The 61,600-nt window shown below is 36.6% G+C and overlaps 2 protein-coding genes and 1 long non-coding RNA gene across 6 annotated transcripts; 1 reads left to right on the forward strand and 2 right to left on the reverse strand.

Moving 5' to 3' along the window:
• Positions 1-601: 601 nt before the first annotated feature.
• LOC142634793 (ABC transporter C family member 1-like) lies at positions 602-5,906 on the reverse strand. The gene is made up of 7 exons (XM_075809052.1): positions 5,779-5,906; positions 4,222-4,402; positions 4,131-4,149; positions 3,935-3,996; positions 2,420-2,665; positions 1,758-2,184; positions 602-1,017 (listed from the first exon to the last, which is right to left on the reverse strand). Exons 1-7 carry the CDS (start codon positions 5,904-5,906, stop codon positions 920-922), a joined length of 1,161 nt encoding a protein of 386 aa, XP_075665167.1. The 3' UTR covers positions 602-919.
• An 11,592-nt stretch (positions 5,907-17,498) lies between these two features.
• On the forward strand, positions 17,499-24,055 carry LOC142637145 (uncharacterized). The gene is made up of 6 exons (XR_012844562.1): positions 17,499-17,592; positions 18,875-18,928; positions 20,757-20,974; positions 21,666-21,873; positions 22,629-22,745; positions 23,875-24,055. It is a non-coding gene; the product is annotated as an uncharacterized LOC142637145 (long non-coding RNA).
• Positions 24,056-26,852: 2,797 nt separating this feature from the next.
• Positions 26,853-32,083, reverse strand: LOC142634034 (putative leucine-rich repeat receptor-like serine/threonine-protein kinase At2g19230). 4 transcript variants are annotated; one of them, XM_075808302.1, is made up of 13 exons: positions 31,552-32,083; positions 30,716-31,262; positions 29,829-30,304; positions 29,552-29,687; positions 29,389-29,460; positions 29,099-29,170; positions 28,938-29,018; positions 28,655-28,800; positions 28,237-28,463; positions 28,014-28,140; positions 27,860-27,922; positions 27,583-27,772; positions 26,853-27,474 (listed from the first exon to the last, which is right to left on the reverse strand). In XM_075808302.1, the coding sequence occupies exons 1-13, from the start codon at positions 31,715-31,717 to the stop codon at positions 27,033-27,035; spliced, it is 2,745 nt and encodes a 914-aa protein (XP_075664417.1). In that variant the 5' UTR covers positions 31,718-32,083; the 3' UTR covers positions 26,853-27,032. The 4 variants fall into 4 exon arrangements, with proteins under 4 accessions (XP_075664417.1, XP_075664416.1, XP_075664419.1 ...); XM_075808301.1 differs by having other exon boundaries at positions 27,860-27,925; XM_075808304.1 differs by having other exon boundaries at positions 26,857-27,456; positions 31,552-32,081.
• Positions 32,084-61,600: the final 29,517 nt, after the last annotated feature.

The following is a 61,600-nucleotide window of genomic DNA, read 5'->3' on the forward strand; positions in this document are numbered from 1 at the left end:
TTATCCAGCACTACTGTAGCTGCTTTATTATCTCCTCATAGTGAATGGGATTAGTACAAAGTTTTAATTTACCTCTATTCCTAACACAAATATTACTTGCAATTTGGATTGTATCTAATAAAATGGAATTTAAACTGATACTAATGAACTTGATTTTGGATTGCAGATCCCTATTAGGGCAGCCATGGAAGGTGACAATTAGGCATATCTTGAGGGAAGCCAACTTGTTGACTCTTTGTTTTGGGACTCTATGGACTTCTCTACTGCCCAGGCTTATAATTAAGTATTGTGTTTTAAGTACATTTTAGACGCTGATCTCGTGCTTACTCTACCTGCTACTTTTGGTTAATATATCCACCTTTTAAAAATTAAACCATATGGAACCCACAACTTATATATAATTGTGGATCCAGTTAGTTCAACATGTAAAATCTTATTATTATGAAAATTTAAAAAAATTATTATTATGACCTTAGAACAAAAGATAATACCATGCAAATTTTCTTCTAATTAATTTACAGGCGTATAAATTAATTTTTAAAAAGAAATAATTTATATGTATACTCCCTCTAAAACTCATTATGTACCATTAATTAACACCTTTTTACATAGTACATCTTTCCATATAAGTTGCCCATTAAAATTAATAAAAATTGATTGGATTTAACCAAACTGCTGCTATTAAACAAAAAAATGAAAACACAAAAAAGGTACTAGAGCTAGTGTACATAAGGTCAGGTGTACAGAAATAGCGTGACATATAATGTCCTGCATTTCTATCACTATTTATACTTAGTTTGAATAGGTATGAGAGATACATTACAAAAAATATAGAGGTTGCAGCACTCACTACTGTGTGAGAATGCGTAGTCCTAGGTAGAGCTATGAAGCCTGTTAACTAAAACAGAGACATTGTGCCCTACATTTCAATATGGTCCCAGTCTATAGATCTTTCATCAATATCATATTCTGATTGTTGAAGTCGGTTCCGAGCTAACCTGCCCGTCACAGAAAGACCTGAAAACGAGGACAACAAACATGTTAGAGACAAAAACTTGAAACATAAAACATAATACATATTGTGGCATGAATTTCTTCTGGATTTCATGCACAATCTAGTGCCAAGATAAATTCCATTTTTTATTAAAAGACAAATTCTTCTTGGTACAACCACCTAAAGGCCAGAAATCTCTCAAAAACATTTGCAAAAGATCATGCAGCGTGAAACATTTATTGAAACTACAAGACACGCCAATTAGCAGCCAAAGGAAAAGATGACCAAAACAAAAGTTTTAAATTTAAAATTATAAGAATGTAGACTAATTTAATGGAAAAACATCAATTGAATCAGACAATCATGATTGTTGTAATGCTGATTTTAGGAAAAACATCATGGGCGTATTAGGTGTTTCTAGGAAATGCTGATTTTCTTTTTTTCTTTTTTTTTTTTTTGGCTGAGAGTTGAGAATTATAATTGCATTTATTCTTGGTATCACATTAATGTAACCAAAATCAGTTGCCCACAACCACAAGTTTCCCAATCAGTTGCCCACAACTAGTTTAGACATCATTCATGCTGGATGCTCATTCCCCAACTAATAAAACTAAGCAAAACTAAAAATAACAATGAAAAAGATAGATAAAAGCTAAATGTATAAAATGCATGGATTTAGTAAATACATGCATGAATATATCCACCAAATTAAATGAGAGAGGCTCATGTAAATGGATGATGGAAACAGGGATTTCAATTGTACCTTCAACCATCCGGTAAAGAGCTGACCACCATCCATCTCTAGAGACCTGGTATTGATCAAGCGATTCTTCAATTACTTTGTCGTGCTTTCCTTCCAAAACTCCCCGTAGAGTTATTACTGCATCCTTTGGTTTCTTCAGGATGCTGTTCTCATCTTCGATTTCCAGACGTTGAAGGTCATTCTGTGACGAGGTGAGGCTAACAGCCAGGGCAAACTGGGCAGCAGCAGCCCATCGAGAAGAGGCCAGCCATCTCCTCTGTCCATCTACTGCCTTCTTCTCTCCTTTCCCATCTTGTTTTCTCCTTCCCCTCCAAGTACTAAGCTGCGTTAAGTATTGAGCATTTGCAGCCCCTGTACTTTGAACCATCTTCGAGAAAGCACTTCCTTCATTTGACAGAAGTTCCTCGGGAGTATTATATTCTAGAACCTGAAAGACACAGAAATTCCATATTAACCCAAAAAAGAAAAAGAAAAAACGAAATCAAAGTCTGAAGATCAAATTAAACCAGATTTAAATAACTCTCTGTATTCTCACGTTTGACTCGTCAAAGTTGCAGTATTTATCTTCTCATCAAACATAATTATTCTTCTCATAAAAAATAAATAAATAACAGAAGGAAGAAAGAAATGAGCTGGCAAAGCTCTGAACATTAAAGGCGTACCTGACCAGCATCAAGCAGAATCATCCTGTCACAGTCGATAATGGTATTCAGTCTATGAGCAATAATAAACATTGTACATGATTTAAATTCTCCTCGAATAGTTTTCTGAATAAGAGCATCAGTTCTAACATCAATAGCTGCGGTAGCCTCATCAAGAACCAGTATCTTTGATCTCCGCACCAGTGCTCGAGCAAGAGTTAATAGTTGCCTCTGTCCAACACTGAAATTCTCCCCTGCTTCCGAAACCTTTACCAGTAACCAAGGAATGTCACTCTACTTAACAGTCACATTTTGCTTCAAGTTATTTCAAAGCAGGATAATATAAAGCATTTCTATTGATTATTATGGCTATGAATCTCACAGATTCGTCTATTTTAGTCAAATGTAATATTAAAGACCATCTATTGATGGAAAAGGGAGGGTAGAAACATATTCAAACAATCAAATCATCCTAAATGGAGAAGTTATGAGAAATTGTTTCAATCACCAGTAATTCACCCATTGAAAAAGACAAAAAAATAGATGGATCAATCTAATAAGACCAAGTCTCAAAAATTCCCCCTTTGCTTGAAATGTGATAGGTTCAAAGAAAGACCACAAGATCACATTTCAGACTCCTTAGCTAGTTGCCCAGTCACTATCAATTGTGAAATTGGCAGGTGTGGAATTCATCCAAATCAGTCACACCATGCTCGGATAATCCCTTAGAATTCCCCATATATTTTAATATAAATAACAAAATCTTTTGAGAGCTCTAAAGCAGAATAGACTAGCATCAAACTCATTGCATTGATGTCACCAAATATATATTTAAGTAGTTTACAAGATTAATTAAACATGTATGCAGACATTAATGATGCAAATGTTATCATATAAAAAACCTAATTTACCTACAGGGTAATAAATATTACTCCCCAGGTCCTAATTAACTTTCCAAACTGAATATTTTATTGTGGTAATTCTTTTCATAAAATACCTTAACAGCTCAGGATTCTTGCCAGTTTTCCTTTCCATGTTTGACTAAACCAATGGAGGAGAAAATAAACATGTGACAGGAAAAAATTGAGCATTATGACTAAAAAGAAAAACTGAGCATTGGGACTTGAAAGTTGGAAGTGTTATGGCTCCATGTCAACCAAGCATTAGGGCATTACAATTATAAAAAGAAAGAGAGAGAAGTGAGCATTGGAAGTCCTCTCTTTGACATTGAAAAACATGCTGACATCAACACAGAAAATTGAATGTGTAGGACAGATTTTATATTTTCATAATGCTAGGGACAACTTTTATCACAACAAATCTCAAAAGTGCTGAAATGGTCAACTATGAGTGGTGGAGAAAAAGTGATAGGTCCAGGAGTGTCAGCTGTGTCCACCACTCACAGTCAACCACTTTAGCAATTATGAAATTTGTAAAGTTGTGCCATAGCATTACTGTTTTTTTTCTTTTCTTCAAAGGTGGGAAGTTTTGTGAGAAAAATGGTTTATTTTAAGGACGTTTCAAGTATTTTGCAACCTTTTCGCAGCATAAAGACTTGACATGACCAACCAAAAAGAATTCGCCAATGTCACCAAAACCTGAAACCAGAAAAGTATGATAAGCAAAGAGAGATTTAAATTTCGTTTCCAGACAGAATCAAACAAAAATTATAGCATGCAGACATACACATACAACTTCTCAAAGTAGCTGGACATAAAACAACTAAGCTAACAGGGAAAAAAGGGCAGCATCTGTCAGAAATGAATAAATAGGAAAGTTCACAATACAGCTTTGAGCCAATTATCATATTACAGTACTTATACCTGACCAAACGATAAAGCTGCATATATCAGGTTATAGTAACCAGGATTGTAATCCATTGACTTGCCTGAATTAGTCCAATGGCTTAACCACGTGCTACTTGAAACTCGCAGAGATTCAGTCAAGACATAGCATGTAAAGAGTATACAAACCACCCAAAGGCCTCCTAATGCATCGTTGTACCTGTACCCAAGAAACTGAATCAAATCCATATACAAATGAAACAAGAAGAAAAAGAAAAAGAGCCATGAAAAGCAGGTTTAGCTGATAGATTATCAGTACCTTAGTTTGGGATTTTTATTAAACTCGCCAATGTCAACAGAAACTCATTCAGCACATGTTTTTAGCCCATATAATAGCAATCCTAGGAGAGATCCAATCTTGATTCTCCCCCCAATTCCTATCATAATTATTTTTAATTTTTTTATCATTCTTATTTATCTCAATCCCTCAGTCTATATTGGTTTATATGTTTTTATTCTGTTTAGCTCCTTATTTGATTCAATCTTTATCCTAGATTAAGTGAGATCACATTAAAAAACAACTGCCAATAAATATATTTGATTCTTTGTAATTTTTTAAGATACTTTGTGTTCATCACCATAAGCATGAAGTAACCTTCTCTGTTAATAAATACTATTACTTATCCAAAAAAAAAAAAAAAAAAATCATCTATACAGCCAAACTAAGTTTTATATGAAATGTGAGTTTTTTTCTTTTCTTTTTTTTTTGGTTTTGCAAGTCTCCTTTCTATTCCTTCAGTGACAACTCAATTGAACCAAGCCTTACTCCCAACTAATTGGAAGCCTCAATCCCAATTAATTAGGATCGGCTACATATTCTTTAAGAAAAAAAAAAAATAACTGAAAGTTAAAAGAAATAGGCTCTAATTCTAATCAATCTTCAGTCTTTAATCTGATTATTCTGGTTTAATTTGGAGGACCCTTTTTTTGGATAAAGTTTAATTTGGAGGGCTCTTCTATGATGCAATTGTAAAATACTTCCAAGTCTTGAGGAGCCACTTTATAGAAAATTGCTGATAGTTAAAATAATATCCAAACCACCCCTCCCAGTAAAATCCCCCCCCCCCTCCCCCCCAAGTGTGAGCAGCATTGGGCACAGAGTCACAGATCCTTTTCAGTGTTTGATTTGGAATAAGTCGGTTTCTGTTCTGATAAGCCAACTAATCAAAAACTAAAGCATGTAAAAATAAATCTAGCTAATACTATGGATACTTATTTAATCATTTTAGACTTCTATTCTGATCATCATTTTAGAACTCTAATTTTTGTTAACATTTCATGCTGCTCTATGCAGTAGACTCTTTTTTTTTTTTTTTTACACCTCAAAGTAACAGCATTTTTTTTTTCTTTTTCTTTTTTTGATAAGTATCTTCTATGAGTTATCCTATCATGCATTCAAGCAGATCCTTCCATTTTCTAAAACAGAAATACTAGTTCTCAAATAGAAAATTCAACAAATAAATGCAAAGAAAATTAATTAATTTTAGTTGCATAATCATGAAAAATAAGGTGCATAAGGCAAAATTAGATACATACCAGTGTAGATAATTCATTGAGTAAAAACAGTGATCTTCAAAATGCCAGCAAAAAGCCGAGAATAGCATCCCAATATACAGCCAAGGCACCATAACACCAGTAATGTTTTGATGGAGAGCTTGAAGCATTGACACTTTCAACTTAGGCAATTTATTAAGATTCCAAGGACTATCACATTATTCATCCCAAGCTTTAGCTTCAACTGCTTCTGGTCTCTGGTCGTTTGCACGCGGAAAACCACTGCCATATATAGATGTATCCAAGTCACTACCATACATAACTTCAACTTCACCAACCGATCCCTCCACAATTTCCCAGAACTTTTTCTCTATTTGAACCCGTGAAGGAGATCCTGACCCAAACCATCTCTTCTTCGCACGTTCAGCCGCATGCCTAAAAGATTCCAATGAGTACCGTTTACCAGGCACAAAACCAAAGCAATCCTTGTCAGAATTCAAGCACTCCAAGCAATACCAATTCCCAGGTGGGACCTGCTTTAAAGGCGGAGAAAGACAATAAATATGCCACCCCTTATTGCACCTATCACACAGAAGCATCACTTCCCCATGCAATCCACTTCTGCACTGTTCACATATCTGATCACGCTCTTCCTCCACCTCTACCTTACAAACCTTAACTTTATCCCCACCATTATTCTTTCGCCTCCTTTTTGAGCCCGAAAATTCAGCCTCATGTTCACTCTTCCCCTCCTTATGCAATCCCCTCTTTCAACCACTACCTGCCTTTCGATTCAACCGATTATAATATTTCTCATAATCATACAAATGCTCTCGATACAACTGACACAACACATGCTTTGCACACTCCGATATACAAATCTACACACTCTAAATTACCACTTGTCTCAAAAACTTAAGCTATTAAGAGTTGTAAATTTAAAAACTTTGAAAGAAAATGCTAACATTTAAAATATTTTTAATTTTCCTTTTCTTCTTCACAACAGATCTCATTAGACATGTTAATTGATAACCTCTTTTCATACTTCCGCCATTGGATTTGAGAATATTTAAGAAAATCACCACACACTAAGAGTGGTGAGGGCTGTGCATATATATAGTCATTTACAGATTGTATAGCGGTAGACACCCTATTTCGTTCTTCAATTATAATGCATATCTTTGCGCATGCGTCTCCCCAATGATGAACTGATTAAATAGTATGTATAACTCCTTAATCTCTCTCTTATTTGGCACATCTTTATTTTATTTTATTTACTTTTTTTTAACTCCTATATTTGTTTATTCTTAGTTTTAACTTTCAATTCTTTATTTTAAGTGCATTTGAACCAACATTTTTTTTATTTTAATTCATGCATGCCTCTCTTTTTCCCTTTTTTCACAAAATCCATAATTTTTGAAAGTTATATAAAAAAAAAATCAAGTTTTGTGTCTCAATCTCCCCCTCTGTTAATTTAACGTTAAAACAATTACATTTTATTTCAAAATATATTGGTATAAACCTAGCTTTAGGGGGAAAAAGAAAAGGCCAAAAAAAAAAAAAAAGGAGAGGAAAACAAGGAGACCTGGGTTTTCCACCGGATTCTAAAAAAAGGATAGACCCTTTTTTTTTTTTTTTTTTTTTTCTCCGGATTTCAAAAACTCATTTTCATCACACCTCTTTGATTCTAATCTTCAAAAAAAAAGAAGCTTTCAAAAAACACAAAAAAACATTGAGAGATTGAGATTCCTTGAGGAAAAATCCGGTCCTGAGGGGAGACAAATCCCATTGTACACGATTTTTTTTCAGCACCTCTCCGTCAACCGCCGCCAGTGGAGCGTCGCGTGGTGGAGGGACCATCCATCAAAGAACGCCGCTGCCGTCGCCTTTCGTCTCAGTGGAGTCACCATCAAACTTATTTGAGGGTGTTGGGTATGTCTTCAACCTTCCCACTCTTTATTCTTGCATTTCAGTTGTTTGAAGGCTTGTTTGCTTCGCTTTGCTTTGCTGGGTATTTTCTTTTCTGTCTGAATGTCAAAGTTTGAAGCTTGGTTGTAATAAAAGAAAACTAAAGTGAAAAGGTGGACCATTCATTGAAAGCTTGTGATGGAGACTTGTTCTTTTTCTTTTCTTTTCTTTTACACCGTAGCTAGCTTTGCCTAGACCCACGCTCTTCCCAACAAACCCCACTATTTCGGTTTCTACAAACAAAATATAAAAAATATACTTTTGTTTTATTTCAAGTCAGAAACAAATGTTTGACTCTGGATCCCACAAACAAAAAACAAAAAAAATGCATTTTTTTTTTACCAAGACCATGGTTTCGGTTTTCACAAGAAAAAAATAAGAATAAAACTTTTTTTTTACTTCAAATCAATGCCAAGTCACAAGCCAATCTGATTAAGCTCTCACTTTTTCTTTAAAAAGATTATAATCCTTCTTGTCCCTCAAAATGAAATGTTCTCATATTACTCACATCATATCTTGGAAGAGTTTAAACTTACACTTTTTTTTAGTAGTTGTTATGTCAATTTCTTAATATGCTTGTTAATTTCTTGGTCGTCATTTTGTTTTGTTATTAACTTGCTACTTCTTTTTATTTATCATTATCTTGTGTTATGATCTAGCTCTAGGCCACCATGCCATAAAATCAACTACTTGCTTGATTTGGTGTAATGAATTTGGTAAATAATATTGTACCCATTGAACAATTAATTAAACATCAAATAGTCCTTACTTATTTAGTAGAGGCCGGTAGACATATCGGGCGTGCGTGGGTGCCTCATACCTTCCCATGGCGTAATTTGACCCCCGAACTTGTCCTTGGTGGATGTAGACCACTTTCCTTATCCATTGAGTCAATCAAATAAAAAAAAAGGGTTTTTATTTCTTGTTTTGTTTTCCCTTGCAAAAAAAATAATAATAAAATAAGTGGCGACTCCTCAACTTTTTTTTAGACTCATGATTTTCTTAGTAGTAAAAAATACTCAAAAAATCAAACCTTTCTTTTTCTTAAAAAACCTTTCCCGAGAAGCGTCACGTGGCCGTGTCCACAATAGCATAATTACACATAAATGTTGATGATAAAATAAATGGAAATAATTGGTTAAACAAGCTCCTATAATTGAGGGTCAAAGGTTGCACATATGGTAAGCCTTAGATTATGGCAGAGGATCCTCAACACCCCCCCGCAAGCTAAGCGTTGGATTAGGACAAACGTGAAGCTTGGAGCGAAAAAATTGAAAGAGAGGCCGAGGCAAACTTTTAGTGAAAAGATCGGCAACCTGTAAGTGAGAAGGCACATATTGGGTGCGAAGTTTGCCAGCGACAACAAGTTCGCGAAGAAAGTGGTAGTCTAACTCAACATGCTTGGCCCGCTTGTGCGAAACAGGGTTGGAGCTCAAAAAAATGGCACTTTTGTTGTCGCATAATAGAAGAGGCTGTTGTGAAAGAGAAACTTTGAGATCACGAAGGAGATGCATGAGCCAAAGAAGTTCAGCAGCAGTGAGAGCAAGGGCACGATACTCAGACTCACAGCTTGAACGAGAAACTGTAGGTTGCTTCTTGGCACTCCAGGAAACCAAATTGTTGCCAAGGTAAATGGAATAACCAGAGGTGGAGCGACGAGTGTCTGGACATCCGGCCCAGTCGGCATCAGAGTAAGCAACTAAAGCACAAGGAGCAGTGGATGAACGAAAAGTGAGGCCAAAATGCAGTGTACCTTTGACATAGCGAAGAATGCACTTTACAGCAAGAAAGTGGTCTTCAGTCGGAGAGTGGAGGAACTGACTGACAGAGTTGACTGCATGAGCAATATTGGGACGCGTGATAGTCAAATACTGAAGGGCACCTACAAGAGATCTGTAAAGAGTGGGATCCGAAAACAGAGTACCATCAGAAGACAGGTGCTGAGAAACAACCATAGGGGTGCGAACAAGCTTGCTATCAAGTAACTGAGCGCAAGTGAGAATGTCACGCGCATATTTCAGCTGACTGAGAAAAAGACCATCAGTGGTTGGTGTAGCTTCAAGACCAAGGAAGTAACTGAGAGAACCCAAATCCTTAGTAGCAAACTCAGAATGAAGCTTACAAGTGAAGCGGTCAAGAAGAGAGGAGTTGTTTCCTGTAAGAATGATGTCATCAACATAAAGAAGCAAATAAATAATGTCAGACTGCCTGTGAAAGACAAAAAGTGATGTGTCTGCACGACTGCAATAAAAACCAAGGTGAATGAGGAAAGAGCTGAATTGCTGAAACCAGGCACGAGGTGCTTGTTTGAGGCCATAAAGAGCTTTCTTCAACAGACAAACATGATTAGGAAAGCGAGGATTAATATACCCAGGAGGCTGTTCCATATAGACTTGTTCAGTAAGATGACCATTGAGGAATGCATTTTTGACATCAAGTTGGTAGAGAGGCCAGTGGTTGGTCACAGCAAGTGAAAGGACAACACGGACAGTGGTAGCCTTGATGACAGGGTTGAAAGTGTTAGTGTAGTCAAGTCCAGGTACCTGTGTATAGCCTTTGGCAACAAGGCGGGCTTTGAGACGCTCGATAGATCCATCGGGCAAATACTTGGTCCGAAACACCCATTTGGAACCCACAATGTTGGTGTTGGCAGGTCGAGGAACCAAAATCCAGGTATGATTATTTTGCAAGGCTTGAACCTCTTCATCCATGGCGGTAAGCCAAGCAGGATTCTTAGCAGCAGTTTTGAACCCTTTGGGCTCAGTGGAAGCCAAGAGAGCAGAGAGAAGACCAGAGGATCCCAAGAAAGCAAGATTTGCCTGGTGTCGAGTTTTGAAAATACCAGCTTTGGCTCGTGTGAGCATAGGATGAGAACTCACTGGAAGGGCAACAACAGGAGCAGCAGGGGGTAGCTCAGTGGGTACAAGAGAAGCTGGGCTAGGATCCGAGTGTGACAAAGAGGGACCTGCAAGAGAATTATCGACCTGCAAAGACTCATCCATGGGATCAGTACAAAGAATACAAGGGTTAGATTCGGATTGAGTAATGTGCAGGGAATGGGGCATAGGAGAGGATGGGGGGGTCGAATAGGGGTGGTGGCACAAGGGTTCCATCCACATGACCCAGCAAACCTTGACTCTCAAGGAGGGGAAGAAGTTGACTCTTCCATAGAAGATATTTGGAGGAGGAGAGCTTGATGGTAACCATGTGAATCATGGTGTTGAAGGGAAGAAGGGTGGAAGAAGAATCGAAAGAAGAATCAGAGGCCATTGTGGATCGTGGAATGCTAATCCAGGTAAGGCTCTGATACCATGAGAATATTTAAGAAAATCACCACACACTAAGAGTGGTGAGGGCTGTGCATATATATAGTCATTTACAGATTGTATAGCATAATTACACATAAATGTTGATGATAAAATAAATGGAAATAATTGGCTAAACAAGCTCCTATAATTGAGGGTCAAAGGTTGCACATATGGTAAGCCTTAGATTATGGCAGAGGATCCTCAACAGGATTCAGCAACAAATTTCTGCCAGAATTCAATATTGTTATCCTGCATTAAGAACCAACCCACAACCAGATCAGTGAAACGCTAAACACTGACAAAAGCAGAATAATATATAAAAAAACCTTGTTTGAACAATGTTGTATTACCACGGCATGTGCAAGCTTATCTATTATTTGCACCAAGTAGCACATTAGAGATACCATGTCAATCACCTACAAACAGAACGCAGGTCTTCAACAATAATGAAATATGAATAGAATGAGCTTATTGCTAAAAAATGTGTATAATCCCCTTGCTCATAGCATACATCGTTATCACCTATTTGGCATAAAATGATAATAAATGGTAGACTAACCAATTTTGTGTTATTTAACCCTCGTGTAATGTTTGGGTGGGGGAGGAGGCTGCCGGGCATAATCCTTAGGCTCATCATCGTGCTGCAAAGACATTAGATGCATACAATCAATATTCGGTGTAATGATAAGAATAAAGTGAACTACGAAATATATCATTACATTGTAATTCATGTTATCATACCATAGAGCTACCTTTGTGTCCTATTTTGTGTCCACCTCTCCCACAAGTGGGTGCTCTTCTAGCGCGTTGCGGTCTACCTCATGGGGGTGAGAGTTGATGAGGGGGATGCTCGTCTACTACATCAGTAGTTGGCTGTAGAGTGTCAATCCCAACCGGAGGTCCTAAAGGGTCAGATGAGGATGAGGTAGGTGGGTCTATGGGCATAGTGGATGCACTGGAGCTGGTGGGTGGGTATGAAGGTGTCTCGGGGTGTATAGGAGGGGTCAAATGAAAATCAATACCAAGATCAAGACTGGGCTGCGAAGGTGGGGTGGGTGAAGGGACCTCGAGCTGAGGTGATGCATCTACCATGGGTGGAGGGACCTCGGACTGAGGAGATGCATTTGGGATGGGTGGATGGATCTCGGGCTGAGGAGATGCGTGTGGAATGGGTGCAGGTATCTCAGGACTAGTTACAACCAGAGGGATTGTTGCACGCCGACCACGGCCACTAGTTGCACTTGTGCTTGGGCTTGTTGTAGCAGGCCGACCACAGCCCCTAGTTGCGCTTGTGCTTGGGCTTGCAACAGCACGCCCACCACGGGTCAATGTACTTACGGGTGCTGTGCTTGTGCTTGGGGTTGCAATAGTTGTTGATTCAATCTCATGCCCATTGTTTGCCTACCCATTTGCTGCAAGACCACCATCAAGCCCAACCACATCATTTAGGATGTGCCGGATATGGTTGTGAGCTTGGCTGCCTTCAAGAAGCATCTCCAACAATGCTAAATGGCTTTTAATCTGAAACGGAGAAAGAACTAGTACAATCAGATTTGAGACATTTATGTATCAATTGTAGAAAGTCTTTTTAATTGGATGTTAGTCAGATCAAACCAGATTTGCTAAAAAAAAAGAAATCAATTGATTCTACGTTCGTACATGTACTAAAGAAAAAACGAAGTAGGCAATAAAATCTAATTAAAATACATTACCATTATATCTAATTTAGCGCTGTTGCAGTCGACATACTTTTGAGTGACCAGACGGTACCAGCAGTAACAGGCATGATCGCAGGCATCTCACCAATCTGAGGAGGTGCATAGCAAAGTTGTTGTTATCTCATATCCCATGTAAGGATATACGGTTCATGCTCCTCCCTCCAATTCTTTTCCACCTTCCCATGCAAGTCTATTCTATGCAATCTATCATCGTACACAACATGGTCAATCCACTCCTGCGCCAACCCAAACTATCAAAGGACACAGTCTGGGTGGTGTCTCTCTACTATGCAAAAACACACAAGTGGCACCCTTGCTGTCCACGTATCCCTCCCTGCAATGCAGAAGTCAGGAAGGTGGCCGAAGTCTACCTCATATGGCTGCCACACAATCTACAATAAAAACAAAAAACAATTATCATAACATCTTAAAATTTGAAACAAGGAAGAATACATAGATAAAGGGAAAAACAAAAATTAAAATAGAAGATATGTTAAAGGATGAAGCAATCATATTCTTAAGGAAAATTAACATAACCAAACATAATTTTTGTATATTATTACTTGGTCCGGCTGCATTCTAACTAATTGCTCGCGATAGTGGATCAAGGCCGTGCCGGATGGCCTACTCTTCGGGCTTGGCACCCGCACCCACCTACAGTTACGAGCGAATAACATAAGATAAGATAATACCACTTAGTTACTAAGAAGAATACATTGCATAACACACTAAATATCAGGAAAATACTTACTTAAATGCAAGTGGAGCATATGGCCATGGGCCATAATCACATCTAGGTGGGGGCTCTATCCTCGGGCACAAGAATGGCAACCTTGCCCATGCCCAATACTGGACCAAGGTGCACGCCCCACCAATCTGCGATGCCCCTTTCTCGCTTGCCCGACACAACTCTCTGTACAACCAAGCCAAGCAACTACTACCCTAACTATACTGTGGTAGATCACGAAGGTTTCGTAGGAATGCCAAGAACATCAGATGCACCCTATCTCCCAACTTGTCCATGAAAAGCTTATCCCCTAGCAACACTAAAATATAGCACCGGGCATACTGGTGTATCTACATCTCCGTTGTGTCATGAGGCAGTGGAACTGCAATGGCGTCAACAAGGCGGCTAATGAGAATTCTTTGCCCCACCAAAGTTTTGTTGTCATTCGCCGGAGTAAAACCAAGCAATTCCATGCATAGATGTCTCCAATCCCCATCCACCACAGCAATTGGCCCAACCAAGACCTCACCGTCTATAGGAAGTCCAAAAATGACCTCCACATCTTGTAGGGTGATTGACATCTCACCATGTGGAAGATGGAACGTATGAGTTTCCGGCCGCCATCGCTTAACTAGGGCCGATTTTAGGCAATGATCTATCTCTCTAGAAGGGGCCCTAAACAATCCTTCTAGCCTTAGCAACTTGATAATGTCAATCACCCGATTATCTCCCATCTGAATGTTTGCTATCTCCTTAGTGCAACCACGGCACGTAAGTGGGCCCAGGTTTTGCAAAATCGATAAAAATTATAGCGGTTGTTACAACTACAAATACAACTTTGAAAGAACTTGCTAACTAAAAGTCAAAGAAAACGTAAAAATTAAAGCGATTGTTAGAACTAGATATTTCACCTTGCCATTCCAAATGTCCTTTGATCGATGATATCGTTGTCGCATCAACAATGACTCATCAAGCGGACCAAGGTGCAAGATCTGTGGCTCGTCATTGATCCGAGGCTCCATACTGCAAAGAGTGCTACTGTGAGATCATTAATAGTGTGGGGGCAAAGGAATGCTATTCTACATGCAAGGAAAATCTATACTGAAGAGCAGCTTATTGGCATTATTTAAAAAAGGATGCTAAAAAAATGGAAAGCAAGAAGAAGTACATCTATAACTCAGGATTAAATAGAGTACTTTGTTGTAATTGGAGATTCAATCCAGCCTTGATCTTTGCTGTTCCTATGTAATTGGTAAGTTATTTTTAAAAATAATACCTCAATACAAGTAGAATCCTTTATTTCTCTAGCCTTTTCTGACACACACATACACATGTAATATGCTTTAATGGATTTGACCAGGAGTCTTTATATTTCTCTCTCACACACACATACACATGTAAATATCTACATGAGAGATGGATTTGAAATTTTACAGCTAAATCATGAAGAAAAAGCATTTAAAACAGTAAAAAAAAAAAAAAAAACAAAAGAAAAAAAAATCAAAAGGATAATAATTTCCGAAGAATTGAAGAAATCAACTGATCCTACATAAAGCACATTATTTTTCTCCATTAACAAATCCTACATAAAGCACATTATTTTTTCCCATTGACATTTGGAGTAGATAAAGGCATAAGTTATTATACAAGCAGTCTCCACGCTAAAAGCAATTAAAAACTTTTACCATTGGATGAATTCCATCCCAATTTGGGAAGCAATACAGATTATTTAAACAATAATCAGGCAACAAATTGTTCTTTAAAGGGTGGTGAATGACACAACATAAAAATATCAAAGGATCTTCAGTAATGTAGTTGAACACATAAAGTTTCCGGCATTATTTATTAAATTACTTGGAAGTTTAGTGTGATTTTATAAAATAAGTGAAAAAATGAGATGCTGACTTGGTCTTGAAGCAAAGCACGAAGGTACAAAGTAAGAATCTTGCGTGCAAATATTTTACTCTTTATAATGCATCCTTGCAATATAGGTAATAAATTTGCGAGGCATGGCTCTTAAAATGCTTGTTTGCTAGAATATTTTGGTATTGGTTGTTTAAAGGGCAGAGCAAACAAAGAATATGCAGCATGCAGGTAACAATACTTCTCTTTAAAGCTGTTAGGTTTCTTAGATCTTACTGAACAACTTAGTCAACCATTATCTATTTCACAAATACCTAAAGATAGCACTATTAAAGTATGAAGAATAAGCTTTCTTCTTCTTAACAAGGAAAAACCTCCTTTCAAAGAGACTTATTCCTTTGAAACTTATTTTAAATTATTTGGACTTTCATCCATTATGTATGAGATTAGAAAATAAAATGATATTCATCCCCACAAGTGCAAGGGTTACCTTGCAAAAAACAAGATATTGTGGGAATATCCATTAGTGTGTGGGGAGGACTTCAATTCAAATTAAACATAAATTAATGGTAAATGGCTATTCAAAGTTTTTTTTTTTTTTTTCCTAAACTTAGTTTCAAGAATCTGAGGGCAAAAATAGAAATATCAATCTTGTTGCTGCTCTTCTTGTTTTTTGCTTTGCACCAGAGGGGAAAAAAAAAGGTAAAACCATTGGCTTGGATTCGAATGTTCATTTAGCAAAAATAGTCATTCCCCATGCCATATTGCTGCCTAGAGGGAGTCCTAAGAAACACAATAATATACTAAAGAAAAATTATCAAATTTTTATCTTAACCCATACTTTCTAAGCAACCAAACAGGCCACAAGAACAGACATTTATGTATTCTAAGATTATGCCATTATTCTCACTTCATAATATGTTTTATTATGACAAAGAACAAAAACATCTTCAACCTCGAAATGAAACTATGACAATAATTGAAATTCCATTGAAAGATATTCTACTAAAATGCATAAAGTTCAGAATCAACAAAGTCCATTATTAGGAGACAAAATTGGATATACCCCATTTTATCATCCAGAGTTTCAAATTCCAGCTTTCAGATAATTGATTTTTCTTATGAAGATAAGATAATACAGATTTTCAAAGAACCAGGTTGAAAACAAATAGTTAAAAGAATTCATGTATAACTATTAAACTGGGTGTTTCGTATCTTGTGCAAGAAGTAACAATTTTTTTGGTCACTGTGAGGCAGAGGAACTCCTGTCCATTGAGCCCAATCATATACACATTGTTGCCAGAGAAAACTCATGAAGCTATCAATCAAATTAACGATAATTTTCTTTTAGTAAGATCAATTCCAGCAAAGTAATCCACACCCAATAAGCTTAGTAAACAATATTTCAGCAAAGTATTTGCCTCAAAAGTGAATCAAAGTTCCAAAATGCCATCTTTGAATCAAATCCAAAAATGGGTACGTGGGTTTCCTTGAAATACCACATTTAAAATTTTTTTTTTTTCAATTCTAACAATCACATAAAAACTAATGTCATTGCCAAAACATAACCATATTCTCGGAACACCAACAAAAAAAACACAAAAAAAACCCAAAAAGATCCAAAAAACCCTAGGTCACATCATGAAATTCCAAAATCTAAAAGTGGAGAAAGAGAGAGAGAGACAGAGGAATCTGAGAAGCAAAAATGACAAAGTATTGAGAAGAAAGAGAGAGTACCTTCGGCACGGTGGGCTATGAACGTCGTTGATAATGAGCTACGATTACTTGAGAGACTACTTTCGTGACAGTGGGCTACGAATTTGCTTCAGCATTGGGCTACGAATTTGCTTCAGCATTGGGCTACGAATTTGCTTTATGAATGAGTGAGTGAGTGAGTGAGTTTGAGAGGGCAGAGCGAAAGGGTGTTCAAGTGAGTGAGTGTTTGAACTTTGAGGATTTGTTTTTATTTTGCAGATTTCAAATCTTATAAACTCGATTTCTTTGTGGCTCCACGTGGCAATTTTGTCCAGCTAAAGGTAGCACAAAAATATTGAACTCAAACTTCATAAACTCGAGTTCTAATTAAATCTCGAGTTTTAGAAACTCGAGATGTTAGTTTCACACATTCTTTCAAAATCGGGCAACTAATGAAAGTGCTAAAATATTATTGTTATTTGGAAAGAGTGTTCCCCCAAGCCCTGTCAATCTCTATTTCTACGGAGGACTGTCTTCACCAGCCTATTGCCACCGCCAACCAGTGAAACCACTACCGGTAAAACTGACTTCTTTTGTTTTCCCCTCTCAATTGTAGTGCTTGGGATTTTCTTCTTTAATCTTCTTTGTCTGCGTGGTTTTGCTGGCTAAATTTCCTCTTTTTCTTCACCTTCAATGTCCACGCAGTACCGCTGTTGTATTGCATTGTTTAAAAAAAAAAAAAAAAAAATCAATATTGCAACTTCTGTCATGTTTTTATTATATTGTTTTACCATTGCATGTTTTAATTTAGACAATTTCCAAATTACACCATACTTGTAGCAATGACTTGAACGGTGCCTGCTACAAGTCTATGCTTATGGCCCCTTAGTCCCACCGAAACCTCTTCTTCTATTTTTTTTTTTTTTTTTTATAAAAAAAACTATCTTTATTCTGTGATTTTGGATAAAACTTGGTAACTTCATCAACTTTTGATTTCATGAAAGTATCTGTGTGTAAGCAATTAGCATTGTGGGTTTAAAGATTTTTTTCTTGGTTCATTGTTATTGATATCTTTGTGTTTGTCCTCTATGTGTTTGTTTAAATTCCCCAGTGAATAATTTGATTTAGATTAACTTTTTTCTCTTCTCTCTGAATATTGGGATTTTCTTTTTCGGATTTAGGACTCAATTTCTGAATAAAATTTTGTTATTCAAATTTAATCTTCTCTATTTATGCAACACACAGTAAGTTCTCTCTAACCTCCGCTACCAATTGAGTTTGGTCCTATGCTATGTTATTGCTTTAGTTTATGTTTTCATTGCTGCATTTGAATTTGGAACATGATATTATTAAGGAGAATAAAGTTGTAATGGGGTTGAAATAAGTTGTATATATTTTTAATCTGTACATACATAGTATTTGGTTGTTGAGTTGCATTGCCTTATTGTGTGTTTGCTCTTCTTGCATATATGGCAGTTGGGAAAGAACTTTTTTTTTTTTTGAGAAGTTGGGAGAGAACTTGGTTCAAACAAAAAAAAATTCATATTCTAAAAGTGACATAACTTCTGTTTTCATGGATTTTTAAAAGATAAAATTTAGGTAGCGTTTGGATCCCACGTCCACGTTTAGAGTTTAGCGTTTTACCTTTTTTTTTTTACCAACGCCTCTTGCACTATTCATGGGATATGAACAGTGCATTAAGGCAAATGAACAGTGTTTTCAGTTGTGAACAGTAATCCGGAAATTATTTTTTTATTGTTTTCAGCTTTCAGCAAAATAAGCGGTATCCAAACACACCCTTAGTTATATTTGCATTTGTGGTACAGAGTGACAAAAAAAAAAAAATACTTATTTTGCAGGTCCTACTCTGTTTTCTGGATGAAGAGCTGAATGCTTAAGTGCATCAAATCCAGGTTTGTTAACAATTTCTGTGAATCTTTTAAAAACAATTTACTGCTGCATTTGTTTTCTACGTATTAGGAACAATTCTTTCTATTAAATAAAAAGAGAAATGTTCTTTCCCAACTTTTGTTAATACTGTTGTTGGGTATTGTTAGCGTTACTTTTGTTAGGTTTTTGCTAATACTGTTGTTGGGTATTGTTAATGCTACTTTTGTTAGGTTTTTTTTTTTTTTTTTCTGGATTTAATGTTGTGAATTATTATTTGGGTTCATGTGGCTACCACTTAGAAACTTGATTTTAAGGTATAGTTTCTCTTCTAGATATAAATTCAAAATTTATAAGGAATTTTAAATTCTAATTCTTTTTGGTTTCCATTTGGAATTTATAGGTTCTAATTTGAACCAAGATGGAACCACAATAGACTTTGAGATTGTATATTTAAACTTTAAGGGGAAACTGAACTTTGGGTTTGAATTTTTTTATGATTCATTTTGTGGTGGGGCTGTGCATTGAGATTAGAGTTTGGTATTGGTTTCATTTGAATAGTGGATTTGGGTTTGATTTAGAAGTGGATCTATGAATATGAGGTCATATGTTAGATATTTTTACTGATTTAGTAGACTATTGGTGGTGGGATTAGTATTGAACTTGGACTTGGTCTTAACGTTTTGGTATTTAACTTTTGAAGACAATTTCAGGTTTTGCAAATGGGATAGGTTTATATAGTAGAAAGGAGATAAATTGAATCACAATGGTCTTTGAGATTATGTATTTGAAAGTTTAATGGATATTGAGAAGAATGTTTGATTTTATTAAGAATTTATTTCATGGTGGGTTTGTGCATTGAGATTAGAGTTTGGGATATTCTCTGCAAATTTGAAATTTATCATTGAGAATGAATTGTGGGTTCAGTGAATTTGGGTCTAATTTAAAAGTGGTCTTGGTCTTAGGTTTTGTCCAAAAAGAAAAGATTTATACCAGACAACAGCAGTTGCTGCCACTGTTGCATAAGATTGGTTTATGAAACTAAGGGGGGCTTTGGAAGTTGTCACAGTTTTTAGTGCTGAAGTTCGCTGATTTTTATTGTAATCAATGTTTTGTTGTACTTTCATATTGCTAAACTCCTCCAAATAGAGATTGTAGTAACTACATGATTGAAGTTTCCATCAAATGGGAGTAGCTCCTTTGGATCAGCATTTCCCAACTGGTTTGAGCGGATCACATAAGCACTTGGTTTGTGCTTTCTCACAGCATTATATCTGGATTTATAATAGCTTTTAAGGTTGTCTAGAGTGACTCCTGGTGCATGAGGTTCGTTCATTAACTCAATTGCTGCAAGATTTGGATTGTTGACATACTTGCACATAAACAAGGTCTAATTTAGGATTTAGGGAACATTCAAAATTCATCAATTGCTCTTATTGGAGTTGTCTATATTGCACATGTGGTCTGTCACTATTAAAGAGCATTCTTAAACCATTTTATCAAAAAACTACATTAGCAGTAAATCAAACATATGGTACTTTATAGTAAGAAAAAAAAGGTAAGTTTATTGAACCTTTTTTGCTAGGAAGTTTATGACTGCCATAGTATCCTTTATATTGGAATCTCCCAATTCCTGAAATCCATCTCTTGTCCCACTGACATTTCCATTCTATAATCCTTGAATCGCATGCAGGTCAGCAATTACTTTCATCCCACATTTCCTAAAATTTTTAGAGAAAACATCAGTTTATAGTAAATTGTTATGAAATTTGTTCTTAATAATTTGTGCATCATGTATCTTAAAGAGCTTAATTGGGATCATAAATAAAACTGTCTTTCTAATATATATGGCAGGAAGTTAGACTATGGGAAAACTCATACTACAGAAAATAACGTAAGTGCTCCATAAGCATTAGCTGCTCCTAGATGATAAAATGTTTGAGGTGATATTTGGCGAATTTGGGATTGGAAATGAGATCATGCCAGGCCCTGCAAACACATTTTAATTCTAGAAGACACTTGACAGGAAGTCTAGATAGTATGCTTCCCACTGTGACATTTCAGCTAAAGTTGTAAGTAGTAGATTCTTTGATTATTAAGCATCTATTTAAGTTATTAATAATGTAGAAAAATCTAAATCATCCATTTTTCAATAAATGATTATGATTATAAGAAATTTACAACGAAGTTATCCTAGAAACTCTTGATTAGTTTGTTAATTGATGCAATGAGAGGAGAGTGGGACTAGGCAAAGTTACAAGACCTGTTTGATGTAGCTTCAATCTCTGCCATTGTTAAAATTCCTCTAAATAAGAAATACACCAGATAAGATTATGTGGGTAACAAATGCTCATTGCCCAAGAAAATAATATAGAACATTATCCCATTGCTTTCAACGTTTTTCTCCTTCCTCCAATTCTAGAAAAATACTTTGACATATTTTACCAAACAAGTCCACGCATTACACCAGAATGGCACACTAAATGCATTGAATGTACTAACATTGAATTTGAAAGACAATTATTTAGCTATATATTATATCAAACACATCAGAGGTCTTGCAAATATTTTCATTACAAAAAGAATGATGGTTTTGAATGAAAATTATTTAGCTAAACATTATATCAAACATGATGTGCTGTGATGTGCTAAAAAGTACTTCTCTTTGTATTGGACACTAAATGTGCAGCCATAACTTATAATTTTTGCTTGAAAGGTGATCCACAATATTTTACCTATGAATGAGCTCAATCTTTACTGTAGGAAAATAATTTCATCATTCTCAAGTGACATATGTGGGGATAGTGCAGAATCAGTGACGTGAAATATGGGAGTGCTTAGAAGCGCCGGAAGTCTAGAGACCAACCATGATGTTTCCATAGGTATAGTGTTATTAGCAAAATGAGTATGTCATGGAGGTGGAGTTCATGCTGAATATAGCCTGGCTGTTATGGTACAATTGGAACCAAAGGTGGGTGAATGAAGCTAGACAGCATTGAATTTGGTGCAGATAGCTTCTAATCTAGATATGGAAATTTAGATGGTTTTTAGGACCATCAAGATCTATTATTGCTTAAATCTTATAAATTTTTTCTGCTATTAGATAATGCAATGGGTCTGAATGATTGATAGGATGCTTTTAAACCCATATATACTGGCTGCATGATAATGATTTTTAGTTATTAGAGTTCTGAAATTATCTAGAAGTTAATTTGTAATATCTACATGTTTAATGTTGGCAATGCTCTTTTATTTATTACATGAAAGCATCTATTAGTGGAGAAGGTTTTGAATTGACTACTTAATTCAACTGAATGTACGCTGTATATTATGTTTGATAACATTCGTCAGGAAAATATGAGGATCATCTGTTATTCATCCTCTCAACAAATTTGTAATCCTTAAAAGGGATTTTTGCTATGATAAGTAGAAAAGTTGGAACCACTGCTCTGATTTGGATACATTGTCATTGGCCTTGATTTTTTATTTTGTTGTTGGAAATGAATTTCTTGTCAAAGTTTGTGTGTACACTGTACATTACATGTATTTTGTAAGACTAAGACCACATGGAATTTTTGGTTCATATCATTGTTAACTTCTGAACTACATTCTATGCAATGTTTTCTTTCTTCCCCCAAATATTATGACTGTATTTTAATTAGCTTTATTATGATACAGTGTCAGACCTTGGTACCATAACATGGTTTATGCTGTTTTGAAATACAGGGATTACTGGAATACTTTGCAGTAAATTTTTCCGTGGTTTTGTGTTGACTGACCATAATGATGAAGTCCTGAAGGCAAGATAACAAAATTAAATTTCAATGCTTTGACATTTGGTAGGTAATCTCCAATCTTGACTATTTATATAACCCATCCTCAGATATTGAAGAAAAATAGAGCTGCATGCATCTTCTGAAAATCCAAATAATTGTGCTGGTGAAAGAAATAAACTCAAAATGAAAGATATATAATTGACTTACCTAATATCTTCTTCTTCTTTTTCTTCCCCCTCTCCCCTTATATAAATGAAAATCCATTAATATTTTTTCCTTCCTCATTTTTAAAAATACAAACAAGCTCACTTTTATTCAACTACTAATAGTGGGGAAAAGTGCATAACTGTGCAAAAGCCAGAATATTGTCAGGCCTGCAACTGCAATTGACATAAAAGTGAAGTAAATCTGTGAGAAATTGCTTAGTAGGTAGTCTTGCTGAGTGAACTATGTATGTGTGTAGACATGCATATATTTACTTACTAATTTGATTGTGCTTTGGTATTAATCTCAAGAGGGGTTTATGCATTTATGCCCACCATGTAAAGTTAAATTTGTAGTACCTGAACATGTTTCACAAGGATGCTAAATTATTGACATTACATATGATATACAATTGATCTCTACTATAATGACTTAAAAATAACTGGGGACAGTTTTATAATCTTTAATAAAAAGTCGAAAACTTAGCCTCTGTCGTAGCATGAGGAAACCTACCTTTCAAATTGGTGAAGAAACATTAGACATACATCTTTTCAAATATAAATATATTTATAAATATGTGTGTGTGTGTGTGTGTATTTATATATATATTGGTTATCTTTTAGGTTCAAGCTTTAAAGAAAGGTCTAAACTGAAGTTCCTATTTGCATACGAACAATTTTCGGAGTTTCATTGGCTGCCGATATCACCATCTTTTGTTTGGAAAGACATGCAATATGTTTGATAAATCCTAAAGTTCAATTACTTCAAGAAAATTGAAAATATCAGTATGACCAAGCCCTTCAACTGCTCAGTATGTCTATTTGATAGCATGGCATGATATAGACAATATGGTTATTTTAACAATGCCTTCGTATTGAAGCTGATTTCTTTTATGATGCTAATTAAATAATATTAAGAATTGAACAGATAAAGTTCTTTTTCTGATTCTCTATTGTTAGCAACAACATCACCAAGCTGCATTTCTGTTCTAGGTTTTCTTGACAAAGTACTACAAGAATTGGAGGTTGGATGACTCAGTGTTCGTGCTTGATTTTGTGGATATTTATGTTATTGATTCCAAAACAAAATCAATTACCAGAGCTAAATTTTTTGTGAGGAAATTTGTTTGTGAATGTTAGTTTTAAAATTGCAATAACTATTCTTCTTATGCTTCTTGTGGATGCGGAGTGGCTATTTGCTTCTTTACCTGTGGAGTTTTGATTTTTTTTTTCCCCCCTTCGTTTTGTTATGGCTGCCTTTTGATTTTGATCAATCGCTTTGCTTAAGCAGTTTAGTTGTAGGACCATGTTTCCAAAATGAAAAATGGTGATGCTTTAGGTTATTAGTGAAAATTTTTAGGTTCTCCCCTCGTCCTCACCCCCCCCCCCCCTCTCAAAAAAATGATCCCTGAAAGGAAGTGAAGATTTCTTATGATGGAGATTTATGTAATAGCCATCAATTGATGCTATTATGTAATTTAGTTTCTATTTAGTAATTGAATGTTTCATACTGAGAATAGGGATATCTAAGGTTAGAATCCTAACGTGCAACATTCATTTAGAAGCAAATTACAATATTAAGTTTTCATGTTAAACTATAATGAAATGATGATTGTAGTAAATAAACAAAGATTAAATACTAATTCATACTCAATAGCTTTCTCGTGCATCATACAAGTTAATAACTAGTTCACTATGATTACAAAACCTTTGCAATAATAGACTTTTAATATAACCTAAGGAAAATGCCTTGAATGTCTTCCCAACATAGTGGCCTCAGCCTAGAACTATGGACTTCATGTACATGAACTTCCTCCATGAAGTACAAATACCCCACCTCTCCCCTGAGCTCTAACCAAGGCCCCCACATTCCCCCCATACACTAAGGTATAAGGAGGTAATATCCAGGTCAACTCACCCGATGTTCCGAAGAGAACTTGATTGCCTTATCATTGGTATTCACCACTTTTAATTAATGCCAATTATACCTAAAAGCATAGGCATATTCTTAGCACAATCCGAGGTAGGCCTTTCTATATCTCTCTCTCTCATATATATATATTTTTTCATGTATCTTAAATAATTGTCCAATCAAAAGCCTTGTAAATTGTAACTCAATTGACATATTCGTGTTCTAACAAGGACATTCAAGATTCAAATTCTCTTTCACTTATTTTAACTATCTTACTAAAAAAAAAAACCCTTGTGCCACAATGTCCTTCTCTTTCCTCAACGATTAACAAATGGACTAAGCTTTTCAAATAAAGAATAGTGTGGACAATATAGATAAAAGATCGTGGTGGAAAATTATAAGTGACATTGAGTGTTAATGAATAATGATTTTATTAAGAACTATATGAATTTTGTTATGAATCCAGATTATAATTGTAGTTATCTACCCTGGAGGCTTGAACTACGGGATCATTTGCAAACTTCTTTTTTAAAATTATAATTTGAGATTAATTTACAATGTCTACTTATGAAAAGTAACAAGAGATGCCAATTGAGTTATTTTGTAAAATATTTTGTTTTGGTGGAAAAATTAGAATTTTTGATACTTAAGTTTCCATTTGTTTTGTAATTTTTTAAAGCAAAAATAAAATTAGAAATCATAGAACCCTATTTTGTTTTGTTTCTTAATTATGATTCATATTCTCTTACAAGTGCATCTTCTGATCAGTGGAAGAGTTAGATAAGTATGGGTGCAAATTTTAACTAAATAAATATTTGATTTGAAAAGTTACTTTTTTCAAACAATAACTCACTACAATTGTTGAGTTTTCATGCTATGAAAACGTCTCATGTTTTACCAAAAAAAAAAAAAAGAGAATAAAATCAAGCATCTCATGACTGCCCTATTATCAAGAGTAAAACTACATTTATAGCATTTTCACAATGAATTTTTATGTGATAAATTAAATTATTTCTGGTTTTAATCTGATCTCACTACTGAAATTACTTTTTACCTACTAATAATAGCCAATAACAATTTATTATCTAAGATTTGCGGTGAATTAGTTGTAAGCATAATATTTCTTTATTATCGATGATATAAAAATGTTTGGTGTTCCAAACTTTTCTTTTTAACTCCACGATGGAGAGAGTGGGGCCATGGCCCTTGGGGGAGATAAAATGGTTAAATAGGTAATACACTTTTCCTTTTAGGTAACACTTTTAAGAAGGAAAAAAAAAATTGGTTATGTAAAAAATAAAAAGGGATTTTAGAATCTTGGTGTTTCCAATGGAGACAGCCATGGTTTAAATTCTTTATCTCCAAATTATCGAATTAAAAAAAATATATGAAAAAAAAATTAAATTTGTTCAAATTTTTTTTAAAGAAACAAACACACTCAAAGAAGAGGGGTGCAAATATGGGACAGTTGTATTGAAGAGCTACACAACCAAATTGTGTGAATAGAAGTGTACAGGCTTCATAAGAAAATTTGAGTTTTTGCAAATATCTCGTTGAACTTTAACGTGAGTGTTTGGTTTAGGAGCTTTTAATTTGAGCAATTACCCCCTACACATTAGGTTGGTAACATTTTTTTTCTTTTTAATAATAGGTTGGTAACATATTAAACACTATGAGTATTTCCAATAAAATAAAAATATTTAATCAAATAATTTCTACCTAATAAATATGACATTAGGCATTTGGGCTCTAAAAAACACAAAAAAAAAAAGAAGCATAAATCATGTGATTAAATGTGTTAGTCATTAATAAAAACATACTACTTATAAATTATATATATATATATATATAGTTTAATTTGTTATAAAATTAAAGCGCATTGCGAAAACTGTTGAAATTGGAATTTTAAGGGCCAAAAGTGACAACCACCTTAAAGTTTAAAAAGTGATATTTGTAAAAGGACTCCAAAATTTGTAAGACCAGAAGTTAGCTGTGTGTGTGTATAAAGCCTTCTCTTTCTTGGTCTTGATTGGATTTTTCAAACCTCTTAATTAATATGTTTACCGACTAAACTCAGCTGACAAGTACAAAGATGAAAGACCTATACCAAAGATTTATAGATTTTCATAACTTATTGTTTTCTTTCTCAAATGAAAAATAAGCGATCATTATATTTACAATCAACAAATTGGATCGTTTGTATTATACTCAAAACCAGCAATTGGCTACCTAGTACGTACTACCTTGCCTGGGGAGCCATATCCATCTCAAGGCCCAAAGGGTTCACATCAAATGTGTCGTTGAATGATTTCATCATTGGACCACAATCTTGTTCATAAGCCTTTTCTATCTCCAAGCACTCCTTCAATTCAATCACCACATGGCTCATGCTTGGCCTTTGGATGGAAATTAATGGCACACATGCTATTGCTGTCTCTATTGCCTTCCAAACCGAATTTGTGTCAAAATTTTCAGGCATTCTCGGATCAATGATATTTCGTATATCCCCTCTAGCAAGAAGGGGGCTAACCCAATCAACGATATTAGTGTTATCCTTGTTATAGCTTTTTATTATTGCTCTCTTGCCTGTGATCAGCTCCAAAAGTACAATTCCAAAGCTGTACACATCACTTCTCTCAGTTAACCTGTTGGAAGTGTAGTATCTGCATGGAAGAACAACTCTAATACCATTAATGTAGATGCTAAATTTCAGTCAGTCAGAATGTGTTGAAGAAAACTCAAACCAAAAAATGAATTGAATGGAAGTATACTGAACCACAAAGACTTACTCTGGATCAAGGTAACCCATCGTGCCAACAATAGCAGTGGATAAATGACTTTGACCTTCAACTGGGAAGAATTTTGAGAAACCAAAATCAGCTATCTTGGCCTGCAGTTTTTCATTCAATAAAATGTTGGCTGTCTTCACATCTCTGTGAATTATAGGTGGTTTGCAACCATGATGCAAGTACTCCAGGCCTACATGTATAAGTTTGGCACATCTTAGTTACAACATATGAACCAAATTAGAAGTTAACTTCGTTAAGAGCAATTCTGCCAGCTGACCTTGTGCCGCATCAACTGCAATCTGAAGTCTCTCTTTCCAACTCAAAGCGTCTCTTGTTTTATCTGCTGCCATAACATAACAAACCAGAAGTCCAGTATTTTTAAGTTATTTTTTACAAATGGAATGTCGGTCAAGAAGTAAATCATTTAGTACCTGATAGATGCTCTGCTAAGTTCCCGTACGCCATGTACTCATAGATGATACCAAAATTTGTACCCTCATTGCAGTATCCAACAAAGGAAGTTAAGTTTCTATGATGAACCCGCATCAAGAGCTGAGCCTGCAATTCAAAATGACACTCAGTCATAGATACATAAATACTTTAATTGAACATATTTTGGTAACAATTAAAGTTCTTGGGTGTAGAATAGCATACCTCTGTGAGAAATTGGTTTGAGCCATCAGTTGATGATGGAGAGAGCATTTTGACTGCAACCTGCATGCCATCACTTAGGCATCCAAGGTATACCGTTCCAAATCCCCCTTTCCCAACAATTTTCTGAAAGTTGTTGGTTATACTTACAACCTCAGAGTATGTGAATTGTCGATTGTCTGACTTCAGTGGCCTGCCTCCTTGGTAAGTTCTTGGAAGTTTCTTTGCAGCTAATTATAAGACCATCATAGTCGCCAATTATGGTATGCTCAAGTAATTCAAGGGATTTTTAAGAAAATTTCATTTTTATTATTCTAAATGTGATAGTATCTCAAAAATAATAATGATATGATTTCTATATTGATAGTGTTTATTATTAAGTGATTTATTTCACAATAAAGAAACTTTGTACCACGTATACCTTGTTTTCTTTTGCAGCGCCAACAAACAACTAGCATAGTTAAGACAACTAGAGCTGAGACAGTGGCTGCAATTAACGGGACAACAAAATTCTTTTTCTCCTTTTTGCATGGAGCCATCACACAAAGGTCTGGATTTCCATCCACACTATGAAATTATAATAGATTGAAGTTAAATCTTTAACAAAATTAAATAAACAAAAGGGGTAATGAAAAGCATTGAATATTATACACATTACCAAATCACCAATCATATAAATTCATGATTTTTGGGTAAAAACAAACCTCAATGACAGAAAACCATTATTTGATCTTTCTAGGAGTGCAGAAGGAACTGAACCAGAGAGTTTGTTTCCTGACAAATTCCTGCAAAGAATTGTTTGAGTTAGATGGTTTATTTCAAATTTTAATTATGGGACATTAGCATCAAGGGCAAAACCACTTACAGGGTTTTTAAGTTTGGCATTTGTGACAAAAATTCTGGTAGTGGTCCTGTTAAGCTATTGTTTGATAAGTCCCTGAGAAATGATGCGTTGGATTTGTTTGATTAGATATTTTGAACATTAAGTTAAGAAATGCTTTATAAAACTTTATATCTATGAATGATTGAGAAGTATTGATTCTCATGGAGTGACATTGAGTTGACAAAATAGTTTGCTAATTGTGTAAAAAATGCTCAAATGGCAAATGCCATCATTTGTGTAAAGATTGAAAGTTGCTATTGAATAATACTCACAGGTACTCTAATGATTTAAACCTAGCCATTGAAGGAGATATCTTTCCTGTCAATCCACTTGAGCCTAGATTCCTGCAATTAAATTTAAAAGGCTCAATTAGGCTAGTAATGTATATCATTAGATATCTAGATGACATATTAATTGGGTTTAACAGACACTCACAAGGAGATGATTATAGGGGGCTCGTAACCATTGTCTTTGCAATTCAGGCCATCCCATGCAGGTCGTGGCAGACATGGATCTCCTTGCCAGATTTTAGTTACCGCATTGCTCACTTTGATGTCCATGATGGCGTTAACTAATATACACCAACATTATTCACAAACTGAATCGAAGTTGTATCTCAACCCAATAAAAATATAAGAACAACAAAAAGAGGAGACACAGTAAAGCTGCATCTCAGTGGATCGACAACAAATTTTGTGTAAGAACAGCATACCATCTTCTTGGTCTGTTGGTGCTTGTAAGAAATCTTTCACTATGTAAACTTCCATTGCATTGAGAATAGGAGGAAGGGTGGAATTTTCCGTCTTGTTAATAGAAAATTTGAGCTTAGGTCCCCTCACTGGCACGGTGCTATAGTTAGTAGTTGAAGACAGGTAATTAGGAACAACACTGTCTTTCAGCCAGGGGTTACCATTTAGATTAATGTTGAACTCTCTGCTTTCATTCTCTTGGAGTTTATCAAGTTCGGCAAAATGCAGGTATATGTAACACTGTAAAGCGGGATCAACAATATCCACTTCAAAATCAAGGGAAACATTATTCATGGGTTTAACTGCCGTGGCCATGACAATTGATGGCAGTTTATATTGAAATTGAGTCGCGCTATCAATAGCAAAGGAGGTGCTGAACGGTATCGACTGAGGAGTATTATAAGGAGACCACATTCGATCATAAACATCATCTTTGTACCTGAGGCATTTATAATTATATCATGCAGTAGTAAAGGATGTTAATGCAAAAGAACATATTATCCATAGATCCTTGCAAACAGAAACTTGGAATCCGCCCCAAATTGAATGGACAGAACATAATGTGAATAAGATTCTTAATTAATCAAAACTACCAATTTCTAGTAATGGTACCAAATTAACTCAATTAAGCATTTATCCTGGCTTTATCACTGTGATACTCCTATTATATCCCACCTATCCACCTCTCTTGCCTTGGTACATTTCTTACGTAACACTGTTCTATGAAAAATAGTACTTTTATTTAGAAAATTAGACTGTACTCGAATATTCTTATCAATGTCTGAACTATTGATAGGGGTAGCTTGAGACAAAAGAAAACTAATCTGAATCACCATAAGAAATAACTCACCGGATTATTAGACCAGCTATTGAACCAACATCGAAACGACTGTACAGAGCCAAGGATTTGTTAGATGAGATTTCGTAAATTGAATTATGGAAGTGCCTCAGCTCTAGTGCTGATATGAAAGGAGTTCCTGAGCCAGTATTTAAGAGGCAAACATTTATGTCATCCACCAAAGAAAAATGTATATTCTCCTTGATGACAATATGAGATTCATTCTCAAACTTTACTTTGTCCCAAAGATTAACTCCAATATATAGATCAAATTCTGGCAACTTGTCCTGCTCATCATAATTCCCATACATGAAGGTGGCTCTGATGAAGTACTTGGCATCTTTGCCTTCGTGAGGTCTAATGGTGTAGCAATTCCTGTTTCCCTGAGGAAAGCTTCTAACATTCCATAGATATTTTTGAAGGGTTTCAAGATTGAATTTGGAAGAAATGTTCTTATTCTCTCCAGAGTCAATATATTTGTCTGAAATGTATTCTATCTCAGTTTTGTCATCAGTGTATCCAGAATCATCCGGAATGCCACAATCAATGCTTATGTCACCTATAAGCCAGCAAAAATTTTAGAATAACTTCCTCTGTGTGTGCGCATGCGTGTGTATGTATATAAAGCAGATCAAATATATCAACTATGGCAAAGTTTGGAACTCAAAGTAGGTACAAGTATATAATCTGCTAGCTATAAAATTTTAAGTGCTATGATCAATGTTTTTTTGGTTTCAACAGAAATGCAAGCTGTGATATCCAGTTAGAAGAAATACACTAACATAGGCAGACCCCATGTCTCAAAATCAAATATATGGCTACTTCAATCAGTGGAAGAAGTGACTTACCTCCTATGTCGTCTAGTTTCCTTCTACCGTGTTTGTAATTACCAAATTCCCTCTCTGAAACCAAATTAGCTGAACTTGCAGTAAATGCCCACAAGGCAAACACCGATGCAAAAGTTAACCACATCATTGAATCCAGAGACCATTTGTTTCCATATACCCCACCCATCTACCGTGGAGAAATAGAATGAGATATTGTGTTAGTGAAGATATATGGAAAAGATGTATCCAGTAAATCAATGAGTCTTTTGCACTGGTTGTTGACCAGCTAAAGAAGAACTTGGAAGAGGTTATAAATCAATTGCTTCTGCTTCAAGCTTTGAAATTTACACTTTATCCATCGTACCAGCCGTACGATGCTTTGCGTTGAATCTTCCAAATTTATTGCATCTGTATTATGGATAAGTAGTTGAACTCATTCAAGCCAATATTGTTGTTCAATGAAATTTGTCATTCACACGTGAAAATGAAGATGGTCATCTTAAAACAGCGTGATATCATGGTTTTACAAGAATTCAGTGCTGACTCCTTAATTGTCTTTGTTTTGTTTTTTTGAAATGGGATCACTTACTTTTCTTAATGTTTACTTTGACGATTGCCTTATGCTTGATTTAAAACGTTGTCATTGTACTAATGTGTTGTAAGGTGGATCACTCGTTCATGATTTATTTGCCGGTCAAGTTTGTTTGGAGTCTTTGGACGTTTGTCACATGGAATGATGGACCCGGTACCCCACCCTAGTCCCTAAATATCTTTCTTTTTTGTTTTTTTCTTTTTTTTTTGGGCAATGTTTTTAATGGGAGCGGAAGATTTCATATGTAAACATTCCCTCTAGAAACATAAAATAAGTCGGTTGACATACAAAACTCTTTAACTTTTGCTTAAATGGATTTTTTTTTTTTTTTTTTTTTTGTAGTTGAGTATTATACAAGCTATATTTAAATATAAGAAAAATGCAACAACAAATTTATGTTAATTTGTATATTTATGTTATACAATTAACATAAATACATTTTATATTTATTTTAAATTTGTATCACAATTAAAATTTTATTTAATCTTTTAATTAATTTCTTTTTTTACTTATATTAACTAACATGTTGAGGAACAATTTTTTTTTTTATAATAACTTTGTCTTTTAATTTTACTCCTTACCCCAAACTAAATTCTTGGCTAGTATTCACATGTATATATTCAATAATTTAGGAGTAATACTCCTTCCACTCACATCATTCTCATAGTCAGTCTCATTAATGAAATTTATAGAAAAAATATAAATTCTAATGTGATATGTTAAAAAAAAGTGTTGTTGTTATGACATTGAATCATAAATGTTGCATTATATTGGGCATATGAGATGGAGTATGTTCTTGTGATTTGAAAATCAATCTTGTTGACCAAGTCTTTCTTTTTTTCTTTTTCTTTTTTCCTCTTAACATGGCATTGTTTCTTTTCCTCTTTTAGTATTTGGATGATGTGTTGCATGACTAGGTACTCACTTAGCACTTAACAAAGATGATCAAGAAAATCAATTTGAAAACGTACTTAAATATCGAGGATCGAAATGAAACTTTTTAAATATACTTTATAGTTTGTTTGGATTGAGAAGGAAGAGGAAGAGTAAAGTATAATAGAGTAAAATTGACATAAAATTAACTTATTTTCAGCCAACTTTACTTTACGCCCCTCCACTTTTCCTTTCTTCCTTCAGCCCTTAGTTTGGTAAGAAAGAAATGCTAGTATGCATTTGTTGACAAAAATTTTTTCTTTGAATTTTTAAATTTATTTATTTCCGTTTGACTTTTCAAAAAAAACTATAAAAACTACTCTCATTGCATCCACCTACAGTACAGCTTATTGACAGTTGGGCCTTATTAGTTATTATGGCCTTATCTCTATACTGACCTGGACCAGCGAGTAATGGTGAAATAGACCCACAACCGCCTAGCTTCTAAGTAGGCCCAATTGACGTGCAATAATGAGCCTATGCAATTTAATTTGGCACACTGATGGTGCAGGTGTAGGTGGCAGTCTGCCAAATGGCCAATGCTATAATATCCAAATGTGGGATTCATACGACCAATTTCAAGTTGCAACAATGAGACTAAACTAAAAATAATTAAAAAGTTGCAACTATGAGATTGAGGAGACTGGTATCTTATGCTTACCGTCCTATAAAGTGTGCCGCTTTTTAGGACAAATGCATAAGATAATTTTTGGAGATGGAGACCTAGACAGTAGCATGCAAATCAAGTCTACATGCATCAACCAACAAAGCTAGCAACAGCCAACAGGTAAAATTTTCATGTTCAATGTTAAATTTTTATTTTATTTTTTTGGTTCAACATGTAAACCTGTCCAGTGTCCACCCTTTTTAATTTTTTTTGATTTAATTGAAATTTATGAAACTTTAAGGAACAAAATAGAAATTTTCCCCCAAAAAAAAAAAATTTGGACATTTTTTACTAGGTCAAACCATATTTCCAATAATTTTGAAGAACATGAGCCAAGAAATGCACTGCATAATCCAAATCATTACTGTATGTAATCTAGTTTTTGTTCCCATTGCTGGGTAGTTATCAAACAAGTTGTGGCCTGGAGTTCCATTTTTGGTCGTATAAGTGTTGGTTTTTAGAACAAGTGATTGCCTTCTTCGACCCTTACTGCCTAACCTTCGATTTGTCAAGTTCATGTATAGCATTTCAAAAAGTTAAGCGTGAGTGGTGTTATAATGTACTTCTTCTATAGTTTTCGAAGGACAATGCATATATTTGTAATTTTGTATTGTGAATGAGTTTGACTCACATTATTATCATTATCATTATTTATGTAGAAACAAAAGCATTTGCTAAGAAGTCGTGAGTACAATCAACTATGCAATGTGCGTGGAAAATGTGCTAGAATTACAAGTGCAGTGTTAGAATTATAGTTAAATAAATAAATTTTTATAATTTTTTAATAGCTTAAGTTTTGAGGACATTTAGTAATTTAACATGATATCATTTAACCATAATTTTTGTAATCTATATTTTTATATTGGCAATCATGAACAAATGTAATAACTTAGTTTGTCTTGTTGATTAGTGTTGGATTAATCCTTGGAATAAGACAAATCAAGTTCAGAATAGATAAAGACTCAAGATTGCAAAAAAGAGATAGTTGGAATATTGCAATTCGATTATAGCTCAATAGGTTGAAATCCACTTACTTCGACCAGTCAAATTGCATGTCTCGATTGATCGAAACTCGGGCAGAATTAATTATTAGCTTCTTTAATCAGCCGTTTGATTTAGGCTTTTAATAGATCTTAAGTACATATAAATACAAACCCTAGAGCACGTTTTTGAAGATACAATAGGTTAATGTTCAGTACAGTGTACATAGATCTAGAGTTTTTCCAAACCATTTTGAAGCTATAACTAGATCACTACATGCAAACATCAGATCCGGTTATAAAGCAAAGTTGTTGCAGTCAGTTAACTATAGTTGTTGATCAAATCTTTGAGCAGAGATCTCAAAGTCACAAATAAGAGAATTCATGTGCAACAGTCATGAATAGAAGAGCCCGTGAATTCAGAGCTATATGTGATCAAGCAAGTAAGTACTACATGAGGTAGTAGTAGATTTAGGATTGAGTCTATTATACAAATTTCAATTATATTAATAGATATATTGCCTTGAGGATTATTTAAGTTAAACCCTCCCTAGTTTTTTTTTACTACAAAATGGATAGTTTTATTGATTTTCCAGCTAGGTCATCATTTCTGTTATCTATATAATCTATGCTTGTTTGATATGTTAATCATTTTAATCAAGAGCATAATTAATTAAGTAAATATTTATTTAAAATTTGATTAATTTTGTGACGGCCTAAAACCCTAAAAATTTTAATATGCACCAAGTCACTAACTCCCTATATCCCAATGGAAGCCAATTTTGCAAAGAAAACACTTGTTTAAGTATCACCTCATTAAGCTATATGTTTTGAATTAAAAATAGCAATTTTAATTCCACGTGAATCATAATGTCATACTTTTTTAGGAGAAATCTTCTAAAAAGAAATAGGAACGAATTTTTTTTCCTTTTGTTTTTGTTTTTTGTTTTTTTATTTTTTAAAAAAGATGTAAGGTTGAATTTATTCAATCATGTGTTAGCTTTATTCTGTTCCAAATTTGCTTGTATTTTAGCAATTTGATACCCTGTATTTAGATGAGAATTATGTAAGGGTTGTGTGTAAGAAGAGTGTGAAGAATTCAAGTGTGTGAGCATTCAAAGGATTCTTGCGACTAGATCTCGCGAGTGACTCACGACCAGCGACTCACCAAAATGCCACACTTGTGAAGCATGCAGGAAGCTGAAGGGTCATGACAATTGGAGCACTACAGGACAAAAAGTACAGTCTGACCTGATAGTTAACTCGCGACTCGTTCTAGTCGCGAGAGTGAGTCGCTAGAATGCCGTATATTGTAGAAAAATGACTTTTCACATTCCTCACGTACCCTACTATAAATACCCTCATTATCCACAGAAATGGTGAGGAGCATATTGAGAGAAGAAACCTAAGAGAGGTTTCTACAACACACCCACCTTATTAGAGAAAGAGCTACACATTTTTAGAGAAAAATCTTTGTAGTCTCTTCTCCTTCCCTCTCCCATTGTTTTACCTATTAAGAGGAGATTTGTACCCAACACAACCCACACCCATTTAGAGTGTTAAGAGTGTTTTTGGAGCTTGGGAATCATTGGAAGATGCCAAGGATGGTGGATGCAATATGGAGCTTATTGCGGGATTCAGAAAGCTAGAGAAGACATGGTTAGACTTAACCTTGTTGGAGCAAGAAGCTTGGAGGGCTTAGGTGCATTGGGTAGATTAGACTTGGAAGGTCTTTTGCTATCCATGTATCCCAACTTTATTCTCTAGTGGATCATTTTACCACTTGGAGGGTGGTGGAGAGGTTTTCAGCTTGTTCTTCGGTTTCCTCTTCGATAACATGTGCCGGTATTATCCTTGTGTTTGCATATATCTTCTCTTACTCTTTAACCATTAATTGCTACCATGTTTGTGATTTATTATGTGTTAAAGTAGTTTGCCAAACTGGGTATTGGTTATATTTCATTTTCTACACATATATTGTTTGAATATAAGCTTGTGTTGGTTATTTTGTAATTGAGAATCTAAACATTCATTAGTGTTTTACACACTAATTGATCTTTCAATTGGTATCAGAACGGGTACATTTGTTGTGGTTTAAATACCTAAGTGTGATCCTTGACCCCTTGTGTTTATTGCCATGGATAGTGCTTTGTATGTTTTTATGGATGTTTGTGAGTGTAACATGCCATGTGTTTGTGAAAATGCCTCTATGAGTGTTAATCCTCATAATTGTGATGACAAGTTACTAGAATCTATGGGTGTTGTTGAAATTCCAAATGACAAACTCTTGAAGAAAGAGGCTAACAAGTTTCATAAGAATTTGAGCAAGTTTATTCGTGAAAATGACGAGTTGGTTGCTAAGCTCAATGAATCCAACAAATTGGTTGAGAAATATAAGAAACTTGCTGAAAATTCTCTTGAAAAGATGAAAGAGTTTGAATGTTTGAATATGGACTTTGATGCTAAACTTGTTTTGTCTAACAAACTTATTGATGAACTAAAATGTGAAAATGAATCTCTTAAGATGCATGTCAAGTGTTTAATTGCTGAACCTATTGCTAAAAAGGATGAAAATATTTTTTGCAATCATGTTTTGGTACCCACTTTTGTGCCTATTGTGTGTTCTACATCAAAGGACAAATCGGTGTACGTTCTTGCACACAAAAGAAATCAAAAAGTGGAGAGAAAGACTCTTAAGTCAAAGCCTCAATTTAGGTCTCAACTTAGGGTTTTTTATGGATCTAAGTTTGTTACAACTTGCCACCATTATGGTGTGCTTAGTCATATAAGACCTCAATGTCCAAAATTGAAGAGAGAACAAAACCATGTTGCTAGATCCCTTCCCAAAAGGCCTAGTGGACCTAAACACATTGTTTGTTACCATTGTGGTGCTTTTGGTCATCTTAGACTTCATTTCTCTAAGTTTCATGCTCTTAAAAGAGTTAAAAGAAAAGAGAAACTTGAGCTTCTTGGAAGTTGTGCTAAAAAGGGTAAACCAGATTTGAGTGAAAATAGCATGTTATTAAAGGAAGTGTTTAATGCTCTTAACTCCTTGTCTATGTGCATCTCCGGTTCTCATTCTTTCAACCCTCGTCTCACTTCTCATGAGGCATTCATTCCAAACAATCGTTCCGTTTGGATGAGGAAGGGTTCTTGTGTTTGAGCTTTTATTCTTTTGGTCCTTGATCTAATTCTTTCGATCTTTGTAGAACCCTTCATGCATTGAATGTTATATCTTCATGCATTTTGTGCATCTTGCATTTCTTTATATGCATTGTTTTGTTTTGATCTTACTTTTATGTTTTAGTTTTGTGTGAGTAAAAATCAAAAATCACATAAAAAGTAAAAAATTCAAAAAGTTTAATCGTATATGTTTGAGTACATATCACATATGTGTTTGGCCTAGTACCTTCGTACAAATGGCTTAGTGCATTTATGAGCTTAGCTTGTTATCTATGCACATCTATCTTTATGGGAAAAATCTTAACATCTATGTGTAATTGTTGTAAATCGATCTTCAAACTTGTTATGAATGATTAGTTAATAGTTATGTTGATTTTGATACATGCATAGACTTGTGCATATATCTCTTCCCACTCATTTTTTTATACTTTATAACTCAGCCAATGTCAAATCTCGAAAAGAAATAATGAGCTACAAAAACCGTCGCACATACTAGTATTTGACTAGAAAAAAGGGAAATCGCTTGTATTGAAAATGTATGGTGCCCAAAAGCCAAAGGCTTGTTCATCAAATTGAAATATAAAAAATTTCAGGTATTGATCTTAAAAAGAGATGTAAAGATAAAAAATGATCAAATGTTATGAATTGTAAAGAAGCCAAATGAAAAGTGTCAAAGATATGTAATCATTTTCTTGTGAGAGGTCATATATGTTCATTTCTATAATTGAGATAAACCACTTGACTTAGTACTAGTTGTGTATGACTTGATTGAATTGATCATTGAAGCTTCACTGTAGACTAAAGACTATTCCACATTTGATACACACACATAACACACATGCCTAATGTTCAATGAATGCCTTATTCATTTGTTCGATTGTACTTGTTTAAATGTGATGTGTGTGTATTCAACTATATATGGATCAAATCAAAAAGATTTTTGATCATTTTATATGTATTTGGAAGTGATTTTTATCACTCTTTGTGTTCATGTTTAGTGCTTACTTTGTTTTTCATTGTTTAAACATGTTTTGTGTTGAAAAACAGGTGTCAGAGTTTTTTGCGACTACTTGCAAGTCGCGAAACTGGAAAAATGCATTTTCTTCGCATTTTTTGGTTCTCTAGTAGAAAGGTTCGTGACTCACTTACACGTGAGCACTCAAGTCACGAAAAAGACTTAGAAAATTTCATGAAAATTGTTTTCACGACTTATCTCGTGACTCACCCAGTTGCGTAACGCCCAGAAACAGCTTTTTAAAGTGTTTTTCGTGAGAAACTGTTTTAAACCTCTCATGTCCTCTCTAAAACCCCCCTTTCAATATTTTTACATTAAAACCCAACCAATTTGAATGGTTTTTCATTCTATTAACATCTCTAAGGTAATTTTAAACTCTTTTCATTGATTTGGATCCGTAGGTTATGTTTTGGAGAGTTTTGTACTCTTGGTTGGATTTTTCATTATAGGGATTGGGAAAACTTAATTTTTGTCAAATATTTTGTATGGGATTTGTTTCTTTCGATGATTTGCTTTGATGTTGGCTCCTTGTGGCAAAAAGAACATATATCAAGGGTGGATTTCATGATGTTCATGCATTGTTTCACATTGTTGTTCATAGTGTGCACGCTAGGTGTTTGATACAATGTTTTTTAGGCATTTTCTCACTTGTTTGGACTCCTATGAGTACCAAACTTGGGTGTTTCTCATGTTTCCTCATTAGGAACATGATTGGTTCATTGGTTGTGTATTTAACACACCTTGCCCCACATGTGCATTTTCCATGCTTTGGTCATGCATTGCACATAGCCACCTCTTACACACACCTTTGCTACCCTTGTCATGCATTGGTCTATACCTTGTTTCTTCATCCTAGCTTGTCTTATTTACCTTATGCTTTGTAGTTTGTTTTGTCTTTTGTTTGAGCTTCATTTTTCATTCATCTTACACCCCTCATGTATCATTCTCCTTGTTCATATCTTCATCTCTTGCCCTCATTTCTCCTTGACCCTTTGTCTATTCATGTCAAAAAGGGGGAGAGTATACTTTTGTCATTTCTATATGACTTTTGTGCACATTCTTAGGGGGAGAAATTCTATTTCTCATGCACATTTAAAAGGGGAGAGATATTCCATAGGGGAGATGCATATACCAAGGGGGGAAAACATTGAGTTAATAAGAAAACTTTGTTTTGTTTGTTTTTTTTTTTTATGTTTGTTTTCTTTTTTGCTTTATGGTGCTTTGAGTTATGTTTAGTATCTATGCTTTGTTGTTCTCATTGCATCATGTCTATGTGTTGGACATGCATACATCCTTATGCTATTGTGCTTTACTGATTGCATGTTCGGATGATCATTTGCTTTACTATGTGATCATTGTAGTCATTTCTATATGACTGTTTTGGTGTATAATCAAGTTGCTCATATGTTTTACATCATGTTAATTCGTATATTTATGTTTATGTTTACTAAAAAAAAGTATATTTTTGTTATATAATTAACATAAATACATTTTATATTTATTTTAAATTTGTATCACAATTAAAATTTTATTTAATCTTTTAATTAATTTCTTTTTTACTTATATTAACTAACATTTTGAGGAACAATTTTTATTTATTTATAACTTTGTCTTTTAATTTTACTTCTGACCCCACACTAAATTCTTGGCTAGTATTCACATGTATATATTCAATAATTTAGGAGTAATACTCCTTCCATTCACATCATTCTCATAGTCGGTCTCATTAATTAAATTTATAGAAAAACTATAAATTCTAATGTGATATGTCAATAAACAAACAAAAAAAAGTATTATTGTTATGACATTGAATAGTAAATGTTGCATTATATTGGGCGTATGATATCGAGTATGTTCTTGTGATTTGAAAATCACTCTTGTTGACCAAGTCTTTCTTTTTTTCTTTTTCTTTTTTTCCCTCTTAACATGGCATTGTTCCTTTTCGTCTTGGTATTTGGGTGATGTGCTGTATGACTAGGCACTCACTTGACACTGAACAAAGATGAACAAGAAAATCAATTTGAAAATGTACTTAAATATGGAGAATCAAAATGATACTTTTTAAATATACTTTATGGTCCGTTTGGATTGAGAGGGAATGAAGAAGATTAAAGTAAAGTAGAGTAAAATTGACTCAAAATTAGTCTATTTTTAGCCAACTCTATTCTACTTCCTTCCACTACTCTCTCCCCCTCAATCCAAATGGAATCTTAATTTAGAAAGAAATGTTAGTGTGCATTTGTTGACAAATTTTTTCTCTTTTAATTTTTTAATTTATTTATTTACATATGACTTTTCAAAAAGGACTATAAAAACTACTCCCATTGCGTCCACCCACAGTACAGCTTATTGACTGTTACAGGCCTTATAAGTTATTATGGCCTTATCTCTATACTGACTTGGATCAGCGAGTAATGGTGAAATAGACCCACAACCGCCTAGCTTCCACGTAGGCCCAATTGACGTGCAATAATGAGCCTATGCAATTTAATTTGGCCCACTGATGGTGCAAGTGTAGGAGGCAGTCTGTCAATGGCCAATTAAGGTTTTTAGACTCGGATCATTCAATGAACCGAAAAAGAGAGATTCAAAGTTTTTAAGGTCGAACCAAGATTGAACCGTGATGCTGTCATAATTAATTTAATAATTATATTAAATTAAAAATAATAGAAAATTTGACTAAAATAACAAAATATTTAGATACCAAAAACATAATTTTATAAAAATAATTTTTTTTATTGGGCCTACGTCTAAGCCCATGCCTTAGGCACAAATTAAACCAAGCCCATGCCTTGATGCTCAAGCCCGGTCAACTGTCCAATGAAATTTAAAAGTGGAAAACAAAAAAGATAAAGGACTTAAAAAGAAGAAGTTAGAAGTCTACTCATTAAATAATAGCCTAAATACAAAACAAAGCCCAAGAATAAAGCGGTTGGTCATTAAATAATAGCCTACGTTTAATGTTTTTAAATAAAATATCAGAGTTCAAATATCTCCTCTATTTATCCTATTATAAAAAATAAATGAAATGCACCTAATGGCCACTGGTCGGTAGCACAGGTTCTAAATTTCTAAATGAGAAGAGCCATATAAGGGCCCCGCAACAATTACAAATTCAATTCGTAGATGTCGCGCAGAGCCCCAGTCTGGGTCTGGGGCCTAAATTCAAGAATTGATAACTGCTTCATATGACTTGAGTCACTTGACTTATCCTACTCTTGGATTTGGCAACTAAAGACAAAAACAAAATCAAGAAAAAACTAGTTTCAGATGTTGCATTTGGTTCGACAGTAAATAACTTTTAGAAAATGTTTTTCGTGTTTACGGGTGTTTGGTAATACCTGAAATTTTGGTCAAACAGAAAATCAGAAGCATTGACCGTAAAATAATCCCTCCCCACCCGTAAAACATTTTCCATCTCTATTTTACTTTCAAATTGAAATTTTCCAGAAAACAAAGACACAGAGCACGAAGAGAGAGAGAGAACGAAGAAACAAAGACACAAAGCACGAAGAGAGAGAGAGAGAGAGAGCGCACGAAGAGAGAATAGAGAGAGTGAGATCGCGCCTCAACCCGCGCCGGCGAGATCGCTCCCTAACCTGCGCCGACGAGATCGCGCCTTCACCATCGCCGCGCCGGCGCGATCTCCCCTTCGCCATCGCCACGCCGCGCGATTTCGCCTTCGCCATCGCCACGCCGCGCCAACGCGATCTCCCCTTCGCCATCGCCAGTCGCCTCTCTCTCTCTCTCTCTGTCTTCGTTCTTCTCTAACCGGATTTGGGTTTTGTTGTTTTATATTGAGAAAAATTGATGATGAGCTTTTTTTAATTTTGGGGTTTGTTATGCTGTATTGAGAAAATTTGATGAGTTTTTTTTTTTTTTTTTTTGAGTTTTATTGTGGGAAATGATATTTGTTTGGAAGCTGAGAAAATGTGAGCAACAAATAAAAAATGCATTTTCTATAATATTTTCAAGATCACAACCAAATACCTGAAAATATTTTTCAAAGTATTTTTTAAAATGTTACCAAACATCTAAAAATATTTTCTTTTCCTGAAAATATTTTTAGCTGAAATTATTTTACACCTGGAAAATATTTTACACCCAACCAAACGCAGCCAGAGAATCACATAAATGTCTTGTTGGAAAAATCAAGTACAGTATTAGCTACTGAGCACTTCTCTGCATCAACCATTATGGCTTGTCCCGATTCGACTAACTTCAAAATACAGTTCATGATGAGGCCGAAAAAATCACCAGTAAGTTGCAAGCACTCTCAAACCGAAACAACACTTGCAAAAAGAAAAGAGAACCTAACAGAGAGCACCGGTGTGGTGCCGGCCAAAAACCCTCCGAAGGTCAAGTTAGAGTCTTTTTCACAACCCTAGAGTGCCAGAGTCGAGTTAATTATGCGTACCTTGGTTTATGAGGGCTTTAGGGTATTTATAGTAGTGTAGGGCCGAAATATGCACCTTGGCGAAGAAGTACTTTCCTACTAGGAGAGTAATTTGTGGGTTTTACGTATCTCTTAGAGTTCTTTTCCTTATAGGAATCTTCTCAATTAGGGCTAAACATGTAGCTCAAGAATTCTCCTTATGACGTATGTGTGGAGGTCAAGCAAAACCATATTAGACTTATTGCGAGACACAAGTCGATTCCGATTAGGAGTGCACGAAGCCTTACCAATACCGACGGAGACCAAATGCTACAACCATCCACTACACGTCCTTGTAGCTTTTACCTGTCGACCCTTCTTATGTAAACCCCGCTTCGTCGTGATTGACTGAAGAAAGATCCTTCTCATATTTGATCCTCTTGAGTTGCCCCTTCACTCTTTGGGTCCGTCGCTACAGACTAGACGGACTCATGGAGTGGCAGTCTTCCTTTCTCATGGACACACATCGAGACAGGCGGATCAGGGTTATTTATGACAATGGACACGCGGCCTGCATTGATTGGCTGTTCACAGTAAGCGAGGCATCTCCGGTATTCCGTGCCCTTTGCTCTATAAAAGCTTGCCTTTTCTTCCTTCATTCTCACCTTCTTATAAAAAATTTGCAATCAGAGCGCCACCGTCATTTATATTGCGCATTTGCTTCGTCCTGCTAACATATCAGTCATATCGTGTTGCTCGACCTCAATCCGGTACGTGCTCTGAACTCCCCTTTTTTTTTATGCATTTTTTGTAGATCCGTCAGTGTCTTAGGTTTTACCGTCATATGTAGGTAATGTCTAGTGTGTCAAGTAATCAATCGTTTGTCCGCGACGGGGCGGGCTACGATGAGGGATTCCCGTCAGGTTAGAGAGATCCTGACACTTCAAGTGAAGAAAGGAATCCGTCCGCTACCTCTCCTTCATTAGACGATGAAGGTTTGGAATCGGATAGGTTAGGGGAGTCTTCAAGCGATAACCTAGACGGTGTCGATCCCCCTGTTCAATCTGCGATCGGCCCGGACAGTCTTAGGGAGTTCGTCCTGCTGCCCCTATGGACGGCCAACGATTTTAGGTCCACAGTCACAGAATCCCATTTCAAAACACTTAGGGTCAAGTACCAAATTCCTAACAACGTCCGTATCTGTCTTCCCCATAAGTCCGAGAAATGTTACTACCGGGGGGTCGACGGTGTTGGAATCTATGAGCAAGCACTGAAGGCAGGGCTCAGATTTCCTTTAAGCTCTCTCCACCGTCGACTACTTCAATATCTTGGTCTATCCGTCACACAAATCTCCCCAAACGCCTGGAGCGTTTTCATAGGCGTGGAGGTCCTATACGGAGCCATGTCAAACGGTGCACGAAGGTTGATGGTGGAAGAATTCTTTCACTGTTACCGTCCCACAGAGATTATAAAGTCAAAGGGTATGTATAGTTTTGTAGCTAGGAGCCTGTTGTTGAGGCTTGTCTGTGATACACTCGACTCCAATAGGGACTGGAAGAGTAGGTATTTTTTCTTGGAAGGGGACGAGTGGATGTGTCGTCTAGGGGATACCATATATATGCCCGTCAACACAACATGGGGCATAATGCCTCCGTCGGGTATGCAATTGCTTTTAGTTCCCGTGTGTTCAAACATTTTATTTTTGTAAGTTATTCTAACTGTCTTCTTTTGTAGCTCAAGACTGTCCATAAGTTACTTTGGAGGAGTGGAGCTTCCTTGAAAGAACTTTCAACAAGACGAAGCTTGAAGAGAGGACGTGGGCACAATTAGTCACCCTCGACACACTCCACTGGTATTGTGAAGGCCCCAAACCAACTTCTGCCGCCCGTCGTTACGATAGTAATGTTCACAAACGTAAGCCCGTCATTAACACTTTCAGTCTCTTTTACTCATTCTTTTCTAACGCTATACATCCGTCCTTTATTTGCAGAAATGGACGCTGCCAAGAGAAGAGCTTTCATCAAGCAACAAGCAGCAAAAAAGGAGGTCGGTCAACAAGCTAAGGGGACGGGTCCATCCGTTCTGTCAAAACGAAACCAACAGGAGAAGACGAACCATCTTCTAAAGAAGCAGAAGACCACCCCTGAGCTCGTCGTAGCGCTGGAGGCCGAGACCAAGAGGACGGTCACTCCTGTGAAGCATAGGAAGGGTAAAGGTTTAATGAAAGGTCCAGCCCACACTGGTGAGAAACCACCCGTCCTCCTTCGAGAAGACTCAGAGTATGCCTTGGAGAAACTCTTGTCTATCATAATTGCGGACAATTATGAGGACCTCGACAACCACGCTACGGAGGTGATGGGAGAGACGGGCCTCTTCACTATTGCTCAGGTATTTTTAAACCCGTCCTTAAACTTGAAACCGTCCTTTCTTATCCGTCATTTACATATCTATTTGTACTTTGTTTTCAGGCCATGCTAATGATGAACGGGCTGATGGGTCGTTGTCTGAATCATGAGACAACTTTGGACCGTCTTAGGAGGAAGAATAAGATGATGGAGGACGAGCTTCATGATCTAAAGACCTGGAAGATCAACATGGAGAGAAAACTCAAATGCTCGGAGCAGGTTAAAGTAGAGCTAGAGAAGCAGACAGAGCAGCTGGCGCAAATTCTAAAGGACAAGGAAAAGGAGGTGACGGACACCAAGACTCAGCTTCGAGATGCTAAAGAAGTGGCGATCCGGGAGTATCGTGACTCCGACCTTCTTTTGACAGAGCTTGGGAGCTCTTTTGCTGACGGATTCGACGATGCCCTCCGTCAGGTCAAGGCCTCGTATCCCGATCTGGACATGTCCCATGTCTCCATAGACGCTCAAGGGCAAACACTAGCTCAATCCGTCCGTTCAGAGAGTACAGATGATGTGTTTCCGTCACTGCTCCTCTTGCTGACGAAGGCCAGACTCTTCCTCAAGATCAACCAGACGACAACCAGAAAGTTGAAAGCAATTCCCCCAAGCATCATCAGCAGTAGTTTTTTTTTTTTTTTTTGGGAATGTGAAGGACAAAAATTTAATCCGTCATAATTTGTTTTGTTGAATCATCATACCTTATTTGTGGATGTATATTTTATAAGATTTAATTAGCTTATTTGCTTGCTTTTATCCATCGTGCATTTTAATTTATTAACCATACAGTAGATAATCTAATCATGTCGCAGGGTTCCGTCCAATTGTGAATTGTATGCGATTAAGACATCTTTTATCTATGATGTCCGTCCATCTCACAACTTGACTTGTACATTTCATCCTTAAGAGGATGATCCGTCCATATTTTGGACAAATCTATACTTTTGGATGACCCGTCCATTATGTGGACAGTACCCTTTTATCCGTATAGGATTACCCGTCCACCATGTGGAGTTATATTTTCATCCTTGTAGGATGATCCGTCCATTATGTGGACTTAGTAGAGACCCGTCCACTATGTGGACTTGATAAATTTTCATCCATTTTGGATGATCTGTCCACTTTGTGGGCTTAGTAGAGATCCGTCCACTATGTGGACTTGATAAATTTTCATCCATGTTGGATGATCCGTCCACTTTGTGGACTTAGTTGAGAGATCCGTCCACTATGTGGACTTGATAAATTTTCATCCATTTTGGATGATCCGTCCACTTTGTGGATTTGATAAGTTTTCATCTATTTTGGATGATCCGTCCACTTTGTGGACTTAGTAGATTCTGAGCAAAACACATTTCATACGTTCGAATAAAATTCCTTTATAATTTCACTGGTAGACTGTATTGTTCATAGAAAATAAAAACTTTGATTGTAGTAAGTAGAAACTATGACTATCTAAAAAATAAACTGGAAATGGGGAGGGAAATGTTGCTGTTTTCTTTGCCCTTTGTTTACTGGTAGTACTTTTTCAGGTGGTCTGTGTTCCATGGATGGCTCATCTTTCTTCCGTCTAGCATCTCTAAATAGTAGGTTCCCTTCTTGTGCCATGAAATGATTCTGTATGGTCCTTCCTAGTTAGGGCCTAGTTTTCCTTGGGAGGCATCCCTCGTAGCGCCAAGTACTTTTCGTAAGACCAGATCTCCCACTTGGAAATCCTTGTGCCTAACCTTGGAGTTGTAATGCTTTGCCATCATGTCTTGGTATCACGCCAGTCTCTGTGCAGCTGCTGCCCTGGCTTCGTCTACAAGGTCGAGTTGTACACGCAAAGCTTCATCATTCTTACTCTCATCGTAGTTTTCCACACGGTAGCTTGTTAATCCTACTTCTGCCGGTAGGAGGGCCTCTGTACCATACGCCAATCGAAACGGTGTCTCTCCTGTCGGTGTTCTCGCTGTTGTCCTGTATGCCCATAAAACACTTGGTAATTCGTCCGGCCACATGCCCTTTGCCCCCTCGAGCCGGGTCTTGATAATCTTCAACAAGGACCAGTTCGTGACTTCAACTTATCCGTTGGCCTGCGGGTGGGCAGGCGATAAGTAGTGATTCTTGATCCCAAGCTGAGAACAGAAGTCTCTGAATGTGTCATTGTCAAATTGTTTTCCGTTGTCGGAAACCAGCACCCTCGGAATTGCATATCTGCAAATAATACTTCTCCATACAAAATTACGGATATTCTTTTCCATGATAGTGTCTAAAGCCTCTACTTCCACCCATTTAGTGAAGTAGTCAATACTAACCACTAAGAACTTTAGCTGCCTTATCGTTGTCGGGAAAGGACCCATGATGTCCAACCCCCATTGTGCAAAGGGGCATGGAGCCGTCATAAGGGTAGGTTCTTCCATTGGTTACCTTATAAAATTGCCAAATCATTGGCACTTGTCGCAAGCTCTAACATATGTGTAGGCATCCTTCTGCATTGTTGGCCAGTAGTATCCAGCTCGGAGTAGTTTGTGCACCAAAGACCTTGAGCCAGAATGGTTTCTACAAACTCCTTTATGGACCTCCCTCATCACGTAGTCTGCTTCTCCGCGGCCGAGGCATCTTAGATATGGTCGGGAGAATCCTCTTTTGTATAGGATGTCTTTGATCAAGACGAACCGGGTAGCTTTAACCTTCAATTTCCTTGCGTCTTCTTTGTTATCTGACAGCTTGCCTTCCTTGAGATACGCCATTATTGGAGCAGTCCAACAACACTCATTGCTTACTTCCTGCATGCTAACATTATCTAATAATGATGAAAACTGGACGAAGGACAATACCTGTTCAGGGATGATCATGGGTTCGGCCGAAGCTGCCTTTGCTAGTCGGTCAGCTTCTTGGTTCTCCTCTCTTGGGATTCGAATCATCGTGAATTGGAGGTTATTCGTTCGACCCTTCACTTCCCCAAGGTACCTTTTCATCCTCTCATTCTTGCAATCATAGCTCCCATTAACCTGACTGGCAATGATTTGAGAATCGGAGTAGGCGACCGCCCTCTTAGCTCCTGTGGCTATCGCAAGCTCTAGTCCCGCAACCAAGGCCTCGTATTCCACTTCGTTGTTAGTAGTGGTGAAGTCCAGATAGATCATGCACTCAATCTTGTCTCCTTCTGGGGTGTGGAGTATGACTCCAACACCTCCAGCGTGCTTATTAGAAGATCCGTCTGAAGGAAAAATTCTGGTTTTGCATCTCATGCAAAATCCACAGCGGAAGCAACGAACTAAGGTCTATTTCATTTATGATTGATAACGTGCACAATGTAAATTTCAGAATTTAAGAACAATATGGCGTACCTTGGTGTGGAGAAATTCAAAACAAAGATTAGTAGCACCTAGGAACACTTTTAATCTTCACTCCAATTCCACTTTACGCCCAAGATGTGTGGTTTCTCAATAAGTTTTCAAGGGAGAATGAAAGTGTGTCTCACACTCTTTCACACACCGTTTCTTTTTATTTTCTAATCACTTCCAATAAAAATTCTGTGTGTTTCTCCCTTTATAACTAACTGATTATCTAATTGGGCTGGCCTATTGAGCCTTTCCAATTGGGCTTTAATGTGTGGCTTGAAGTGGGACCAAAAGGGACCAATAAGACACTAGCTCCAATGAGCCTTGGGCTTTTCCGTCAACTCTTGACAAGTCCAAAGTTACCATTAATTATATTTAATACCACTATATAAATATAATTGCACTCTAGGCCTTATTAATAAATTATATCCCAAGACTTTATTATACACGTAACCCCTTCATAAAATATTCGTAGTAACACAAAGTCATAAATGTAGACTGCCACTTTGTAAATTACTACATCTTATCCTTGAGTACCCGGTTTAATTCTTTAAAGTTATTCATTATATATTTATGAAATCCAATTTCATAAATATATACTTTAGTAATTTCTTACTAAAGTGATTAGGCCTAACTCTCTAAATAACTGAAACCATTAAACTTATCTCAAGGGAATATTTTATATCTCCATTAAGAGACTATGAATTCCATCTTGAGAATATATGTTCCGTCAACACTAAATGTGGCTGCCCAACATACTGAGGTTTTGACTGTCACTTCAGATCTCACTCCTGATATATCAAAGCAACCTACACTTCATGATCAGGTCCATTATTCTCTCAGGATTAAGAGTTCATGCAAATAGAAGTCGTGAGATTTATTATTCATTTGACAGTCGTTAGAAGAATAATAAATCTCACAACGGTCCTGTTCAATATGTTTTAACTCTTAAAACATATCAACATATCAACTAGAAGTCTCCACTTCCATGATCAAGACAAATCATCGTAGTTGACACGTTATAGTCTTCGCAGATGAAATGCCCAATTTCATCACCGACTACGAACTATAAATTCTGAGTTTACAAAGAACTTGTGATTTACATCTTCTGTGACTTTTCACATAAATCACATACAATGCATCTCATGGACTATATGATAATGTCTCATATTCATGTTACCGTTATTTTAGATAATAATAAAATAACTTTATCAATCACAATATTAAGTCATACATCATGTCATACATAAAGTCATACATAATATCATACATAGCATCATACAATAGGATTTAAGGGCACTAATCCTAACAATCTCCCACTTGCCCTAAAGACTATTGTGCACTAATCTAACTCCCATTCCCTCCAAATGTGACTCGAAAGTCCTTTGAGGCAAGGCTTTGGTAAAGGGATCTGCTAGATTATTTGCACTTTCAATCTTAGCTACCACAACATTTCCACGAGCAACAATGTCTCGAATGATGTGGTACTTCCTCTCAATGTGCTTTTCTTTCTTATGATTCCTTGGATCTTTGGATTGTGCAACCGCTCCACTATTGTCACAAAATAATGTGATGGGAACTTGCTCCATTCTCACAACACCAAGATCAGAAAGGAATTTCTTGAGCCAAACATCCTCCTTTGCTGCTTCACAAGCAGCAATGTACTCGGCTTCCATGGTGGAGTCCGCAATACAAGATTGCTTAACACTCCTCCAACTTATGGCTCCACCTTCCAAGGTGAAAACACATCCTGAAGTGGATTTTCTGAAATCTAGATCTGATTGAAAATCTGAATCTGTATAGCCAATGGGAATCAAATCCTCACTATGGTAAACAAGCATATAATCTCTCGTTCTCCTAAGATACTTGAGAATATGCTTTACAGCTTGCCAATGTTTTGGTCCTGGATTTGATTGATATCGGCTGACCATGCCAACTGAATAACAAATATCTGGTCTAGTACAAAGCATGGCATACATGAGACTTCCCACTGCAGAAGCATAAGGAACTTGTCTCATCATATTTTCTTCCTCTTGAGTCTTAGGCCTTTGGTCATCAGACAGAGGAACTCCATGTCTAAAAGGAATCAATCATTTCTTGGAGTTTTGCATGCTAAACCGTTCTAGAACCTTATCTATATATCCAGCTTGTGATAAGCCTAACATCTTATTCTTGCGATCTCGCCAAAGCTTGATCCCTAGAATAAAGTTAGCCTCACCCAAGTCCTTCATATCAAATTGGCTTGACAACCAAACTTTAACCGATGACATTACCCCTACATCATTCCCAATGAGTAGAATATCATCAACATAAAGTACTAGGAACATTACTACTTTGTCTCGATGTCTTTTGTACACACATGGTTCATCAAGATTTGGTTCAAAACCAAATGACTTGATTGCTTGATCAAATCTGATGTTCCATGACCTAGATGCTTGTTTAAGTCCATAAATGGACCTATTCAACTTGCATACCATATGCTCTTGGTTCTTCGCTATGAAACCTTCTGGTTGCAACATGTATATTTCTTCTTCAAGATTGCCATTAAGAAATGCAGTCTTGACATCCATTTGCCAAATCTCATAATCATAATGAGCAGCAATGGATAAGAGAATTCTGATAGATTTAAGCATGGCTACTGGCGAAAAGGTTTCATCATAATCAATACCTTCTTTTTGTGTATACCCTTTCGCCACTAGTCTTGCTTTAAAGGTTTCAACATTTCCATCTATCCCTCTCTTTCTCTTGTAAACCCATTTGCAACCAACAGGTTTAACGCCGTTAGGCGCCTTTACAAGATCCCATACATGATTGGAATCCATAGAATCCAATTCAGATTTCATAGCTTGGACCCAATGATGTGCATCTATATCATTCATTGCTTCATCATAAGTGTAAGATCCGATTCAGCCTCTTCTGAGATAGCTTCATAAGTTTCTCCCAAACCTATGAATCTTATAGAAGGCCGAACAATTCTCCCACTACGACGAGGCACCTGTGTACTAGACATCTCATGAGTAGTATTTTGTGGTGTATCTAATACAGTCACATCATCCCTAGTTTTATCCATTGGTTGTTCAACTACAGATTCATTCATTTCAGCCAAGACAACTCTACTTCTAGGAGTAAAATTATTCATATAGTCATTTTCCAAGAATTTGGCATTTGTGCTAACAAACACTTTATTATCCTTATGATTATAGAATAAACCTCCAACTGTTCCTTTTGGATACCCTACAAAAAATGCCACTTCTGTTTTATACTGTAACTTGTCAGACTTTCCTTTCAACACATGTGCTGGACAACCCCAAATGTGGAGATGTCTCATACTAGGCTTACGCCCATTCCACAACTCTACAGGTGTTTTAGGAATAGACTTCGAAGGTACTAAATTCAGAAGATAAATTGCAGTATTTAAGGCATATCCCCAAAAAGAAATTGGTAGAGTCGAATAACTCAATATGGACCTAACCATATCTAAAAGAGTCCTATTCCTTCTTTCTGCTACACCATTTTGTTGTGGAGTTCCAGGTGCAGTCAATTGGGATATAATCCCATTTTCAGTCAAGTAATCCTTGAAATCACCAAGAAGGTATTCGTCACCTCGATCAGATCGAATGGCCTTTATGTGTTTACCCAATTGATTCTCAACTTCAGCCCTAAACTCTTTGAACTTTTCAAAGGCTTCGGACTTCCGTTTCATTAGGTACACATAACCAAATCTAGAGTAATCATCAGTGAAAGTAATGAAATACTCATAGCCACCTCTTGCTTGGATTGACATAGGACCACATACATCTGAATGTACTAGTTCTAGCAAATCTTGCGCTCTTTTACCTTTTGCATTAAAAGGTCGTTTGGTCATCTTACCTTCCAAACAAGATTCGCAAACTGGAAAACCATCAAAGTCCATGGGCTGTAAAAGTCCATCTTTGATTAGTCTTTGAATCCTACTTGAATTAATATGACCCAAACGCAAGTGCCATAGACATGCATCACTAGTAGAAAGAAACTTTCTCTTTAATGATTTCACATGAGAGCTACTATCTAATTCAGAATTGTATAATTCATGCTTATCAGAAGTTAAAATATAAAGACCATCCACAATATTGCCAGAACAGATAAACACTTTATCCTTCTTTATTACAACATTGTCTTTCAGGATAACACAATATCCATGTTTACCTAAATAAGTTGCAGAAATTCAATTCCTACGAACATTAGGTACATACAAACAGTTTCCCAATATTAAAACTCTAGACTTAAAACACAAATTAAACACTCCAACAGCTTCAACCGGAATCTTGCTCCCATCAGCCAAAGTAAGAAATAGTTCTCCCTCATTCAACTTTCTGGTCTCCTAGAACCCCTGCAAAGAATTGCAGATATGATTAGTACAACCTGAATCCACACACCAGGAATCCGTTGGATTCTGTACCAAACATATTTCAAGAAGAAATGAACTTTTCATACCCTTATTCTTGGCAGCCTTGAATGTTGGACAATTCCTCTTCCAATGTCCTTTCTCACCACAATGGAAACACTTTCCTTTGGTTTTCTTTCCTTTGTTGGCAACCCATAAGGCAATTTGTTTACCATCTTTCTTAGTGAAGTTCTTCTTCTTCTTCTTCTTACCCTTGCCTTTCGACTTAGGTTGAGAAGTAGAAGCTTCACCCACATTGGCTTCAACACTAGAAGTACCAAGGATGTCTTCCGCCGCCACTAACTCATTCATTAATTCAGACAAAGAATAAATCTTTTTGTTCATATTATAATTGAGTCTGAATTCCTTGAATGATTCTAGTAGTGACTGGAGTATCATATCCACTTGGGATTCTCCATCAATGTCGGCACCGAAAACTTCTAATGTGTTCAGATTAGCAATCATCCTAAGACAATGCTCCCTCACTGAACTTCCTGCAGCCATTTTGGTATTATAAATTTGCCTCATGGTTTCTTGCCTTGCAGAACGGCCTTGCTCACCAAACATCTCCTTCAGACTATGCATTATGTCCGAAGCAAGTTCTACATCCTGCATTTGATGCTGTAGAACATTTGAGATAGATGCTAGGATGTAGCACTTGGCCATCTCATTAGATTTCTGCCAACGATCATATCGTTGTTTTTCCTCAAGAGGAGCATCTAATGAAGGAAAGTTAGGACATGGTTGAGTAGGCACATATTTGTACTCTTCAGCAGTAAGAACAATGTTCAAATTTCTTTTCCAATCAACATAGTTGGATCCAGTCAGTTTGTTTTGGTTAAGAATAGAAACAAGTGGGCTAAATGATGCCATGATAAAATCTGAAAATAATAAACATGAATATAATAAGTAAATTGGACATTATCAATTTAGCATAAAAGCATATAATATGGAACCTTAATAAAACCATAAAATAATATATATGCAACGACAACCGAATCTCATATTTAATATCCCTCAGCATAGAGTGAACATAAAATACTATGATTGATTGAGAACTATTCTCATTATTAGTGCTATCATGATAACTCTTATCAAACACTAATAATATGCCGTTTTACATTTAGCCTCTAAGTAATAATAGTAAGAACTCAGCATAGAGGATACTATAATACTTAGTCTAGTGTATACCATTGTCTAGAATCATGTGTAACCACATTTCATCCCTTTAACAGGCTTATTTTGTAGTACAATGATAAAACACCCTCCGCATGGAATGCAAAGCTCGAAATTAAGACAAGGTGTTTATCAAACCACTATAAACCAGGAAATTCAATCTTGTAGGACCATGAAATAAATACTCTCCGCATGGAATGCTAAGCTCGAGGCAAAGACAAAGTATATATTTCACACTACTATGAACCAACAATGAAGGCCGTGAGATCTAACCCTTGAGTCTCTCTCCCACTAGATATTTTAAAATAAAGGTTTTTAAGATTAAAAATGATAATAATGCTAGACACGTGAAAAAAAATAATCATAAACTAATTAGGAATAAATTTCATTAAACTAGCATTAACGTATATAAATATATATAACGTAATAAAAACATTTATTACATATAAAAATCTATATTATATTATATATAATATAATATACAAATTAATATATGTAATATATATTTATTACATTTTATATATATATATATATATAAAATTTATGGCCATCAAGAACAACAATGTACGGATTCTATAAGCAAATAGAATCCTATATCTATATGCATGCAAGTGGACTATATTCATGCAAGACAAAAGTCCAAGCCATGCATCAATTTCAAGTACAATATATAATATATGATAATTATATTATATTATATTATATATAGTGCTATCAGATGGTGGAATTCTCCTTATACCAATTCTATTCATTCATGGCCAAAAAGCATTTGGACAAAAACAATTCAATCGTGGGCCACAATCCTGTCTTATTCTAAACCAAGTAGTGCAACAAACTTAAGCAATGCATTAAGTGTTATCAGATGGTGGAATTCTCCCTATACGAATTCTATTCATTTATGGCCATAAAGCATTTGGACAAAAAACAATTCAACCGTGGGCCACCAAGACAATTAATACCAAATGATCTTTCTATGGCCAAAAGGTGCAAGAAAGTCCAACCAGTGCAATAACTTAAGCCAGGAAAAAAACATTCAAACGGTGCAAGAGAAAAGTCCAAGCACCAATCCGTATCAACCATGCTTTTAAAAGACCAAGTCATGCAATAAATATCACCAAGCCGTGCGTTAACAAAAGGAAACGCACATACAGTTATTGAAATTCAATAACTGTTTCCTTGGCGTTAATCAATGACGACACAACCAATCTCACTTGGTGATATATATACACACATTCCATGAATATTAAAAGACATGACAGTTTTCTTAAAATTTTATCACACATTATACAATCATGATATGAAAACCTGGCTCTGATACCAATTGAAGGAAAAATTCTGGTTTTGCATCTCATGCAAAATCCACAGCGGAAGCAACGAACTAAGGTCTATTTCATTCATGATTGATAACGTGCACAATGTAAATTTCAGAATTTAAGAACAAGATGGCGTACCTTGGTGTGGAGAAACTCAATACAAAGATTAGTAGCACTTGGGAACACTTTTAATCTTCACTCCACTTCCACTTTACGCCCAAGATGTGTGGTCTCTCAATCAGTTTTCATGGGAGAATGAAAGTGTGTCTCACACTTTCTCACACACCGTTTCTTTTTATTTTCTAATCACTTCCAATAAAAATTCTGTGTGTTTCTCCCTTTATAACTAACTGATTATCTAATTGGGCTGGCCTATTGAGCCTTTCCAATTGGGCTTTAATGTGTGGCTTAAAGTGGGACCAAAATGGACCAATAAGACACTAGCTCCAATGGGCCTTGGACTTTTCCGTCAACTCTTGACAAGTCCAAAGTTACCATTAATTATATTTAATACCACTATATAAATATAATTGCACTCTAGGCCTTATTAATAAATTATATCCCAAGACTTTATTATACACGTAACCCCTTCATAAAATATTCGTAGTAACACAAAGTCATAAATGTAGACTGCCATTTTGTAAATTACTACATCTTATCGTTGAGTACCCGGTTTAATTCTTTAAAGTTATTCATTATATATTTATGAAATCCAATTTTGTAAATATATACTTTAGTAATTTCTTACTAAAGTGATTAGGCCTAACTCTCTAAATAACTGAAACCATTAAACTTATCTCAAGGGAATATTTTATATCTCCATTAAGAGACTATGAATTCCATCTTGAGAATATATGTTCCGTCAACACTAAATGTGGCTGCCCAACATACTGAGGTTTTGACTGTCACTTCAGATCTCACTCCTGATATATCAAAGCAACCTACACTTCATGATCAGGTCCATTATTCTCTCAGGATTAAGAGTTCATGCAAATAGAAGTCGTGAGATTTATTATTCATTTGACAGTCGTTAGAAGAATAATAAATCTCACAACGGTCCTGTTCAATATGTTTTAACTCTTAAAACATATCAACATATCAACTAGAAGTCTCCACTTCCATGATCAAGACAAATCATCGTAGTTGACACGTTATAGTCTTCGCAGATGAAATGCCCAATTTCATCACCGACTACGAACTATAAATTCTGAGTTTACAAAGAACTTGTGATTTACATCTTCTGTGACTTTTCACATAAATCACATACAATGCATCTCATGGACTATATGATAATGTCTCATATTCATGTTACCGTTATTTTAGATAATAATAAAATAACTTTATCAATCACAATATTAAGTCATACATCATGTCATACATAAAGTCATACATAATATCATACATAGCATCATACAATAGGATTTAAGGGCACTAATCCTAACACCGTCTGCATAAATTCTCCATATGAGCGTCTCTTTTGCCCCCTGCTCCTTTGCGGTAGTGAATTCGGCTATGAAGTCTGCCAATATATGTGCTTTCACTGCCGTCCGTGGCTGATATTGGATATCGAATTTACTTAGCTCGATTGCCTATAGCGCCATCCGTCCAGCAGTTTCGGGATTGCTCATTGCTCTCCGTAAGGGTTTATCTGTCAGGACATTTGTGGTGTATGCTTGAAAGTATGGCTTGAGCTTCCGAGCCGCAGTCACAAGAGCAAATGCAAGTTTTTCCATCTGAGGGTATCTCTCTTCTGCTCCTCTTAGTGCCCGGCTTATAAAGTACACAGGCTTTTGTACGCTTCCTTCTTCTTTAATGAGAGCTGCACTGACCGCAGTTGAGGAGACGGCAAGGTACAGGAACGGTTCTTCCCCCGGTATAGATGGGCTAAGCAATAGCGGAGCGGAAAGATATATCTTTAACTCTACAAATGCCTTTTGGCACTTGTCTGCCCATTCGAATGATCTCTTCAGTGTTCGGAAGAATGGGAGGCATTTGTCCGTCGCTCTTGATACGAACCTGTTCAAGGCTACTATATTCCCAGTCAAGCTTTGTACTTCCTTTACCGTCCTTGGAGGAGACAATTCCATAATCGCCTTTACTTTCTCTGGGTTGACTTCAATGCCCCTCTAGGATACCATAAATCCCAAGAATTTTCCTACGGTTACTCCGAACGCGCATTTGTTCGGATTCAACTTCATTTTGTATGTTCGAAGAGTATTGAAAGTCTCCTAGGGGTCCTCTAGGTGATCAGACACCTTTACGCTTTTTACCAACATATCATCCACGTAAACCTGCACGTTTCTGCCAATTTGGTGCGCGAACATTTTGTTCATCAATCTCTGATATGTGGCTCCCGCGTTTTTAAGCCCGAAAGCCATTACCTTGTAGCAAAAAAGCCCTTGACTCGTTACAAACGAGGTTTTCTCCTGATCAGTCTTATCCAATTTGATTTGGTTGTAACCGGAGAAGGCATCCATGAAGCTCAAAAGTTCATGTCTTGCGGTGGAGTCTACCAGGGTGTTAATGCGTGGGAGTGGGTAGCTGTCCTTAGGGCAGACCCTATTCAGATCCGTGAAGTCAACACACATTCTCCACTTCCCGTTGGCCTTCTTGACCATTACTACATTTTCCAACCAATCAGGGTAGTACACCTCGCGTATGAAGTCTGCTTCTTGTAGCTTCCGTACTTCTTTTGCTATGGCTCGATCTCGTTCGGGGGCGAACACTCGCTTCTTCTGTCGAACCGGAGAGAAAGAGGGTGACACGTTCAACCTGTGAACTATGACTGTTGGATCTATTCCTAGCATATCCTTATGACTCCATGCAAAAACATCTTAGTTTTCTTTGAGGAATAATGCGAGCGCTTGTCGAACTGTTTGGTTGGCAAGGGTGCCGATTCTGGTTGTTCGGTCGGGCCTAAAATCATCCAGTTGTACTTCTTCTAACTCTTCCACCGGTTCTACCACTGTTCTTTGTTCCTCGATGCTCATTGCTTGTAGGTGGTCATCCATTTCCATCATGGCGATGTAACATTCCCGTACAGCCACCAAATTTTCCCGCAGCTCTCCAACTCCATATTTGGTGGGGAATTTGACCATTAGATGGTAGGTAGAGGTGACAGCCTTCTATGCATTGAGAGTGGGCCGTCCAAGGATGGCATTATACGCTGAAGAGCAATCAACCACAAGAAAAGCTACATCCTTGGTTATTTGCTGTGGGTAATCTCCAATCGTCACAGACAACATGACAACGCCTAAAGGATAGACCTTTGTTCCTCCGAAGCCAACAAGGGGTGCATTCGTTGGGATTAGTCGTTCCTTAGCAATTCCCATCTGCTGAGCTTCCGTTGTCCACCAAAACTCGATGCATGTTGTAGTCCCCTGCCCATATGCTGACCACGAGTGCGTCGTCATGTGGGTGGTGAAGGCATCGCACATCTTCTTTCAAAAACCCGATTCTGGGGCTATCTCATCGTGTCACTTTTAGTGAGGAACCTGTCTACTGGACGCTTTGAACGGTCCGCAAGTAGGTCTTTCTGGCCTTTTTGGACGACCCTGCAGAAGTAGTGCCCCCTATAATCATCCGTATATTTCCTACAGGTGGTTTGGGACGCTCGTTTTCCCTTCGGGGATTTTGTTCCTGGAGTTGATCCGTTCTCTCCTTCCTCACGAACCTCTGCAACCTTCCTTGCCTAATGAGGGCTTCAATTTGTTGCTTTAAGTCATAACAGTCTGTCATATCGTGGCCATGATCGCCATGAAAGTGGCAGTATCTGTCTCTTGGCCTTTTGTTCGAATCTCCCTTCAGCTTGCTAGGAAACGTCAAGGTTCCTTCATCTTTGATCTGCATTAACACTTGGTCAATTGGGGCTGTAAGGGGGGTGAAGTTCGTGAATCTTCCCATAGGCGGTTTGGGTCGTCGATCTTCCCGTCATTCTCTGGTTCTAGCCATTTTTCGTCCCCTGTCTGGTTGTGTATCTTCTTGCCTTTCCCTCTTTCTGGGTTTGTCCTCTCGAGCCAGCAAGGCATCCTCTGCGTTCATATACTTCGTTGCCCTGTAAAACACTTCGGACATAGTCTTTGGGTCATTCTTGTACAGAGAAAACAGGAATTTACCCTTTCGCAGCCCGTTTGTGAACGCTGCCACAAGTATCTTGTCATCTGCCTCGTCTATTGAAAGGGCTTCCTTGTTAAAGCGGGCTATGTATGATCTTAAGGTCTCGTCTTCTTGTTGCCTAATGTTCAATAGACACGCAGTAGACTTCTTATGCCGGTGACTCCCGATGAAGTGTGATACGAACTGTGCACCTAATTCCTTAAAAGTGCTGATGGAATTAGGTGTTAGCCTACTGTACCAATCCCTTGCAGACCCTTTCAACGTGGTGAGAAAAGCCCTACACATGATTTCATCCAGTACACCTTGAAGATGCATCAGGATCTTGAAAGATTCCAAGTGATCCAATGGGTCCTTGGATCCGTCGTAATTCTCCACCTGAGGCATGCGAAACTTTGGAGGAAGGGGGCATGATTCACGAGCGCTGTGAAAGGCGAATCTGTTCTAGGGACTAGGTCATCCAGGTCGCTGGAGATTGGTCCTCTGAGGGCATTCATCATCACATCCATACGTTCCCTCATCTCCTGCATCTCGGCTGCTATGCGAGTTGGTAAAGTGTCCGAGATGGATGGCCGGCTGGTCTCCTGCCGCTCTGGTCTGGTCGGAGCATTGCTACCCTCAGGCCCTTCTGCGTTCCTCTCCTCCGGACTAGCACCTTCCTGGTCTTCCTCTGGTGCGCTTGGGTGTGCATTCCTTTGCTGCAGTTGTTCTTCCAAATCATGATTCTGCTTGGTCAGGCGCTCAACTGCCGCCGCGAGTGTTTGGACTTGCCTTTCTAGAGCTGTGGTGTGCGGTTCATCACCTTGATGGTTGGTTGTTGCCATCGATCGAGTGAGTACCATGCAACTTTTTATCTTAGGAATAGAGCAAAGGCTGAATAACGTAAATTCCCACAGACGGCGCCAACTGATGAGGCCGAAAAAATCACCAGTAAGTTGCAAACACTCCCAAACCGAAACAACACCTGCAAAAAGAAAAGAGAACCTAACAGAGAGCACCGTTGTGGTGAAAGCCAAAAATCCTCCGAAGGTCAAGTTAGAGTCTTTTTCACAACCCTAGAGTGCTAGAGTCGAGTTAATTATGCGTACCTTGGTTTATAAGGGCTTTGGGGTATTTATAGTAGTGTAGGGCCGAAATATGCACCTTGGTGAAGAAGTACTTTCCTACTAAGAGAGTAATTTGTGGGTTTTGCGTATCTCTTAGAGTTCTGTTCCTTATAGGAATCTTCTCAATTAGGGCTAAACGTGTAGCTTAAGAATTCTCCTTATGGCGTATGTGTGGAGGTCAAGCAAAACCATATCAGACTTATCGCAAGACACAAGTCGATTCCGATTAGGAGTGCACGAAGCCTTACCAACACCGACGGAGACTAAATGCTACAACCGTCCACTACACATCCTTGTAGCTTTTACCCATCGACCCTCCTTATGTAAACCCCGCTCCGTCGTGATTGAATGAAGAAAGATCCGTCTCATATTTGATCCTCTTCAGTTCAAGTTTTTTTTTTTTTTTTTTTTTTTTGTGTGGATGAACTCAAAATACAGTTCAAGTTAAATTGCATAAAAAATAAAAAAT

This window comes from Castanea sativa, chromosome 5, assembly GCF_040712315.1.
Source record: "Castanea sativa cultivar Marrone di Chiusa Pesio chromosome 5, ASM4071231v1".
NCBI classification, from domain to species: Eukaryota; Viridiplantae; Streptophyta; class Magnoliopsida; order Fagales; family Fagaceae; genus Castanea; species Castanea sativa.

What these genes read in the sequence shown, in the direction of transcription:
- LOC142634793 (XM_075809052.1), bottom strand. Translation starts at nt 5,906, where the DNA reads ATGCTTCAAGCTCTCCATCAAAACATTACTGGTGTTATGGTGCCTTGG. An exon ending in TTCTGCTTGATGCTGGTCAG is followed by an intron (nt 2,185 to 2,419) that starts GTACGCCTTTAA and finishes TGTGTCTTTCAG; the next exon opens with GTTCTAGAATATAATACTCC. An exon ending in TCTTTACCGGATGGTTGAAG is followed by an intron (nt 1,018 to 1,757) that starts GTACAATTGAAA and finishes CCTCGTTTTCAG; the next exon opens with GTCTTTCTGTGACGGGCAGG.
- LOC142634034 (XM_075808301.1), bottom strand. Translation starts at nt 31,717, where the DNA reads ATGGGTGGGGTATATGGAAACAAATGGTCTCTGGATTCAATGATGTGG. An exon ending in CCCCCTATAATCATCTCCTT is followed by an intron (nt 29,461 to 29,551) that starts GTGAGTGTCTGT and finishes ATTTAATTGCAG; the next exon opens with GAATCTAGGCTCAAGTGGAT. An exon ending in CTTAGCAGAGCATCTATCAG is followed by an intron (nt 27,926 to 28,013) that starts GTACTAAATGAT and finishes ATGTTATGGCAG; the next exon opens with CAGATAAAACAAGAGACGCT.